General features: G+C 38.0%; 2 protein-coding genes and 1 pseudogene across 2 annotated transcripts; all 3 read right to left on the bottom strand.

Annotated features, from left to right (window-relative positions):
• Nucleotides 1–22,400: 22,400 nt before the first annotated feature.
• Nucleotides 22,401–23,237, bottom strand: LOC131256141 (hydroxycinnamoyl-CoA:piscidic acid hydroxycinnamoyltransferase-like). The gene has a single exon (XM_058257187.1). It carries the CDS (start codon nt 23,235–23,237, stop codon nt 22,551–22,553), a length of 687 nt encoding a protein of 228 aa, XP_058113170.1. The 3' UTR covers nt 22,401–22,550.
• A 60-nt stretch (nt 23,238–23,297) lies between these two features.
• Nucleotides 23,298–27,397, bottom strand: LOC131254875 (shikimate O-hydroxycinnamoyltransferase-like). Its single transcript, XM_058255576.1, has 5 exons — nt 27,317–27,397; nt 26,294–26,471; nt 25,571–25,590; nt 24,461–24,544; nt 23,298–23,783 (listed from the first exon to the last, which is right to left on the bottom strand). Exons 1-5 carry the CDS (start codon nt 27,395–27,397, stop codon nt 23,298–23,300), a joined length of 849 nt encoding a protein of 282 aa, XP_058111559.1.
• Nucleotides 27,398–27,699: 302 nt separating this feature from the next.
• Nucleotides 27,700–55,887, bottom strand: LOC131254876 (uncharacterized; annotated as a pseudogene).
• Between the last annotated feature and the right edge of the window lie 16,202 nt (nt 55,888–72,089).

Raw genomic sequence — 72,089 nt, forward strand, 5'->3', positions numbered from 1 at the left:
CAAAGGGAATCGATTGTGCATCCCCCAAAGTTCTCTGAGGGAGGGGATTATTCAGGAGCTACATGGAAGTGGCCTTGGTGGATACCCGGGGCGAGACAAGACGTGAGCTCTTGTGGAAGAGCGGTATAACTGGCCGCAGTTAGTATGCGATGTGGGAAAAGCCATACAACGTTGTCATGTTTGTCAGACCTCCAAGGGACAATCTCAAAATACGGGCCTCTACACCTCGTTACCTATGCCTAACGGCCCTTGGGAGGATTTATCAATGGACTTCGTACTTGGTCTCCCACGAACACAACGCGGCATGGATTCGGTGTTCGTGGTGGTAGATCGTTTCTCAAAGATGGCGCACTTTATCCCATGCAAGAAGACCCTCGATGCAACACACTTGGCGAATTTATTTTTCAGGGAGGTCATTCGGCTACACGGGGTCCCCAAGATCATTACTTCTGATCGTGACACGAAGTTCATTAGCCACTTTTGGTGGACTTTATGGAATCGATTCGATACACGACTTCAATTTAGTAGTGCTTACCACCCACAGACTAATGGGCAGACCGAAGTTGTGAATCGCACGTTGGGAAACCTCCTTTTCTGTATTTCAGGAGAAAAACCGAAGCAGTGGGATTTGGCCTTGTCTCAAGCAGAGTTTGCATTCAACAATATGGTAAACTACTCGACAGGGAGATCACCGTTCCAGATTATTTACGGACGAGTGCCTCGCCATACACTTGACTTGGTCCCTCTGCCCAAGCATCCAGGCACGAGCATTGAAGCAGAACATATGGCAGACAAGATCATAGGCATCCATGCAGAAGTGCAGACCAAGCTACATGCCTCAAACGAGAAGTACAAGGAACAAGCGGACAAGCATCGACGACAAAAAGTGTTCGAGGTAGGCGACCGCGTTATGGTCCATTTGCGCAAAGAGAGATTTCCGACCGGGACGTACAACAAGTTGAAAAATAAGAAGATTGGACCGGTACCAATCATCCGAAAGATCAATGACAACGCTTATGTTATTGATCTTCTAGATGACATGGCCATCTCACAATTGACGCAGGGATGAACGTGATGAGGATAACTACTCCGAATCCACGGAGCTTCTCTGGACTCCTCACAGAGACTTCTCAAATCCACGAGGAAAGAAAGCAGAAAATAGAAATAAATTCTAATAAATTCTAATAAATTCGAAATTGATTAATTGATGAATAAAAACGAGTTCACAACCCTTTAAATAGGGGTACCAAGCAATGAGAAAGAAATCAGAATCAAACTACAACTCAAACTCTTAGAATCCGTGACTTACTATAAATAGTAAACTTACTATTTATAGACGGTCGTGGTGTCTACTAGTGCGCAAGGTTTTCGGCCAAAAATAGTAAGTGTCCTATTTGGCTTCACCAAACCGTTCTCCTAATTATTCTAAGCTCTTTTCACGTTGGGCGCAACTCCTAAAGCCCGACGGATGAAGAGTTATAATCAAACTAAAACTTACTATTTATAGTAAAAGCGAAATTAAAACGGGGAAACGACCATCGATCCAGGGGTTTTTCGCAATTCCGGGCTGCGCAACCCGGCATAGCCGGGGTGGTTGGCTTCAGTAGCTTGTTCTACCCCAAAATCATATATTTTATGTCAGATAACTCCTTCCGGATTGCAAGATACGCCCGATTTAAGGTTCAATGGTCTGGATCACTTCTGTCGTCGACCGGGCCTTTTCTGATCCATCTTGGCCATGTAACTGTCCGCGACTTGCTCTACATCATAAACCACAAGCTTTCTTTTCTCATTTTTGATGTGAGACAAAAGTAAAAAATTGCACTTTTTCATTTGAAAATTTTCAAAATAATTTTGGTGACAAAATGAAAATGCGAAATTTTGATTTTTCAAAAACCAAATTTTAATATAAGTTCTTGCAATGGGACCCAAGATCCTACCATCATCAATCCAAGAAGAGAACCAAGTTTTCACTTGCGAAAGCGCTTCGACCTTGCACACAGATGATCATGCGAAGATAATATATAATAACCATCATAATATATTCAAATATACTTGAAAATGAATAGAAATTGAGAAACAAGATATAGTAGTCTTGAGTGCGGATCCTCTATTTCCCGGAGGCAGGAAGTCCTTAACTCCAGCATTTTCATTGGTCAACGTCACTGTAAGTGCCACGTCATCAATTTTTAAAATATATTAAAAAAAAGTTCATTTAATAAGAACTATAAAGGAGACATTAAACGGAAGCGGTTTGCGTGCTGAGTAACTCAGTATGGTAAGCGTAATGAGTAAAGTCTGTGGAGCCCACCGTCATTGTCATTCGTGCATTGTGTATCAACTCCATCCATCTCTTTTATCATCTATTTTTAAGGGTTTTACAACAAAAATTAATCATATCCAAAGATCAAGTGGATCACACGACCTAAAACCATGTGAATTGAATTCTACCGTTGAAAAGTTTTTGGGGGCCCACAGAAGTTTTATATCAAGATGATATTTGTTTTTTCCATTCATCCATGTCTTTGTGATCTTATGAACAGTTTGGATGAAAAATAAACATCATTGGGGGCTTAGAAACACTTCAATGGTGAAAATCAATACTTCCATTGTTTCCTTTCGTATAGTCTACTTGAGCTTTTGATATACTTCAGTTTTGGGCTCAACTCTTAAAATGATCTGAAAAAATAGATGGATGGCGTAGATAAATAACATGAATTCACAGTGGGCCCAATAGAGTTTACTCAGTACGATAAGACTCGGTACGCAATCCGATTTCACGTGTCTAACAAGGACGCTGATTTCCTGCCAAAGCCTTTTGTAGTAAGATCCTACGCAAGGATTTCAGATGGGCCCACTGCGACGTTTGTGATAAGTCCAACCCATTCATCCATTTTTCGATATCATTTTAGGACATCATACCAAAACTAATGTATATACAAAACTCAAATGGGCCACACGAGAGGAAACAGTAGGGATTTAATGTCCACCATTGAAATATTTATATGGCCACAAAAGTTTTGCATCGATCTAATATTTTGGTGTTTTCACTTCATCCGAGTAAAAATGACCTTATAAACAGTTTGGATGGCATATAAACATCAAGAGGCCCAAGAAGGTTTCAACAGTAGGAATTTCTTTCTCCACTGTTTCATCTTGTATGGCCCAGTTGAGTTTTTAATCATCTTAACTTTTGGTTACATGTCTTAAAATAAGCTCTAAAAATGGATGAATGGATTGGAATTCTTATAAACATCACAGTGGACCCCACCATACATCTCAGCGTTGGAACTTCATGCAAAAGGCTTTCCCAATGAATCCGCATCCACGGTTTCCATTGGAAACGTATTGGCTACTCCCCTGCCACTCGGTGCTATGTGGGCCCACCATGATGTATGTGTTTCATCTATGCCATCCATCTATTTTTCTAGATCATTTTATAGTCTGAGACCAAAAATGAGTTATAACCCAATCTCAAGTGGACCACATTACATGAAACAATGTTGAATGAACGTTGACCATTAAAAACTTTTTTGGGGACCATAAAAGTTTTGGATCAAGCTGATCTTTGTTTTTTCCCTTCACCTAGGTCTTTATGACCAAACCAACGGATTGGATGTCAAATAAACAGTACAGTGGGCCTTAAGAGGACTTTAATAATGGATATCCAATCACCATTGCTTTCCTGTGGTGTGGTCCATATGAGATTTATATCTCTCTCATTTTTGTGATCAACCCCTATAATTATATGTAAAAATAGATTAACGGAATGGATGAAACACATATATCATGGTGGGGCCCACAGAGCACCAACCACCACCACCACCGGGCTAGTGGTAGGGGGAGTAGCCAACCACTTTCATTTCCATTTGGGATTCAGCACCACATTGAGTAGTGAGACTTGCTACTGAAGTGATGTCACCCATTTATATGGGTCCCACTATGATGTATGTTTTGTATCCACACCATCCATCCATTTGGAGAGATCACTTTAAGGCATGAGCCAAAGAATGAATCAGATCTAAAACTTGAGTGAACCCCACCACAGAAAACAGTGTAGAGAGTCTCGCCCACCATTTATTACGACTGAATTCAATCCAAACCTCATCACTTTGTCTACTGAACCCTGTCACTTTGTACTGCAACCCTGTCACTTTGTCTACTGAACCCCGTCACTTTGTACCGCAACCTCGTCACTTTGTCTAGTGAACCTTGTCACATCGTACTACATCCCCGTCACTTTGTTTACTGAACCTCGTCACTTTGTAATGCAACCTCGTCACTTTATCTACTGAACTCCGTTACTTTGTAACATCGTCGCTTTGTCTAATGTACCCTGTCACTTTATGCTACAACCTCGTCACTTTGTCTACTATACCCCATCACTTTGTGCTGCAATCTCGTCACTTTGTCTAGTGAACTCCGTCACTTTGTACTGCAACCTCGTTACTTTGTCTACTGAACCTCGTCACTTTGTACTGCAATCTCGTCACTTTGTCTATTGTACCCCGTCACTTTGTACTTCAACCCCATCATTTTGTCTACTAAACCCCGTCACTTTATACTGCAATCTCGTCACTTTCTCTAGTGAACCCCGTCACTCTGTACTGCAACCCCGTCACTTTGTCTAGTAAACTCCGTCACTTTGTTTAGTGAATTTCATCACTTTGTACTGCAACCCCATCACTTTGTCTACTGAACTCCATCACTTTGTACTGCAATATCGTCACTTTGTCTACTATACCCAGTCACTTTGTACTGCAATCTCGTCACTTTATCTACTGTACCTCGTCACTTTGTGAAGTACCCATCACTTTGTGATGGGATTTTACTAGACAAAGTGATGGGGGTTAAGTAGGGTTACTGGACAAAGTGATGGGCTTAAGTAGGGTTACTGGACAAAGTGACAAGGTACAGTAGACAAAGTGACGAAGTTGCAGCACAAAGTGACTGGGTATAGTAGACAAAGTGACGATGTTGCAGTACAAAGTGACGGGGTTGCAGTACAAAGTGACGGGGTTCACTAGACAGTGACGGGGTTGCAATACAAAGTGACAGGGTTCACTAGACAAAGTGACGGGGTTCAATAGACAAAGTGATGAAGTTACAATACAAAGTAACCGGGTACAGTAGACAAAGTGACGAGGTTGTAGTAGAAAGTAACGGGGTTCAGTAGACAAAGTGACGAGGTTGCAACACAAAGTACTGAGTATAGTAGACAAAGTGACGATGTTACAGTACAAAGTGATGGGGTTCAGTAGACAAAGTGATGGGGTTGCAGTACAAAGTGACGAAATTCACTAGACAGTGATGGGGTTGCAATACAAAGTGATAGGGTTCACTAGACAAAGTGACGGGGTTCAATAGACAAAGTGATGAAGTTACAATACAAAGTAACGGGGTACAGTAGACAAAGTGACGAGGTTGTAGTACAAGTAACGGGGTTCAGTAGACAAAGTGACGAGGTTGCAGTACAAAGTGATGGGGTTCACTATATAAAGTGACGAGATTACAACACAAAGTGACAAGGTACAGTAGACAAAGTGACGAGGTTGTAGCATAAAGTGATGGGGTACAATAGACAAATAACAACGTTGCAGTACAAAGTGATAGAGTTCAGTAAACAAAGTAATGGGGTTGTAGTACAAAGTGACGGGGTTCAGTAGACAAAGTGACAGAGTTGCAGTACAAAGTGACGGGGTTCAGTAGACAAAGTGACGGGGTTGCAGTACAAAATGACGAGGTTCAGTAAACAAAGTGATGGGGTTGCAGTACAAAGTGATGAGATTTAGTAGACAAAGTGACGAGGTTTGGATTAGATTCAGTCGTAATAAATGGTGGGCGTGACTCTCTCCACTATTTTCTGTGGTGGGGTCCACTTGAGTTTTGGATCTGATTCATTCTTTGGTTCATGCCCTTAAATGATCTCTCCAAATGGATGGACGGTGTGGATACAAAACATACATCATAGTGGGACTCATATAAATGGGTGACATCACTTCCCCACCATGATGTATGTGTTTCATCCATTCTGTTAATCTATTTTTACATATAATTTTAGGAGTTGATCCAAAAAATGAGAGGGATATAAATCTCATATGGACCACACCACAGGAAAATAATGGTGATTAGATATCCATCATTAAAGTCCTCCTAAGGCCCACCGTACTGTTTATTTGACATCCAATCTGTTGGTTTGGTCATAAAGACCCAGATGAAGGGAAAAAACAAAGATCAGCTTGATCCAAAACTTTTATGGTCCCCAAAAAGTTTTTAATGGTTAACGTTCATTCAACACTATTTCATGTAATGTGGTCCACTTGAGATTGGGTTATACCTCATTTTTGGTCTCAGATCATAAAGTGATCTAGAAAAATAGATGGTCGGCATGGATGAAACACATACATCATGGTGGGCTCACATAGCACTGAGTGGTAGGGGAGTAGCCAATACATTTCCAATGGAAACCGTGGATGCGGATTCACCGGGGAAAGCCTTTTGCATGAAGTTCCAGCGCTTGGATGTATGGTGGGGTCCACCGTGATGTTTATAAGAATTCTAATCCATTCGTCCTTTTTTAGAGCTCATTTTAAGACATGTAACCAAAAATTAGGATGATCAAAAACTCAACTGGGCCATACAAGATGAAACAGTGGAGAAAGAAATTCCTACCGTTGAAACCTTCCTGGGCCTCTTGATGTTTATATGCCATCCAAACTGTTTATAAGGTCATTTTTACTAGGATGAAGTGAAAACACCAAAATATTAGACCGATGCAAAACTTTTGTGGCCATATAAATATTTCAATGGTGGACACTAAATCCCCACTGTTTTCTCTCGTGTGGCCCATTTGAGTTTTGTATATACATTAGTTTTGGCATGATGTCCTAAAATGATATCTAAAAATGGATGAATGGGTTGGATTTATCACAAACATCACAGTGGGCCCATCCAGAATCCTTGCGCAGGATCTTATTGTAAAAGGTTTTGGCAGGAAATCAGCGTCTCCGTTAGACCCGTGAAATCGGATTGCGTACCGAGTCTTATCGTATTAAGTAAACTCTGTCGGGCCCACTATGAATTCATGTGGTTTATCCACGCCGTCCATCTGCTTTTTCATATCATTTTAGGAGTTGAGCCCAAAACTGAAGTATATCAAAAGCTCAAGTAGACTATACCAAAGGAAACAGTGGAAGTATTGATTTTCACCATTGAAGTGTTTCTAAGCCCCCAATGATGTTTATTTTTCATCCAAACTGTTCATAAGATCACAAAGACATGGATGAATGGAAAAAACAAATATCATCTTGATATAAAACTTCTGTGGGCCCCAAAAACTTTTCAACGGTAGAATTCAATTCACACAGTCTCAGGTGATGTGGTCCACTTGATCTTTGGATATGATTAATTTTTGTTGTAAAACCCTAAAAATAGATGATAAAAGAGATGGATGGAGTTGATACAATGCACGAATGACAATGATGGTGGGCTCCACAGACTTTACTCATTACACTTACCATACTGAGTTACTCAGCACGCAAACCGCTTCCGTTTAACGTCTCTTTTATAGTTCTTATTAAATGTACCTTTTTTTAATATATTTAAAAAATTGATGACGTGGCACTTACAGTGACTTTGACCAATGAAAGCGCTAGAGTCAGGGAGTTCTTGCCTCCAGGAAATGGAGGATCTGCACTCAATAGTCTTTCATATCGTGACTATATCTATAAGGAAGTATCGACAAATAATTCTACCATCAAAATAAGGAGAAAACAAAGTACAAGAGGCAATTCACAAGTAACCAAAAAGATATTAAAAACTCCGTCTCGCCTCTTCTCTTTACATCACAAGCACACACGAAGAAATTCTCAGAGAAAACTCTCTCCATTAGAAAAATAATTTGTTCCTCCCTCATCTACATCTTATCTAGAACAAGGAAAAATCCCTTAAGGATTATTTGAATTGGAGGTATTTATATACCATGGATATTTCAATTGCTAAGTATTAATTAGCTATTGTAATTGCTTGCAATTATAATTTCTTTTTCTTTTTTAATGTAACTTCCTGTTGTAGGCATTGTGGTTCCCCAAAACTGTTATGCATGTGTTTTTTTGGCTTAGAAGTTGAAAATCACTGGTTGTGTGTTGAAGTGTCCAAATTAAATGAACAAGAGCGGCTAAGTCTATCACATAATTACAATTATCAAATACAATTGGTCATCAATTAACATCTTCTTTATCATCATATATGGTAATCATCATCATCCTCTTCTTCTACTACTACTATTACTAATCTTTTCAAATTTAGATTTTTTTGTAAGTGTCCTTGTCATTAGTGAAATCTATCAAATTTAGAGTTTTTTTAGCATTCATCTTTTTTTTTTTTTTGAAATTACCTAAATCTCCTTTACTGTGACTCAGTTGACTCCTTGAAACTAGACTGAATTGGCCAGGTTTAGAGTCGATCTAGAAACATAAGGCCGAGCTACAAGTAAAGCAGAGATTGCCTAGTTTGCCCAACCCACTGACCATGTCCATTGACCTAGTCGGGTCAACCCAGGCGCATCCAAAATTGACCCATCTGGTTTGCAAACTGTGTTACATTCGCTAAAATTTTCAAGCAATTATCTATTCATAATAGGTTGGACCTGAATTAGTCTACAAGGCCTTGATTAATGGGAAAAAAATGTAAAATTATGGTTAAAAATTGTGTTGGCATGTTTTAGGCAGCCTCAGTTTTGGATCAACCAAATTTTTGTATCTTCTTCCCTTTATCCCATTGAGTTACACTTGACGAACAAATTTGATAAAAGATAGATGTCATGATTGTCTCGAAGACAAAATTGTGGTTGGCATTTCATCCCCATTGTTCTTTGTGGCATGGCCCACTTGGGTTGTAGATGTAACTAATTGTTGGCCTCATTATGTAGCATTGAGGAGAATGCCTAATCAATGTGTTTACACTCATTTTCAGCATCCTAACGTGGACTAATAAGAGAATGTCACATGGATACACTACGTGTTTGGCATATACAAAATTTGTATTCACACCCGAAGAAATTTGTATATGATCGTCCTTCGATGTTATGTATTCTGTCATTAATGTAATGGTATGAACTCTTATAAAGTCCTTTAAGGGGATGAATCGTCGTATGCCACGTGGCCATGATTAATGTTCCTATTAAATGAGTCAACGTGCCTATCATGTCTAAAAATAAATAAAAATCCGTCGAGCTAGTGTATCCTCTCTCTCTCTCTCTCTCTCTCTCTCTCTCTCTCTCTCTCTCTCTGGGTTAGCTTGTTAGTACACACCCATGTCAGCACATACACTCCATGTTAGCCACCCCCGCTAGGGATCGATACCAAGACCTCAAGTGTTGAAACGAGGTATCTCCACTCAGTCTACCAGTTGAGCTATGGATCTGGGTGTAGTGTATCCTATCTCACAATTAGATATGATCTCATTTGCGAGGTCTCTCTTACAATCCTTTCAAAATTGGAGATTTCCTCACAGATGTTCAGAGAACCAGTAGCGGTTTAGAAGATTCCGAATTGAAGGCCAAGAGGTCAAATTGACATCCGAGCCAACCTACATACGCTCCCAGACTCAAATCGTAAAGGAATGGCTGAACCTATATCAAGTCCTGTTCTACACGATGATAGGAATCAAGAGAATGAGAGATATAATCTGTCCAAATGACATATCAATGTTAGGGGTTAAATCCCTCCAACACTCCAAACCATCACTATTTGGATGGTTAAACAAATAAGGCGGTTTGATCTGGATTGATCAACACCTTGAGGTGTACAAAGTGGGCCATCAAGAGACATTGAGTAGCCAAGTTCGATATAGGTCAGCCCTTAAGCTATCCGGACCTTGATCTAGTTGTCTTCATTAGAGAAACTTTGGTGGTCCTAAGCCTAATCTTTATTGGGCCACGAACATATCCGTGAAAGATCAGCTACGGAAGAAGATCCAAGAAGTCAGTGAGTCTGGAGCCCTTTCTTTCCAAGGCAAGTCCTAGTTTGCTAAGGAAAATATTATGTATCCGGAAAGTCAACATGAAGGATCCGAAGCCCAATGAGGAGCTCTCATCACCTCGGGAAAGCTATAAAAGGAGCACAAGAAGAAGAGCTTGATACCCAACGCCAAACACATATTTACCTTACTTTAATGTCTATCTTACTTTTCTAATCTAGTTAGTTACTGCCCAATGGCTCCCGCTGCAGTACATTTATCTTAGTAGTAGGTTAAATAAATGCAATCTTAAGTTGACAAATCATCATGTTCATCTCAGTTCCGATTCAGTTGTTCGTACCCCGGTCATATCATGCTGACCACCTGCCTTAATCATTTGTTTTGATAGGTGTATCAGGTACTTATTTTGTCATCCACCTTTTCCTTTAGTGCAGTGCAACACACTTAGGGCTAGCTGCGATGAGGGAGGGAGACTGGACTATCATCCAACGCCGCCATCTTCCATTCCATCCCTTTCCGCTGCGATCCAACAAACATCAGGCGACTCTTCTCCAACTTTGGAGACATTGCTGACATTTTTATCCCAACACCGAAGAATTCCAAGAAGAACAAAGGGTTTGGATTCATCCGATTCCAGTAGAGAGAGAATGCTCTTGTTGACATGGCCAGGCTATAAGGTTCCCAGCTGGGAGGTTGTCCCCTTCTTATTCAAGAAGCCCACACTCGCCAGCAGAACCCCACCAGAATCCAATCAACTGTGTCCTAGTCCCATCCAACCCAAAGCCTTCACCCAAAGCTACCAATTCCTATAGTAAAATCTAGCCAACCTTCTCCCAGTGAGCCACTACATATGACGAGCTTCTGCATCCAGATACCTTCTAAGATTTCAGCGACTCAGAGGAGAGAACTTGCCGATGCATTCATAGGAGTGACTGCAACTCCTTCTTGCTCAGTAATCAAGCTGATCGACATTCTTAGATCTTCCCCATTTGGAGCATCGAATGTGGAAATTGCTAGGGTTTCGGCTCACTCCTTTCTTCTCACCTTTCCATCCAAGGAAGAAGCTCTGGCCTTCCAATGAGACTCCATTCTCCACCATTTGATGGGTCCTCTATCTCTCCCTAGGGACCATTAGTAGTTTCCACAAACTAGGGCATCTGGATTCGCATCCAGGGGATTCCCCTTCATGCCTGGTGCAGACAATCCATCAAACAAATTACAAGTGCTTTTGGAACGATTCTAGAGATTGATCAACTCGCCCTGTCTTCCAAATTTTTCATGTTCGCCCGAGCCAAGATTATCCCCAATCCCAGGCCAAGCCTTGCTGCGATCCTGGGCCTTTAAGTAGATGGGCTTTCATTCCCGATTATCACCACCATCGAGATGCCCAACCTAGACTGGAGATGCTCTCCTCACCTCACCTCACCCACAACCACAAATTAGCTGACATCCTATTCAAACACTACCAAAAAAAAGGGGCAAAGGCTACGAATAAAATCCGTAGCCATAGACCTATGGCTACGGTTTTAGTCCGTAGCTAGTCCGTTGCACAACCGTCATCGTAGGTGCCGTAACAATATGTCTGGAACCTATGGCTATGGATTTAATCCGTAGCTATAGGTTACAACAGCTACAGATATAATCCGTAGCAATTATATCTTTAGCGGAAACTTGAAACAGCTACGGATATTATTTGTAGCTAAAAGTCCGTAACAATATGTCAAAATTGAAAAGGCTAAGCCTGTCTGATTTAGTGGCTACGGTCAATATCCATAGCTATTTTGTACATTAAAAAAATTAAATTATTTGTTCATTCAATTACCACCTGTACAATCATTCATTCATTCAATTACAATCCTTCATTCAATCAATTACATCATTCATTCATTCAAATTACAATCCTTCATTCAATCAATTACAATTATAATTCTTCATTCAATCAATTACATCATTCATTCATTCAATTACAATCCTTCATTCAATCAATTACAATTACAATCCTTCATTCAATCAATTACAATTACAATCAATTACAATCCAATTCATTCAATCAATTACAGTTACAATTACAATAATGCTGAAAATACAAATCTTTGGCTTCATTAGAGAAATGTGCTCGACTTCACCCTAAAATTTCAACAGCTTCGTATATTTCATCATCCTACAAACAGTCATGTTATTCATAAATTAGAATACCCATTGGGAAAAAGAAAGACAGTGAAAGAAGTGCATCACGTATAACCAGTTTTTTTTTTCTTAATGAATTAAAAAAAAAACTCAAAGAGGAATAAAATTGACACAAAAGAAATGATCTCACCATATGATCATAGGTTTTGGTTTAGGTTTAGGTTATAGGGTTTAAGTTAAGGTTAGGCTATAGGTTATAATTAAGTTTAGGTTATAGGTTAAGGTTTAGGTTATAGGTTTTGGTTTAGATTAAGGTTTAGGTTTAGGTTATAAGTTTAGGTTTAGGTTATAGGATATAGCTTTTGGGAACTTGATTATAGGTTAAGGTTTAGGTTTAGGAAATCGGGTTCAGGTTCAGGATCGGGTTTAGGTTTGGGTTTTCAAGTTTAGGTTTAGGTTAAGGAGTTGAGATTAGGATTAGGTGTAGGTTTGAGTTTAAGGATTTGAGAATACATTTAGGTTTTAAGTTTAGGTTTAAGTTAAAGTTTTAGGAAAAGGTTATAAGTTTAGGTTAGGTTTAGGTTTAGGTTTAGGTTTATGTTTATGTTATAGGTTATAGCTTTAGGGAATTGAGAATGGGTTATGGTTTAGGTTTAGGAAATCGGGTTCAGGTTCGGGATTGGGTTTAAGTTTGGATTTTCAAGTTTAGGTTTAGGTTTAGGTTAGGGAGTTGAGATTAGGATTAGGTGTAGGTTTAAGTTTAGGAAATTGAGTTTAGGTTATAGGTTTAGGGAGAGGTTAGGTTTAGGTTATAGGTTTTGGGATTTGGGAATAGTTTTAGGTTATAAGTATAGATTTAGGTTAGGTTACAGGTTAAGGTTTAGGGATTTGATTTTAGGTTATAGGATTAGGTTACGGTTTAGGTTTAGGTTATAGGTTTTGGGATTTGAGAATAAGTTCGGGTTTAGGTTATAGGTTTTGATTTTGGTTATAGGTTTTGGTTTAGGTTATAGGTTTAGGTTATAGGTTTTTGGATTTGAGAATGGGTTTAGGTTTAGGTTATAGGTTTTGGTTTAGGTTTATGTTACAGGTTTTGATTTAGGTTATAGGTTATAGCTAGGTTTATGTTAAGGTTTAGGTTTAGGTTATAGGTTTTGGAATTTGAGAATGAGTTCAAGTTTAGGTTATAGGTTTTGGTTTTGGTTTAGGTTATAGGTTATGGTTTTGGTTTAGGTTATAGGTTTTGATTTAGGTTATAGGTTATAGCTAGGTTTATGTTAAGGTTTAAGTTTAGGTTATAGGTTTTAGGATTTGAGAATGAGTTCAAGTTTAGGTTATAGGTTTTGGTTTTGGTTTAGGTTATAGGTTATGGTTTAGGTTATAGGTTATAGGTTTAGGTTTAGGTTAGGTTTAGGTTATAGGTTTTGGGATTTGAGAATGGGTTCGGGTTAGGTTATCGGTTTTGGTTTTGGTTTTGGTTATAGGTTTTGGGATTTGAGAATGGGTTTGGGTTTAGGTTATAAGTTTTGGTTTTTGTTTAGGTTTAGGTTATAGGTTTTTAGATTTGAGAATGGGTTATGGTTTAGGTTTAGGAAATCGGGTTCAGTTTCGGGATTGCGTTTAAGTTTGGGTTTTCAAGTTTAGGTTTAGGTTTAGGTTAGGGAGTTGAGATTAGGATTAGATGTAGGTTTAGCTTTAGGGAATTGAGTTTAGGTTATAGGTTTAGGGAAAGGTTAGGTTTAGGTTATAGGGTTTGGGATTTGGGAATAGTTTTAGGTTATAAGTATAGGTTTAGGTTAGGTTATAGGTTAAGGTTTAGGGATTTGAGTTTAGGCTATAGGTTTAGGTTTAGGTCTAGGTTTAGGTTTAGGGAATTGAGTTTAGGTTATAGGTTTAGGGAAATGTTAGGTTTAGGTTATAGGTTTTGGGATTTGAGAATAGTTTTAGGTTATAAGTATAGGTTTAGGTTAGGTTATAAGTTAAGGTTTAGGGATTTGAATTTAGGTTATAGGATTAGGTTTAGGTTTAGGTTTAGGTTTTAGGTTTAGGTTTAGGTTTAGGTTTGAGTTTTGAGATTTGAGAATGGGTTCGGGTTTAGGTTATAGGTTTTAATTTTGGTTTAGGTTATAGGTTTTGGGATTTGATAATGGGTTCGGGTTTAGGTTATAGGTTTTGGTTTAGGTTTAGGTTTAGGAAATCGGGTTCAGGATCAGGTTTAGGTTTGGGTTTTCAAGTTTAGGTTTAGGTTTAGGTTAGGGAGTTGAGATTAGGATTAGGTGTAGGTTTAGGTTTAGGGATTTGAGAATACATTTATGTTTTAGGTTTAGGTTTAGGTTATAGGTTATAGGTTAAGGTTTAGGTTTTAGGTTTAGGCTAAGGTTAGGTTATAGGTTATAAGTTTACGTTATAGGTTATAGGTTAAGGTTTTAGGTCATAGGTTTAGGTTTAGGTTTAGGTTATAAGCTATAGGTTTAGGGAATTGAGAATAGGTTAAGGTTTAGGTTTAGGAAATCGGGTTTGGGTTCGGGATCAGGTTTAGGTTTGGAATTTCAAGTTTAGGTTTAGGTTTAGGTTAGGGAGTTGATATTAGGATTAGGTGTAGGTTTAGGTTTAGGGATTTGAGAATACATTTAGGTTTTGGGTTTAGGTTTAGGTTTAGGTTATAGGTTAAGGTTTAGGTTATAGGTTTAGGTTAAGGTTAGGTTATAAGTTATAAGTTTAGGTTATATGTTATAGGTTAACGTTTTAGGTCATAGGTTTTGGTTTAGGTTAAGGTTATAGGTTTAGGTTTAGGTTTAGGTTTTAGGTTATAGGTTATAGGTTAAGGTTTAGTTTTTAGGTTTAGGCTAAGGTTTGGTTATAAGTTATAAGTTTAGGTTATAGGTTATAGGTTAAGATTTTAGGTCATAGGTTTAGGTTTAGGTTAAGGTTAAGGTTTTGGTTTAGGTTATAAGCTTTAGAGTTATAGGAATTGAGAATAGGTTAAGGTTTATGTTAAGTTTTAGGTTCTAGGTTATAGGTTATAGGTTAAGTTTTAGGTTTAGGTTATAGGTTTTGGGATTTGAGAATAGGTGTAGGTTAAGGTTATAGGTTTAGGTTTAGGTTATAAGTTATATGTTAAGGTTATAGGTTAAAGTTATAAGTTTAAGTTGAGGTTATAAGTTTAGGTTAAGATTATAAGTTAAGGTTTATGTTTAGGTTATAAGTATAGGTTTTGGGATTTGAGAATAGGTTTAGGTTAAGGTTAGAAGTTTAGGTTTAGGTTATAAGTATAGGTTTAGGTTATGGGTTAAGGTTAATGTTGTAGGTTATAGGTTTAGCTTATAAGTATTGGTTTAGGTTATAAGTATAGGTTTAGGTTAGATTATAGGTTAAGGTTTAGGGAATTGAGTTTAGGTTATAGGTTCATGTTATAGGTTATAGGTTATAGGTTTAGGTTAAGGTTTAGGTTATAGGTTTTGGGATTTGAGAATAGGTTTAGGTTAGGTTGTAGGTTAAAGTTTAGGGAATTGAGTTCAGATTATAAGTTATAGGTTAAGGTTTAGGTTGTAGTTATAGGTTTTGGGATTTGAGAATAGGTTTAGGTTAGGTTGTAGGTTAAAGTTTAGGGAATTGAGTTTAGGTTATAGGTTCATGTTATATGTTATAGGTTATAGGTTTAGGTTATAGGTTTTGGGATTTGAGAATAGGTTTAGGTTATAAGTATAGGTTTAGGTTAGGTTGTAGGTTAAAGTTTAGGGAATTGAGTTTAGGTTATAGGTTTAGGTTATACGTTATAGGTTTAGGTTAAGGTTTAGGTTGTAGTTATAGGTTTGGGATTTGAGAATAGGTTTAGGTTATAGGATAAGGGTGTGGTCCCTGCAAATACAGATATAAACACGACCTACTCCAATTGGCCAGGCCCTTCCAATGCTGTCCATAGGAAATGGACAGCTTCATCATGGTCATAACAGCGGTTCCCATCTTCCAGGGACCCCCGCTCATTCGGATAGCTCCGACGTACATCCGGGTCTGCTCCATTAATGGTGACCAAATATATAAACACGGCCTGTCCAAATGGCCAGGCCACTCCAATGCTATCCATAGGAAATAGATAGCTTCATCATGGTCATAATAGCGGTTCCCACCTTCTAGGGACCCCCGTTCAATATCCGGATAGCTCTGATGCACATCCGGGTCTGCTCCATCAATTTTTACAGAATTATGCATGTCTTGCTCATGAATGGAATTATTCATGTCTTGCTCATGAGCATGCCTAATATTGCCAATGCATGGGATTCAGCACAAATATTTTTTCATGATTCAAAGAAGGGAACTCGAGGGTTTTTCTTACCTTTCATTGTATGCTTTCAAGGTGCAGATGACCCCTGAAACACACATACATCCTGGGAATCGCTTCTCAAAACCGTAGACTGTTTTGTTTTACAACTCGATCGATCATCTCACCTGAAAACCTGTCACATAATGAATAACCGTAACCACAATGATAACTATTGTGAATGCACTATAATGAACAAATTATTATTATTATAGATAACTGTAATTACAACATAGATATCATGCACACAATATCACATAATGTATTGTTTGATGAACTATAATGAACAAATTATTATTATTATCACATAGATATCATGAACTGTAATTACAACATAGATATCATGCACAATTTTTCTGTGAAAGGACGCATGAGTTATCCAAACAAATAAGGTATAAATGCATGCCAGAAAGAGAAAGGTATGGTAAAGGAGTTGATTTGGCATTTAGGATGATCGCTTGCCAAAATCAGGTGCTAATCCTCTTCAGTAATATATATGGTGTCAATTTTGTGAAGCATCATGATTATGTCTTTAGTTTACATGAACAGTACCACCAATTTCTAGAAATAAGCATTATATGCTTATACACAGATGAATAAGTGATAAGATGATAAAGAGGCCCCCCCAAAAAAAAAGGTGTTAATAGAATGATTGTAATATGAGGAGATGGCGAGCCCAAAATGTCATTTAGTTCCACACATTATCAACGAGAATGATTCAGTGCCATCAAGTAATAGGTTCATGTCAAATGGTGCAGTTTTCAGCATCAAGGGTTGCAAACAAGGGAAGAGTTTATGAACATGCTGACCTCCATAGGCAGATAGTTTGGTCAATTCTGATTTCCAACTTACACAAAAGCATGGGCATGTGACCAATGAATAAGTGAAAAGGGAGCAGGCACATACATGCACACATGACAAAACCTATCTTGTGTGCATTTGCATTTGCAATTTGAAAATGATTTGTGGTTTAGGAATGGTTCAGTGCAATTCATTCTCAACATATTGGATGCATTTCCTATTTTATCATTATTTAGATCGTCCATCCATGTGAGCCCACTATGGGTTGTCCATGGGTCAAAGTCACCTCTACTCACTAATAAGAGAAGCCTAAGTTCCTAGAGCTAATAGTATTCTCCATATTTCTACAAACATCTAAATGGAATATAAGTCAATTGAAACAATAGAGAAATGGTAAAGATGATAGGTCTATAAGTTGATTCCATTGATGTTGCATCATGAATGCTAGCATGATAGTCCTCTCGAACATGGCAAACATTGCATTAGTTTCATATAAATGACTTGAGACTAACAATAAAACAAAATTTTAAAAGAAACAGAAAAGAAGAATCATTCAATCATTCTCAATCAGTGGAAATGCAAGTAGAAGGGGTCCATAATAGTGTTTGAAAATAATTCTGAAAATTTTCCCACAACCTTATAAATGCATAAATAGGAAAAGTGACCCAAAAAGGAGACATTGTGATGTGTGTGGTTCATCCACTATGTTCATTTGTTTTGGCATTTGGTTTTAGTGTTTGATCCCAAAAAGGAGACACATCGAAGGCTCAAGTGGACCACATTACAGATTGATGGTAAGCCCTTAATCTCCACAGTTTCCTATGGTCTAGAGCCCATCAAATCAACAGTTTGGATCACCAAGGCATTACTCCTGCTTGAATGGAATAGACATATCAGCTCAATACACTATTCTAGCCTACCAAGTTGAAGATCACCTCTCATGGAAGGAATTAAAGCATTTCTTCAAACAATTAGCGTGTAGATTTCTATATAAAAATTAATTAAAAAATTTACAGAACTATAAATGCAACAATATGCATTCAGGATGTTTGTTAATTCCACACGTGGAGTGTTGTCCCTGTCCGTCCATACTCAGCCACAATTGTGTGCTTGATCAGATTTTTCCACCAGGTAGGCTACATTGTCTAGATTTCTAGTATAAAACAAAAGTCAGGAACTCAGTTTCCAAAAATATAATTTTTTATGGATCCCCCCAACATCTTAGACTCTCATTTAATAGGAGAAGCAACTAACATTACTAGAAAACATACTCCTTTAAAAGGCAACACCCCCATCACCTTGTCTGTGGCATATATTAATTATGAAGTCAAATTAAATTGACTAAATTGTGGAACTGACAGTCAATAAGTCACATCCTACAATCAGATTGGTCGAATAATCCTGACCTTTGAAAATGGATACTTGTATGCCACGTATGCAATTTCTGAGTGCCTGCATATCATAGAAAGGAAGCTGCGACACCAATGGATGCTAAGCAGAAAAACTGTTAATCAAAAAGCTAAAATAAAGAATTTAGATGACCATATATGATCCATAACAGAGCCCAATATGCAATTATCATAAACACCACTAGTGGCTCTCCATTTCATGAAACAACCATTTAAAGACATCCAAATGCAGAATTCAAATCACAAATCATAAACTTATAAAACTAAGTTTAAAATAAAGAAATTCACGAGCTGTTCACATATGACAGTGATGATTTTCTCATTAGATCTCTGCATTTGAGCAACATTCTCATTGGATTTCTGCATTGAGAAAATATGATTACAACTTATTGTTGCTTGATTTCTATTAATGATTGAGGGAATCAAAAGAACACCCAAAGCAGGTATTGATGAAGACCCAAGAAACTGATATTAATCAAAACCCAAAAAACCATTAGATGGAAATTGAAAGGAAACCCAAAATACAAATCAATAGAAAATGAAAAGAAAACCCAAAATAGATATTGATGAATTAAAAATCAGGCCTATCAGACCTGTATACATTTTTACACACAAGTTGCCACAAGAATGTATGGCAGACTTGTACAATATCACCATACATGAGCATGGTTTAAAAATCAGGCCTATCAGACCATCCTAAATGCTCAATCAGAACAGGGCCCCCGGACCTACCTTTTTTCCTCAAATCTAGCAGCTAGGACTGTCCAATTGGACCGATCTTTGGTCATGGCCTATTACAGTGCAGATTGCAGAATGGATGGTCCCGATCACGTAAAAAAAAATTGGCACATTTCCCATGGGAATTTGTGTGCAGAAAAATGTATAGGAAGTCATGGCATTTAACATTTATACTCTTTATGTAAATACCAATTTGAAACTATAACTAAATTAGCACTAGACTCCACTGCCGAATGAGGCCCAAGGATTCTACATCGAATGCTTTTCCAAAAGAGAGACATGGTATAAAGCTACAAAATAAAGAGCTTACTAGGTCAACCGACCATAGAAACAGAAATTCCAAAGATAAAATTAGAATTTGAAAGACAAACAATGGGATCCACAATTTTTTCTATTCCAATCCAAGAAACACTCTAAAATTCCAATCATCTAGAGTCATAGATTGCTGGAGTATCAAATAACTCTTTGTATTATTAATGTAAATTAAATGCTAATTGAGGTCTACAAGGGCTATTTAGAAATAAAACAATGAGAAATCTATAAACTACCACTAAAGATGACAAAAATAAGAGTTGCCACTAAAGATAAACAACAATATCTTTCTGAAACAAAATCAAACAAGTCTCATAAGCGATTCTCAAACAATAGATCCACAGGCATCACTTCGGGGCTTGTTCAGATTGGTGGAGAACAAGATTCACCAGAAAAAAGAAATTGATTTCCTCTTATGTAATGGTTCCCCTCGTTTGTGGAAGCCCAAAGCAGTGATGAAATCGGTTTTCATTCCTCAGAGAAGGGACATTTCCTTTTCCTCCCGAAAACCTAGGAAATGGAATCAAATCAACGGATGAGAATCAAATCTCCAAGTCCCTAAACCCCTCTTCATACCATTTTGGCACCAAAACCCCTAAATCTAGTTCCAAAAACAACTTTCAATCCTAAAAAATACCGTAAAAATCGGAAAATTCCTAAAAATACGGACCATTTTGCCCTGCGTGGCTTTAAGGGTTGATTCATGGAGTTGGATAAAGTCTAGATCTATCAACGCACTTGAGCAAAGAAGAAATTGCAATCGGACGAAGGCTGCAGCTGGTGGATGAGCCGAGACGGTGATGAGGGTTGGAGAAAAGGGTTTCGAAAACCCTGGCACAGAGTCTGCTCACAAATCAATGGTGGGTTTGCGGCGAAAGGGGATTTTGAAAACCCTAGAGAGAGAGAGAGGGAGAGAGAGGTTGGGAAATAAAGAGAGGGGAATGGGGCTAAGAGACAGAGAGATCGAGAGAGGGCGAGGGAAAGGGAGAGGCTGAGTGCGTGAGAGAGAGGGTGAGGAAGTGTGAGAGATGGAGAGATGGCGAGGGAAAGGGAGAGGCTGAGTGCGAGAGAGAGAGAGAGAGAGAGAGAGAGAGAGAGAGAGAGAGAGAGGGTTTGGGTTGTGGGAGATGGGCGCTCGCGGGAGGATAAGCGTGGACATTTGGGTTTTGGCGGTGAAGGACGGCACCTTCAATGTTTGCCTTTGGCACTCGTGGGGCCCACTGTAATGTATGTTATTTATCCACTCCGTCCATTCATTTTAACAGATCATTTTAATAGTAGATTCAAAAAAGAATTCAGATCGAAGTTGTAAGCGGACCACATAACATATAAATGATAGAAAATTATTTTTAATTATTTCTTATGGTGTGGTCCACTTAGACCTTCAATCTACATAATTTTTGAGCTCATCCACTGAAATTATATATCAGAATTGATGAACGGCTTAGATCAAACACATATATTCCAATGGACCCCATGGAGCCCCTTAAGCACCAGCTATGTTTAATAAAGTTTAGGTGAGGAGGTACGCTTTAGCTACAGATCGATCAGGCTTTAGCTACGGATTAAATCCGTAGCTAAATTGCTAAAAGCTTTCAAAGTCCATAGCCTTTGCCCGATTTTTTGGTAGTGAAACCATGTTGAAGACCTAAATCTCATGCCTATCTCTTCCTCCCCACATCATACAACAACGGAGAATGAGAATCCTCAGCACCTGATGTCCTCTCGTTCCACCCCGGACCCACTTGCTGAGGGAGAGGTGCCTCTTACCAACTCATCCGAGCAGAGAATGCAACGCTCATTAGGTGCTTGATGAATTGCCTCACCCGCTCAAGTTAGGCAACTCCACTCTCCGATCCCACACAACATCCCTACCTGCCAAACTTCCCCAACATTCTCCATTCAGCATCCCAACACCTCTCCCAACCACTCTAACCCAAGTAGCCACTCCCTGATGGTCCTCCCACCTACCCAACCCAATCTGAGCAACTCCCAAACATCCCAAACCATTTTTGAATCCCCCACCTTTAAACAAATGGTCCCCTTTCCTCCACCCACATCACACCAAGCCCATTTGTGCCCAACCCACACCAAGGCCACATCTAGTCCTATTCACCTTCAACCCCTATTGCAAACCAACCAACTATCAACCTCAACTTCACCAACTCCCCATCAGCCCTGGTCTCTCGCCCACTGCAGTAAGTAATAGCCTCCAAGTTTCAACAACACAGTGAGCCTGGAAGTTTCAACAGTGGGTGCTATTGTCACCATTATTTTCTATTATGTGGCCCATAGAGCTCTAGATTAAGCTGATATTTAGGCCTTATCCCTAAAATGACACGACAAAGTGGATGGGCGGCATGAATTATACACATATATCAATGTGGGCCTCACGAGTTGGGCCTTGCCTACGCCCAAAAAGGTTGCCGTCTATATCACTTTCTCAGCATTAACTAGTAACTTCTTATTCACTCAAAAAACCATACAACTACTAAATCAAGGACAAGGGCATTTTGGTTTGAAAAATTTTCCAAAGCTTGTCAAAAGGCCACCTTCGGAATATTTGGAAGGTGGAACCTCTTTTGAGAATTTGACCGTACAACGATGCCAGTACGGTCAAAATCCCAAAAATGGTATGAAAGTAAATTTTGCATTAATTATGTAGTATTTTTTGCAATTTGTTTTTTTTTAAAAATTAAATATTTAGTTATATAATGTGAGAAACTAAACAAACTTTATTACTCTTATGCTCTTAGGATGATAAGCACGTTGTTTTCCAAATATTCTTTTATCTAGTGAATAAGCAGAAACCAACATAAGCTGCCTAAAGCAAAATGACCCATGATCAGAATGGCACTAGCAGTCCTCTATAAACCATGGTAAGTGGAGTCCTTGAAAGCCTTCATGTGGGCCACCTGCAGGCGGATCGCGAGTAGCATGCTCCCATCCCCTTCTCGCGTTGGCATCAGGATAGCCTTCCCTTCGAAGCCCAAAGCCGCGGGGCCCATGTGGATAGGTGGGCCCCACCCAAAATCAGCATCGTAGATCGGCATCCCTATCCAGCTGGTGAAGGTGATGTTGGGGCAGCCGTAGAACGTCCCTTGGCTACAGCCCAGCGTGTGGGATGCACCGCGAAACGGAGTCAGGTCCTTGTGACTGGCTAAAAAGTCAAGCGCTGACCTTAGGTAATCGTCCTTCATCATCTCCCCTACTTCTTTCACGCGACTCGCCGACTGACTCAGCGGGTTCAACACCAGATCGCCGCACCGCCCGGCCGGTGTCGTTTTGAACACAAGGTTACCAAAGTAACCATCAGGCAACCGAGGATGCAACCGTCCGCGGCCATCAACGGCAATGAACATCTTCGTCTGCTGATCATGGTGGAGCCCACGAGCCTTGCACGCAACTCTCCACACGTGACCCGCCACCGACTGGTACCGGCTGCACCCGGTCGCTTGTTGCCTGATCTTATTCACTTGTTCACGTGTCAGCCTCAACATCTCGACCGTTGTCTCCTTGCTCCGTACCTCATGATCGTCTACATGGCCCAACATGAGTGGTGGGCGGTCGTACTCCTCATGTTTGAAAGCCGGGGGAACAGGAGGGTCCCGGGCCTACATGATTGTCCGGTCGAAGAATGGATCGATGCCCACATGTGCGTCTCCACGTGCAATCCTCGCCCATGCTGAGATGAATTGCAATGCGGCAAATCCATCGACGATCGTGTGGGCAATGCCTATCCCCATGTAGACACCTCCACAACGGAAGAAGGTGAGTTGCACCAATAGCAACGGCCACTCACCAATGTGGGTGTTGTAGTCGATGTTGGGAACAAGCTCTCTGAGGCCTGGGCCTGGCTTGAAGTCACCAAAATCATCTATCTGAGCATCCGACTCAGCTTCTACAAACAGAACTCCCATTGCATTGCACTCGAGCTCAAGCCGGTCACTGGGGCCTGGGTGCAACCGGCCTGCAAGAGGGTAGTACTGCACTAAGGCTCTGCTCAATGAATCCTTAATGAACTCAGGGGAGAAGAAGTCGATTGCAGCATCCTTGGGGTGATAGAAGTAGACGGTCAGAGCATGCGTTGTGGGCTGGATCTAATTTTTAGAATCCTTCAATTTCGTTGCTATCCAAATATTGATGATCTTCATTTATGTTATGGATTCTTTGCTAACCATGCTATCTTAAAGCATTTGTTGAAAGGATGCAATCTATGGTGTGGAAGCCGGCCACTTTATAAAACCATTGCATTTGTTTGGTAGCAATGAGAACCCAAACAGATGATATCAATCTAAGGATGCAATCTATGGTGTGGAAGCCAGCCACATTGCAATATTGTGGTATGGTACCCTATCAAAACCCGTTAATATAATCTCTATTGTAACCAAAGAATCTTGGGATTTATTAAAAAGAAAAGAAGAAAAACTCCATGGAATTAGTTTCATGCATTCATAAAGATATACATTCTTTTCTACTTTGCTTCAATGTGCACAGAAGGTGGAGAGACAACTGCAAACACTTTTAGGCATGTTTGGATGCATAACTGAACTAGATTGGGAATATGTAGTAAGAGGAAATGAGTCAATACCAGCAACATTTTCTGATAATCATAAAGAAGTAGCATTCATATTAGTGGCTTGATAGTATAAATTCTATACCATATGGAGCCACCGTTGTTGTATATTGTAGCAAGTAGAAGATATGACATAGCAAATCTTCCCACAGAATAACCCTGATAGTGACCTTGGTGCTGTCGTCGGCTTACTGGAATTACCATAGTCATACTATAGCCATCTTGTACAGCCTGTTTTCCAAGCTCGTGAAACCAGATAAAATTCTGGGTATGTAAAATGTTTGTCTGATAAAAGAGAGTATGGAACAATTACCTCACTCAGAATGGTTACTGGACAAAGGGAGGGTTAGCCAAACCCTTTGGAGATGGTATTCTTTATGATTTGAGATTTGGAGCTTCATACTTTAATATGAATACTAAGGAAGGCAACTACAATTTAATTATTTCCATTTTATTCAAATAATAGTTGCAATTCATTTCAGTAGTGTTTCCAAAGGCAGCCTTAATTAACAAGAAATCAAAGAACAGTTACCAACCTCTCAGCTTAGATCAAGAATTCATTATGTAGTTAACAGTCGCGAACCGCTGTAGAAACCATAGCTTTAAAACTTTCAGGGGAAGTCATCACATACACTAAAATAAAATGGTCAAATAAAAAAAGTATGAAATAAAGATCGCTAAAAAATTAAAGAGAAAAGTTCTTAATATATAAGATATAGGTGCATGTACATGTGAGTCCAGTCATAAGCCCACACTCACATACACCTACCTAAACGAAATTTTAATGGACAATTTACTTGGTATGTTGTGCATCCCTTAAAGAGTGAAATTGTATGATATTTTAGATTAAAGGTCCACGCATTATATCCAGGCTTATAGGAAGCTTAGATCTCATACATGTGTTAATATTTGCATGCATGCTCGATTATAAATGTATATGGGTCTACAAGAATGTGGAATTAGTAATTCTAGAAAGATAAAATCAGTTCTAAGAAAGGAGGAGGAGAAAAAGAAGTAGTGGCATCTCATATACACCTCTCTCTCTCTCTCTCTCTCTCTCTCTCTCTCTCCCTCCCTCCCTCCCTCCCTCTCTCTCTCTCTCTCTCTCTCTCTCTCTCTCTCTCTCTCTCTCTCTCTCTCTCAATAGAAGCCACTCCATTAGTACCACAAAATGTTAGTCAATGGCTCTGAACAGCTAACTAAAATAACTAGGTCTTATTGTATTAGGTTAAAGTCATTGGGGGATTTGATAATCAATATGAGAATCCGCAATTCAAGGAATAGAATGCTAAGGCTATACATAAATCTCACCAATTCTATGTATAAGGCTCCTAAAAGATAATTAATGAGCAATTGGTGTGAATCAAAATTGGGTTAAGTACAATATGTATTACCATATTCTAATCATCAACTGATGTTATATTCAATGATTAGAAATGGAAACTCACACTTTTATAAGAACACATCATTCATGAAAGCACCTTTACAGTCCAATGAGCAAATTCCCACACCTTAGCACATGGAGATGTTGGACCCCACTCAATAAGAAAACTCTAGAATGGGTGCTTTAAATTTGAAAGAGAAGACAATGTGTTAGATTGCACCATTATTTCATGAAAATATCATGATATATTGTGCCACATTAGACATGATATTTAGTGCAACCAAGATGTTAAGAAGTTGTATGGATAAAAAATTGTATGGTTGCGGCAAATACTATGAAATTTCATGACTAATCAGTCTAATTTGGTGCAGATTTTCATGAAATTTGGTACCAAACACACTTTAAGCTAAAATTTAAAGAATAATAAAGAAAGAAAAAGAAAAAGATTGGGCCAAAAAAGCAAAGTATCATCCAAACGAAAGAACATTCTTCACTTCGAAAGTAAATAAACCATGTCCAACATCATATCCAAAATCAGAAGTAAAAAAAAAACCTAACATGCACATACTGACATATAGATTAGGTAAAACTTTCATATATTCAATACCCTCTATATGATGAATGCTTTTGTGGTATGTAACTAAATGAACCTTGTCCGTAATAGTAACCCCCTCCTCCACCTCCACCTTCGTCGCTAGATTCATCATTCGGTTCTCTTTTTACAAATTCAACTGCAGGAGAACTCTTGGGTGACTCCGTGCTGGATGTGTCCAAAAAATAGTCGTTCACCTCTGCTGAATCAGATGGTGGGGATCCCTTCCCATCGTCCTCATTCACAGATGCAAGAACTTTTTTCAGACACTTTTTATAATCCGATTTGTACGGGATTCCCAATAGCCTATAAAATGCTGCAAGACTTTTAGCAAACTTTGATGGTTTACTTGTACCTGTTTCAGCATCATGTTGTCTCGGAGGTGGATGTTGTTTAGTACTTCTTGATCTGTGTGCCATTTGCATGATTTCTTTGACAGCCTCTTTATAATCCCATTCTTCGTGCTCCCTTAAAATTCTCTCTTATTCTTCTTCTCTACTAATTGTGGTTGTGGAAGGCCTGGAACTAGAGCTTGAGGCAGTTGCAATTCCTCTGTTAAACACTTCTTCATTTATAACAAGCCTACTTCTATATATTCTTTGGTTAGTTGTATTGGTTGTAGATGTAGGGTGAGTGGTGTGGGAAGTCTTTATATTAGAATCGAGAATGACTCCAAATAAATCTCGGACCTCTTGAGAAGCTTTGCTACAAGGTGCGGAGTCGATTTGTTTTGTTGACAAATTGTTTTCCACACAACTTACATTTCAACTATATCTTTCCATCCTAGGAGTAGGTTTGGACTCCATAATCTCAAATATTCATCGATGCATCATCTTCCGATGACATATCTAGTGTATATCTGGTTAGCTTATGACAAAAAAAAGAGAGTTATGAATGAACGCAATTACCTAACAATATAATAAGAAATTTACACAACATTATCTAATTAATAGTACTAATGAAAGCAAGAGAAATATTCAACCACCCATAAAACATAACCATAAAACTTCAATGTAACTGTTTTAACAAAATTACAAATAACATGATATAACAAAATTAGAAGGCATCAAAATCATATTACAGCTGCAGGCACTGTCTCTTCAATCTTGTCACTCTCCTCTTCATCGAACTCCTCATCAATAGAGGTCTCTTTCTCCCACATCGAACGCAGTTAATCCTAAGTGCAAATGAGCGCTTCAACCGCTTCAGGTGTAAGTGAGCTTCTATACTTATGACCCTACTCCCCATACTGAAAGCGGATTCTGAAGCCACAGTTGAAATTGGAATTGATAATATGTCGCGTGCCATTAACGAGAGCACAGGGTATTGTAACTTACCAGGTCTCGCCCTCCACCACTTCAAAACATCAAACTCATTGCCTTTGTTTAAAACTAGAAGATCGTCCTTGAGATACTCTTCAAGTTTTGATCTATGTATCTGTGACTGTACTTGAGTCCCTTTCACCTATGCATAGTAAGACATGAAATCATCTGTCATGTCGTCTTGCGATTCATCAACAGCAGAACTAGAAACCACATGAGGAAATTGTTCTTTTGTGGCACACGCATACAAATTGTACAATTTACTGGCTACACCAAAAAAAAATTCGGCCTTAACAACACCCATCAAACCATATAACTTATTACATATGAAGTCAACCATAATCATCTTGTATCGGGGATCAAGAATGATCGCAACACCTATTACCAGACTACACTCAGACCAATACTTATCAACTTTACCTGCATACCCATGGTCATGAAGTGTAAAAAGTCTTGTCCACTACTACTTTTACGCAAGGCATCTTTTACCTTCCAAAGTTTAGGCAGAAATATATTTGCTGTTAGATACTTGCAGCCAGAAAATTTCTTCGTGTTGTTGTAAAAAACAAAAAGGAACTCACGAACTGATGTAGCTCTTGACTAATTATCTTCAGAAGGCAGCCAAATATACGCACTATCACGCTCCGCATAGTGAGAGAAGGCAGGTCTCAAATCTATCGTTGAATCCAACATTTCAAAAGTTGAATTCCAACGTGTCGTGACACCAACTTCATCGTTCTCTGAGTTGACAAATTCAACCACTTCATGATCTCATTCCATGCATGTAATTGTGAATGTGACCTCCATATGTACTTCTCACTCTCTCTTATGTTTTCAATCGTGGGATCGATTGTTTTAAGGCCTTTTTGTACAATCAAGTTTAGGATGTGAGCACAACACCTAACATGAAATATCTTTCCATAAAATATAAGTCATCGGTGGCCTTAAACTCGTTACACAAATTCATTATCACGTCATCATTTGCAGAGGCATTATGTAGTGTAATTGTCGAGATCTTCTTCTTAATTTCCCACTACATTAAACATCTGTGTATGCAGTTTGAAATCATCAAACCACAATGAGGAGGCGCAAGATAATGGAAGTTTATTATTCTCCTGCAAAGCCTCCATTCGGCATCAACGTAGTGAACAGTTAGGGACATGTACCCCTTTCGTTGATTGAATGCTGTCCACAAATTTGATGTCAGGCTAATTCAAAAAATCGTGGCCATCTCTCCTTTCAACTTGACCTTCTCACCTTCATACATCTTCATACACACCCTTCTGATTGTTGTACGAGAGACCTTCTCGTATCTGGGGTTAAGGCATTTGACTAATCCAACAAAAGCAAGACTCTCCACCATTTGAAATGGTCTTTCATCTGAAATAATTAACTTGGTCGTCCACTCATTCACCGACTCTTTGTCATACTTGTATATGAACACTGATGGACCCCCTGCAGATTACGAAAATGAAAGTGTTTATTGCCTTGCCCCACTTCTTACTTTCTTAAATACTTTACTAGATGTTTCTTCAATGTTGTGGTCGAACCATCTGCTTGCTTAGTGTACTGACTCTTGCAGTGCTTGCATTGTATATTCACTTGGCCGTTCTTCAGAGTTCTTCTTCAAAATCTTCCCACACTGCCGACCTCTTTTTCGTATTTCCTGCAACATGTGACTATGTGATACTAGTATCAACCACGTTGATGAGCACCTCTTCATGTTCAACACCTAATCCTTCATCTTCAAGGATCATCGATGATGTAATTGATCGACCACCAGGGGCCGGAGACAGGGTATTGGAAAGACCCTCGCTTTCCATCTGATAGTTGACATATATTAAATCATATTAGCATTAGCAATCTAATGCTAATAGAGTTATACTAAATCCTAAATTAGTTACTCATCCAAGGTTGGATAGATTGTAATACTTTCATATTCCTATTTAAACGTCCACGCCGAAAATCCGATAGCATCTCCCCATGCCTTTCCAGATAAGTTGATCTTACATTACATTTCGATGTCAAATATCTAAAACACTATAAAGATATTTGGTATTAGATACGAAACGAAAGAAACATATCTAAAGAGAAACGAGGAGATAGACCGCGGATCAGGCATGAACATTTAAATAGGTTATATGAAAGCATACTATCCATCTAACCTTGAACTGTCCAAAAAGGGACAATTTGAGCAATTTCTATGCCACCAAAAACACACTATATCTATGTATCCTCAAAGAGGTAACTAATTATCTAACTTACAAGTAACAATTAAATCCTAAATTAGTCAGTCATCCAAGGTTGGATAGATTGTAATACTTTCATATTCTCATTTAAACGTCCACGCCGAAAATCCGGCAGCATCTTCCCATGCCTCTCCAGATAAGTTGATCTTACATTACATTCCGATGTCAAATATCTAAAGCACCATAAAGATATTTGGGATTAGATACGAAACGAAAGAAACATATCCAAAGAGAAATGAGGAGATAGACCGCGGATCAGGCATGAACATTTAAATAGGTTATATGAAAGCATACTATCCATCTAACCTTGAATTGTCTAAAAATGGGACAATTTGAGCGATTTCTATGCCACCAAAAATACATCATATCTATGTATGGCCATATAAAAATCCTCAAACGGGTAACTAATTATCTAACTTATGAATAACAATCACAAGTCACAACTATAAACTAACAAGTCACAATAATAATTTAAGAAGAAAAAATGTAATACATATTAAGCTAACTATATAATGAGAAAAGCGAAGAAACAATGTAATACAATAAGTTAATTATACAATTGTTAGCCCTAGACATGCAAGTTGTACAATATTTTCATGATTTTGATAATGATTTTGCATGGCCCATTTGAGCAGAGTATCAGCCTGATTTTTATGCTTCTAAGAAAATTGAGGGGTTACACGTGATGGACGGATTAGAGTGAAATCAACAAGGTAGGCCCCACAAGATGCATTGTATGTTAAGCATAACCTTTACTGGGTGGAAAAGGGGTTTTAGGTCTTGTTTTAGTAGAAACCTTGGACCTGAAAATTACTCATAGTCCCTATCAGTTCCCTGGTGTGGCCCACCTGTGTTTTCAAGTGGTCTAATTTTTGGCAGCCAAGTAGAACCTGAGTGGCACAGATGATAGACAGATTGATTATCAATAAAACATCATAGTGGCTTCACAAATGGCTTGTAGGTTAAGCTTATCCTACAAAGATATTTTGGATCTGACCACATTTATATAGATGAAAGTAATGACGGAAAGAACACACTTAAAGATCCAAACGATGAAGATGAGATGTGAAGAATGTTTTCAATTAATTAAGATTTTCAAGAATAAGTTCTTCAACCATGAAGATACCATGCTGCAACAACAACTAGAATATGCATGAATGAATACACCTGCACAATGCAGCAACAAACACTCTGCCGCAACCTCATAGGTGAATGGAAAGAAGACTCGGCAAAAGGCAAGGTACATCCACAAGCTGGAGAACCCGTAGGAGAGAGATGTAACTATGGGTTAAGCCCCTAGTTCAAGCTAGCCACTCAACCACGAGTAGGGGTGAGAAGTCACTGAAACCCCAACTTACCAAAAGAGCACCGACCACCAGCCATCTAAACAATCATCATCATCTAAGCCTTATCCCAACTAATTGGGGTCAGCCCCTAATCTAAGGTATAACACCCAAAATGCACTGATGAAGCTATATTTGGTCAATTCCCTTATTAAAAGCCACTAGAAGTTAATTTAATAACCAATTGGCTAAACACTAGTTCCTTCACAAGCTTGTTCAATTACAAGCATCCAATTGCATGGTGGGTGCACCACAAAATCCAAATGAATCCTTTGATATGTATATTTAATCTATCCCTTAATCTGGTCCAAATCACCAACTAAGACAACTGGGACCCTTCGAAGAGATCCAGATCTATAGTATGGAAGGCAGGAATCCAGACATGATTCAAACAGGTGAATTTGATCAGGACAATTGGATTATCCTAATTTGCACCTGATATCTGATCAAGTAGCCAAGCTTTGATCTAACAGCATATGTAACCATCTGGTTGCATCAATGGGCCATGACACAACAATTTCAACAATTCAATGATCTTAATCATGCTTAACCTAGTGACTGCTACCTGTGAATGTGGAACATTGCATATTTTGATATGCCTTGGCACATGTACAACCAAGGAATTAAAATAAAAACTCTCTAATAATGTTGAAATGCTAACATTTCGAAAGAGAAGTCAATCCACCATGAGAAATTGAGCACTGCATCTGAAAATTTCACAAATTTCTTCAAGAAAGTAAAATTTTCCGTGGTCCTGGGATAAATCTATAGCACTAGCAACAAACTGAGTCCATCACTGAAACTTGGCAAATTCAAAGATTCTAAAGAAACATGACAAGATAAAACATTCAAAGCTAGTTTTCAGATATATCAACTACAATCATTGCTCTCACTTTACCTCAGCTGTAACTTAAAACCAAATTGACCTTGTACACTGCAACTCTAAGGGATATTTCATAATCTAGAATCAAATAGGTAATTCCCATAGCCATAATTCAATTTTAATGACTAGCAGCACAAAATTCAAGGAGAAATTCAACAAGCACAAACTTGAGATGCTATTGACTAGAATACAACCCATATGATGTGCTTCCACGAAAAACCAAAAACAAAAAATTTTAAAAAAAAAAAAGAAAAAAGGGAAAGAAAAAGAAAAAGGAAGAACGGCGTGGATAATAAAAGGAATATTATCCCTAACTTGGACACCGGTGTGTACTTTGACACTGGAAGAACGACATGGATATCTGTCAAAACAGATGAACGGCGTGGATATAGGGCATATCACATGCATCAGATTCACTCCATAGTCGGGGATTCATTAGAATAAGAAGAAATAAGAAGAGGATTTATAAGAAGAAACTATCAAAGATTCAAAATAGAATCCTCACCAAAACCTAATTCAATCACAAAGAAGGAGAGGATACTGGCGTCAGGCGACGGGCGGGCAGCAGAACGGGTGTTGAAGAAGAAGAGGAGACTGGAGAGGAAGAAGATCGTTCATTGGGCAGGCAGCAGAACGTCGGGCAGCACTCGTCCATCGTTCGACTTAGGTTAGGGTAAGAAAAGAGGGGAAAGGGAGAGATGGTAAGAAAAAATAGGGTTGGGAAAGGGAAAAAAAAATAAAAAAAAGATATTTCATACTACCCGCCCGCCGTTCAGTCCAGGTCTGTTCAGTTCGGGTCGGGTACATTTGGTTTAGGTATACGGGTCGGGTCAGTCCAGACAGAAGGCTATCCGGACCTGACATGAAAAGAATCAGATCTAGAAATTCCAACCCGATCAAGCCCGATCTTGGCCGTCGGTTCTATTCGGAACGAGCTGGATCGGGTCGGATCCGCCGAATCGGGTCACAAATGCACAACTCTACTTCCACACCATAGATTGCATCCTTGGATTGATATCCTCTGTTTGGGTTCTCATTGCTACCAAACAAATGTAATGGTTTTATAAAGTGGCCGACTTCCACACCATAGACTGCATCCTTTCAACAAATGCTTTAAGATAGCATGGTTAGCAAAGAATCCATAACATAAATGAAGATCATGAATATTTGGATAGCAAAGAAATTGAAGGATTCTAAAAATTAGATATTTTACTTTTTATTAGTTTGGATTCTCTGACATAAGAAAATAAGTAAATAATTATTGCTGAATTATTATATTTTCTCATGGAAAACGCTTATCCAAGCATAGGTTCAAACTCATACAAGAACCGACAAGTAGGCGCCATGGTTGGGTGATCCAAATAGTCAATATATGGGGCTCATTTTAAGTGGCCCATGACCATCAAATGCCTCAGATCAGAAGAATCCTGATCCTTCTGTAGGTGGTCAGCAGAACATCCCAACAAAGAGTTAGGAAGAATGCAAGTATATTGGACTTGGACAACTGAGATCATTCAACTTGGGGGAGATTTTGTAAATGGGTCATCTCCATTGAGGTTGAGGCCCATCAGGTTGGCTGTGTGATCAATGGACCATCAATCTCATTTGTAGCATGTATCCATCTGGATCCTCCAGTAATTGGGCCTTGCATGAGATGACCAAACAAGTGACGTGGCACTATGATGTAGAGTGGGTCACAGATAGTTTCAAGGCCAAGATGGATCAGAAAAGGCCCGGTCGATGATAGAAGTGATCCGGACCGTTGGACCTTAGATCGGGCGTATCTCACAATCCGGAATGAGTTACCTAACGTAAAATATATGATTTTGGGGTAGAACGAGCTACTTTAGCCAACCAACCCCACTACGCTAGGTTATGCAGCCCAGAATTGTAAAAAACCCCTGGATCGACGGTCATTTCCCCCTTTAATTTTGTTTTTACTATAAATAGTAAGTTTTAGTTTGGTTATAACTCTTCATCCGTCGGGCTTTAGGAGTTGCGTCCAACGTGAAAAGAGCTTAGAATAATTAGGGGAACAGTTTGGTGAAGCCAAATAGGACACTTACTATTTTTGGCCAAAAACCTTGCACACTAGTAGACATCACGACCATTTATAAATAGTAAGTATACTATTTATAGTAAGTCACGGATTCTAGGAGTTTTAGTTGTAGTTTGGTTCTGATTTCTTTCCCATTGTTTGGTACCCCTATTTAAATGGTTGTGAACTCGTTTTTAGGGATCAATTAATCAATTTCGAATTTCTTAGAATTTATTTCTATTTTCTGCTTTCTTTCCTCATGGATTCGAGAAGTCTCTGTGAGGAGTCCAGAGAAGCTCCGTGGATTCGGAGTAGTTATCCTCATCACGTTCAACCCTGCATCACACTACAACATTACTACAACTTTACATGCCTAAACAAGTCTCATACTATGATAAAGATATACATTATTTAAGGATATGATATGCATTATAAAAATACAACGTTACTACAACTTTACATGAGGAAAAAAAAAACCCGATTCAAACCTGGGCCAATCTGATCCGACTCAATTTTCCTGACCGAGTTGGACTCGGATTGGTCCAGGTCAGCATGGTTTAGGATCGGATCTGGTCAAAGGACCTGGACTCGGTCCTGGATTTGGCCGAGTTCAGGTCAGGCCATGCAGAACTCGGACCTATCTAGTCGAGTTGGGCCCAATCCGATTCGACTCGGTCCGATGCCCAGCTCTAAGGGTAGGACACAACGGGTGGGGTAGGATGCAATCCGCGTCCCATGCTCATGTAATTAAGACAGGCAAGAGCCATCTGATTACTGAGCCATCATCCACCTCAAAGTCATTCCATCAATGCCAGATTCCCATCCCAAAGATGCTGCTGCGTAATTTATTTTGGAGATTTAGGGCCATAGTTGGTATATCTAAGTCATTGATCCCGGTGCCCTAATATAAATGTACCATTTCTAAAAACTCATCGGTCTTTTCTTTGAAAAGAAGCATGTAAATCCTAAGTAAATACAGTGTGAATAAGCCATTAGTATTTTTTCATTTTGTTTATTTATGCTTGGAAAACCAGTTCAAAAGTACTTGTATAAATTTGTGGGCCCCACCATTATATATATGATATATCTGCTCCGTCCATCAGTTTTAGCAAAATATTTTGAGGCATGAGCCAAAAAATGAGTAGATCCAACACACAAGTGGCCCACACCAAAGGCAATAGTGGCCTTGAGAAGTTTTTAATGGTAGGTGTTCGATATTATTTTCCCCATAGTGTGCATGCTTCACTTGATATTTGGATCTTCCTCATTTTTTTGGCTTATGCCATAAATTCAGCTGGCATAACGAATGGACGGTGTGGATAAGTCGCATACATTATGGTAGGCCCCACATATATTTTTGCAGCGTCTTCATTTTATGATAATATAAAATAAAAAAAAAAAAGTTAAGTGTCAAATCAAGCATGGTAGCAGTGCAGTAATTACATAAGAAAATAATTGTTACCCATTTACGACCAATTTGGAAAATCAAACGGGCCTAGAAATTTTTTCATGTGCCGAACTCCAATTCATTTTGCACAAGGAGTTTGTTGGAAAAATTCAGTTTTGTAGATTTGGGGCCATGGTTGGTCTTTCTAATCTATTCATCTGATGGCCCCATCATATATGGACCATTTAAAAGTAAAAATAAAAAATCATGTCTTTCCAACCAAACTCTTCCCAATGCCAAATTTCCAATTCATTTCGCCTGGTAGAATTCAATTTGTAGATTTGAGGACATGGTTGGTCCTCTATCCAAGCCATTGATCCCATGACCAGTTATAGTGGAATATTTTTCAAAAATGTTAGTATTTTTCACAAAATTCTCCCTAGTGTCGTACTCCCCGTTCATTTTACACAGGAACTTGTGGGTAAAATTAATTTTGTAGATTTGGTTGATCTATCTAAGCCATTGATCGGATGGCCCTATTATAGATGGGCTGTTAGAAAAAATCCATCCGTTAGATAATTAATGAGTGAAAAGATATATACATGAACAAGCCACATTTAACTGAGAAATGAATAAAGATTCAATGGCTAAGACCTTATTTGTGAGAATTTTTGAGAGTGGTCCATCCATGATGACCTTATTTATAAGACCTTATCTGTTTTACTGGCTCACGAGCTCAAAAATGAAGTAAATTAGAAGTTCTAAGTGAAAAATGGACAGAAATAATAGGGATTGAATGACCATCGTATTACCGGGGATCATAGTAGTTTTGGAATGATATGATATTTGTGTTTTCCCTTCATCTTAACTGGTGTGACCTAATGAATAAGTTGGATGGCAAATAAATCCAAAAAGCTTCCAACAGTGGGCAGCATCCTTCCTCTTATTTCCTATATGTGGTGCAATTAAACTTATGACCTGTCTTAATTTTTGGCATGGAAAGAAATGATAAAACAACATAAAACCTCGCGGCTTCCATAGAGCTTGGCCACCTCATGCCACCAAAGGAATCCAGGTCCTCTGTTAATCAGGAAATTCCTGCTGATTGCAATCTAATTGGTCATATTATTATACGCTGCATTTAATGCAGCATTGTTGGCAATGTCAATGATGATGTTAATGTAGAGTGGGTCGTGAACGGTTTCATGACCAAGATGGATCAAAAAAGGCCCGGTTGATGACAGAAGTGATCTGGACTGTCTGACATTAAATCGGGCGTATCTCGCAATATGGAATGAGCTATCAGACGTACCATATATAATTTTTGGTAGGACGAGCTACTTTAGCCACCCAACCCACTAGGCCGAGTTGCCCACACTGAATTTACGAAATACCATCAGATCGACGGTTGTTTCCCTATTTTAATTCCATTTTTACTATAATTAGTAAGTTTTATTTTGATTATAACTTTTTATCCATTGGGCTTTAGGAGTTGTACCCAATGTAAAAGGTGCTTAGAATAATTAGGAAAACTTATAATAACATCGAGTAAAAAGAATGTAAAAATGATATGCATGCGATACTATTCATGATTCCACATAAATAATTAAATAAACATCCATAATTAATTACAACACCGTACTCAGTGTATGACCACGTTGCATTAATGCCCATCTATTGGTATCTCGTGGTGAGGGACCAATTTGTATGTTAGCTGGTCAGACTACTATTCCAGTTATACTTCTGACGTATGTCCACGTACACGATTGTACTCATACGCCGTAGACAAATAAGACTCCAAAGGATCCAACAGGTTATAAGGCCTTTCACCTAAGGGACACAATTGCTCTACTTACTAGCTTTATGGTCTCTCATCCAAGGGATATGATTGTCCCACATGCTAACTTTAGGGTCTTTCACCCAAAGGACACGATCGCTCTACTTGCTAACACAACTATACTTTAAAAAAAATAAAAATAAAATTAAAAAAATTGCTAATACAACTATACTTTAAAAAATAATAATAATAATAATCAATAGAAAATCATGAATGATATGAACCATTCTAAAATCAACAATAAATTTTTTTTAATAAATTAAATTTCTACATTATAATGCAAGTTCTATATAAGGTGCATAAATTCAATGTTGATAAAAATTTAATCCCTAAAATTTATTGAACATCAAGCTATTTTCTATAATAGTACTGAAATTTTACTTAGATACCCCTTAAGAATGTTAAAATACTGTTTAGATCTCAAAAATTAGATTTCTTTTTTTTGAAAAATTTAACAAAGTGTAGATATAAATTGATTATTTCATTCTAAATTCAAATTTTCATAATTTATAGAAAAGATTTATTTGTACCTTATGTTCAAATTTTTTTTTTAAAAAATAAGTTTTAAATTAATACAATTAAAAGTTCAATTTAATATCGGGTTAAAATGTTGATTTAAATAATAATCTAAAACAGATAATATTAATCACAAAATACTTAAAATTTAAACTTATAATAATTTAATTTAATCTTGATAAGAGAAATTCTAAAACTTGTAAATTAGAATACATCTTAGTAAAGCAATTCTCCATTTTTTTTTTACTAAAATTTAGAAATGAAATCAGTTAGTATTTATTCTAAACTAACTGATTTAAATAAATTCCTCTAACTTAGATTTAAGGTTTAAATTTTGAAAAATTAATTTAATTCACTTAGCACCTAATTCAAAAATAAAAATCAAATTATAATCTAATTGTACAAATTAATTAGATAATTTAATTCAGCTAATGTTAAAATTTAAAAAAAAAATGAATATCAGGGTGTAAATGAATTTGACAATAATAATTTAAAGTCATTAATTCAATACACACACACACACACACCCCCCCACAACATCTTCATTTCTCCTTTATTATTATTATTATTATTATTATTATTATTATTATTATTATTATTATTTATATATATATATATATATATTCTCAATAGAAATCTGTATTAATGAATTTAAACAAATTGTAACATTTAATCTAAAATTAATAATTACTACAAGTCATTTATTTTACACATACGATCAGATTTACAATTCATGAAATTTAATACTATTTTATTAAATTATTAAATTTTATTATTCTTAATTTAAACTATAGCTTAATCGACTTAATAAAATTTTCATCAATAGTACAGATACAGTATATATCATATTCCAATTAATAAAAGTTTTATTAACTATTTTTCTTTTTCTCCAAAAATTTGTACATTAATTCGAAGCTAAATATAAAGAAATTTTAATTAATTAACACATCCAGAATTAAGATTTGATGGTAAAGCATTTCAATTTAAAAGATTCTATAATTTCCAGTAACTTGAAACTATAAATTTACATAAGAAATTTTAGCAATAATTCAAAATCAATAATTCTAAGGAATTTGCTAGTTTAAATTAATTATTAAATTTTCACCATAAAAATTTAAATATACAAAAGCATCAAGAAAATTTCAGGTATGAGCTAGAATCACCCCAATGACACAGAATAATTTATTTAAATTCAAAGGATTAAGTAAACTATTATATGAATTTTAATTAATTAACGATGATAAAAATTGCATGGAAATTCGAATTTAAAAGCATAAGGATCGAAAATTTCAAATTCATATAAGGTCACCTACATTTAAAAAAGAAATTGTTGATCCAACTTGACAGGGCCCACGACCCATATAACATGACAACCTCGACCAATGACAACCATGACCCATATAACATGCTGACCATGACTCATATAACATAATTACAACCTCGACCCTTACCACATTACAACAACGACCCGTATAACATGGCAACCACGACCCATACCCATATAACACGGTAAGTGTCGTGGTTGTAATGTAATAAGGTTCGTGGTTGTAATATAGTAAAGGTCGTGGTTATTAGGTTGATATAATTAATAACTTGATTATTTTTAAATAATAGGAATCAAGGCCCACATGCAATGGGGTGATCCATTCCATCCACCTTGTCCACCAGCTCGCCGTGGGACCAAAAAGTCCTGACTTGGGCAGGTCCACTTCTAACAAACATCACAATGAGCCTGAAAAGTTTCAACAGTGAGTGTCATTGTCACCATTATTTTCTATTATGCAGCCCACACGAGCTCTAGATTAGGCTGATATTTGGGCCCTAGCCCTTAAATGACACAGTAAAATGGATGAGCGGCATGGACTATACACATACATCAATGTGGGCCCCACGAGTTGGGCCTTGCCCACGCCCAAAAAGGCTTCTGTCCACATCACTTTCTTAGCATTAACTATGACGTGGCTTGTTATTCACTAAAAAACCGTACAACTACTGAATCAAGGACAAGGGTATTTTGGTCTGAAAAATTTTCCCAAGGTTGTCAGAAGGCCACCATCAGAATATTTGGAAGGTGGAACCTCTCTCGAGAATTTGACTAGACAACGATGCCAGTTAGGGGTGTACATGAACTGAGCTAGCTCGTTAACTCACTCGACACGACTTGAAAAAGCTCGATTCGACTCGGTTCGAAGCTGAGTTCAAGTCAAGTCAAACTGATTTTTTGAGCTCGAAAATGAGTTCGAGCCGAGTTCGAGTTGGCCCCAGATCGACTCAACTCGGATCGAACCCAACTTGAATTGAACTCAAATCGAACCAATTCGGTGACTCGGTTGCTTTGATATTGATGTTGCTCACCAAGTGTTTGATGAAATGACTCAAAGAAGTGTGGTTGGTGGCAAGGAAGGTATGTATATGAAACCAACACCCTTTTTTTCTTGATTTGTATGTTGCTTAGAAGCTGTTTGATAAAATACCTGTAAAACCATTGTTGTTGTATTAGATACAGTGAGATTTTGAAGGTGCAGTTCAGATGTTTGTGAAAATGTTGTAATGGTGAACTCAACTCTATCTTGGCTTGAACTCGGCTCCCCCGAGCTGCTAACCAAACCGAGTTGAGCTAGCCAGTCAAGCTCGAGGATAGAGCCGAGCCGAGTTTGAGCTGAGGTCAGCTAGTGGCCGAGCTGAGTAGAGTTGAGGCTAGGTCGACTCGGTTCGACTCAACGTACACCCCTAATGCTAGTACGGTCAAAATCTCAAAAAGGTATGAAAGTAAATTTTGTATTAATTATATAATATTTTTTTGTAATTTTTAAATTAAATATTTAGTTATATAATGTGAGAAACTAAACAAGCTTTATTACTCTTAGGCTCTTAGGATGACAAGCACGTTGTTTTCCAAATATTCTTTTATCTACTAAATAAGCAGAAACCAAAATATACTACCTAAAGAAAAATAACCCACGATCGGAACGGGGCACTAGTAATTCTCTATAAACCATGGTAAATGGAGTCCTCGAAAGCCTTCATGTGAGCCACCTACAGCCAGATCAGGAGCAACATGCTCCCATCCCCTTCTCATGTTGGCATTAGGAAAGCCTTCCCTTCGAAGCCCAAAGTAGCGGGGCCCATGTGGATAGGTGGCCCCAACCAAAATCAACATCATAGATCGGCATCCCTATCCAGCTGGTGAAGCTAATGTTGGGGCAGTCGTAGAACGTCCCTTGGCGACAACCCAACGTGTGGGACCCACGGCGAAACGGAGTCAGATCCTTATGACTGGTTAAAAAAAGTCAAGCACTGACCTTAGGTAATCGTCCTTCAACAATGGGATTAGTAGTTTTGGATCAAGATGATATTTGTGTTTTCCCTTCATCTTAACCGGTGTGACCTTATGAATAAGTTGGATGGAAAATAAGCGTTATAGATCCAAGAAGCTTCCCACAGTGGGCAGCATCCTTCCTCTTATTTCCTATGATGTGGTGCAATTGAACTTGTGACCTGTCTTAATTTTTGGCTCAAATGATCTAGAAAAATGGAAGGAAATGATAAAATACATATAACCTCGTGGCTTCCGTTATGGGTTTAAATGAGATGGACAGAAATGTTGTTGTAATTAATGTCTTAAATTGAGTCTGTTATTGAGTTTATCGATGCCATCGATAGTCTGTTCAATGTCACCTTCGATGGCATCAAATAGTTCTCAATCCCATCAATGTTTTCTAGATTTTCTTCAGTTGGTCGCTGGACTAACTAGGCACTTTTTCGATGTCATCGATGAGTGTTAGATGCCATTGAGAAATTCTAGAAAATCATGTTTTTTCTCTAGATAGTTGAAGTGTTAGTTCAATGTCATCGAAAGGCTTCTTTGCCATCGACATGATTAGTTCGATGCCATCAATAGGGCTTCGATGACATCGATAGATTCTGCGCAAATTTTTCGCAAAACTGCAAAATTGTGGGATTTGTTTTCGATTTCGTTTGGATTCTTTCCAAGGCTATATATATATATATATATATATATATATATATATATATGGGTGTAAACAAGATTAGGAGGTATTCTAAGGGGTTTTTAAATCGTCCTAGGGTTTCAAAAGGGGTGTGGTAAGGGTGAGATTCGAGGTTGTTCGAATCGGGTAAACATTCTCTCTTTGTAATTTCTGGTTTCATAATGATCATCTGTTTCTTTGTGTCGTGGTTTTTTCCTAGAAGGGTTTTTCCACGTTAAATCGATGTGTTCTTCTCCTTTTGCTTGGTGCTTTTGGATTGTTATCCTAGATTCATCTCTGTATGCTTTCGCGGTTCCCCCAACAAATGCAAGGTTGACTCGAATGCTCATGATGAGTCGCATAGCCTACCAGTGCCACTCAAGACCAAGACGACCCTGAACAGTCAAAGTAACACTCGCCTCTAGATAATGCAGAGCTCCACCATGATGGTACACCTCCTGAGGCATGATCCCACGTGAATTCAATCACGCCCTACTCGGGAGGCTTGTAGAAGAACCCTAACACTGAAGAACAAGATGGAGAGAGACCACAGAACACATCCTGCTCGGCCTCGGACATGACTTCAACTCAGCAGGATGGCAATCCACCCAATGTTAAGGGAAAGCCCAACCACACACTACGCCAAAACTATGAAAAAAGGACGGTCCAAAACCATCTCAAATGACCAAAAAGGACGGTCATGGACCGTCACAAGGGCCGTCAAATTTTGACGTGTCGTATTACTTAAAGGACGGTCGAAAACCGTCATTTTTATTGACGAAAAAAGGATGGTCATGAACCGTCCTTAAAAAGGACGGTCTCGGACAGTCTCTTATGAGCCTTTAAAGGACGGCCATCGACCGTCCTTTAAAGGGACGGTCATGGACCGTCCTTAAAAAAGACTGTCGTAGACCGTCTCTGATGAGCCTTCAAAGGACGGCCATAATCCGTCCTTTTTAAGGACGGTCCATGACCGTCCTTAAAAAGGACTGTCATGGTCCGTCTCTTATGGGCCTTCAAAGGACGGCCACAGACCGTCCTTTAAAAGGACGTCATGGACCGTCCTTTAAAAGGACTGTCATGGATCGTCCCTTATAAGAGGGTCAATATACACCTATTACATCATCATATTCTTCCTGATATACACCTGTTATATAATATATTTCATCATATTCACATTCACATCCATCTAAACCTAAACTACGTAAATCCAACATAAACTACATTCATCCAAACATAAACTACATCCATCTAAACCCAAACTACATAAATCCAACATAAACTACATTCATCCAAACATAAACTAATCCATCCAAACATAAGCAATCTTATCCACATTACATTCATCCACACATAAATACATATAAGTTTAACATCATAAATAAAAAAAGAAAAAAAAATCAGCAACAATTTTCTTTTTGTGTCTTTCACCTGAAAAAAAAAATTAAACCAACAAAACATTATAATTCAGAATCATGAAGAATTGCATAAACTTCTTTTAAAAAAGTGAGCACTTTTTAAAAATAAAACTGATCATTAAAATAGGTTTAGGTTTAGGTTTTAGGTTTTAGGTGTTAGGTTTTAGGTTTAGGATTAGGTTTTAGGTTATAGGTTATAAGTTTAGATTATAGGTTATAGGTTAAGGTTTAGGTTACAGGTTTTGGTTTAGGTTTAGGTTAAGGTTTAGGCTTAGGTTATAGGTTTAGGTTTTAGTTATAGGTTATAGTATATAGGTTATAGCTTTAGGGAATTGAGAATAGGTTTACGTTTAGGAAATCGGGTCCGAGTTCGGGATCGGGTTTAGGTTTGGGTTATCAAGTTTAGGTTTAAGTTTAGGTTAGGGAGTTGAGATTAGGATTAGGTGTAGGTTTAGGTTCAAGGATTTGAAAATACATTTCGATTTTAGGTTTAGGTTTAGGTTTTAGGCTTATGTTTAGGTTATAGGTTTAGGTTATAAGTGCAGGTAATAGGTTTAGGTTTATATTAGGTTATAGGTTAACGTTTAGGTTTAGGAAATCGGGTTCGGGTTCGGGATCGGGTTTAGGTTTGGATTAGGGAGTTGAGATTAGGATTAGGTGTAGGTTTAGGTTTAGGGATTTGAGAATACATTTAGGTTTAGGTTAAGGTTTACGTTTAGGTTAAGGTTTAGCTTATAAGCAATAGGTTTTAGGTTTAGGTTTAAGTTATAGGTTACAGGTTTAGGTATAGCTTTAGGCTTAGGTTTAGGTTACAAGATAAAGGTTTAGGGAATTGAGAATAGGTTAAGGTTTATGTTTAGGAAATCGGGTTCGGGTTCGAGATCGGGTTTAGGTTTAGGTTTAGGTTAGGGAGTTGAGATTAGGATTAGGTGTAGGTTTAGGTTTAGGGATTCGAGAATACATTTAGGTTTTAGGTTTAGGTTAAGGTTTAGGTTTAGGTTTAGGTTTAGGTTATAAGCTATAAGTTTAGGAAATTGAGAATAGGTTAAGGTTTAGGTTTAGGAAATCGGGTTCGGGTTCGGGATCAGGTTTAGGTTTTGGTTTTCAAGTTTAGGTTTAGGTTTAAGTTAGGGAGTTGAGATTAGGATTAGGTGTAGGCTTAGGTTTAGGTTTAAGTTAGGGAGTTGAGATTAGGATTAGGTGTAGGCTTAGGTTTAGGGATTTGAGAATACATTAAGGTTTAGGTTTAAGAAATCGGTTTCGAGTTCGGGATCGGGTTTAGGTTTGAGTTTTCAAGTTTAGGTTTAGGTTTAGGTTAGGGAGTTGAGATTAAGATTAGGTGTAGGTTTAGGTTTAGGGATTTGAGAATACATTTAGGTTATAGGTTTATGTTTAGGTTATAGGTTATAGGTTTAGATTAAGGTATATGTTTAGGTTTCGGTTTAGGTTATAAGCAATGGGTTTAGGGAATTGAGAATAAGTTAAGGTTTAGGTTTAGGAAATCGGGTTCGGGTTCAGGATCGGGTTTAGGTTTGAGTTTTCAAGTTTAGGTTAGGGAGTTGAGATTAGGATTAGGTGTAGGTTTAGGTTTAGGGATTTGAGAATACATTTAGGTTTTAGGTTTATGTTTAGGTTATAGGTTATAGGTTTAGGTTATAAGCAATAGGTTTAGGGAATTGAGAATAGGTTAAGGTTTAGGTTTAGAAAATCGGGTTCGGGTTCGGGATCGGGTTTAGGTTTTGGTTTTCAAGTTTAGGTTTAGATTTAGGTTAGGGAGTTGAGATTAGGATTAGGTGTAAGTTTAGGTTTAGGTTTAGAGATTTGAGAATACATTTAGGTTTTAGGTTTAGGTTTAGGTTATAGGTTATAGGTTTAGGTTTAGGTTAAGGTATAGGTTTAGGTTTCGGTTTAGGTTATAAGCTACAGGTTTAAGGAATTGAGAATAGGTTAAGGTTTAGGTTTAGGAAATCGGGTTCGGGTTCGGGATCGGGTTTAGGTTTGAGTTTTCAAGTTTAGGTTTAGGTTTTAGGTTAGAGAGTTGAGATTAGGATTAGGTGTAGGTTTAGGTTTAGGGATTTGAGAATATATTTAGGTTTTAGGTTTAGGTTTAGGTTATAGGTTATAGGTTATAGGTTATAAGTTTAGGTTTAAGTTAAGGTATAGGTTCAGGTTTCGGTTTAGGTTATAAGCAATAAGTTTAGAGAATTGAGAATAGGTTAAGGTTTAGGTTTAGGAAATTGAGTTCAGGTTCGGGATCGGGTTTAGGTTTGGATTTTGAAGTTCAGGTTTAGGTTTAGGTTAGGGAGTTGAGATTAGGATTAGGTGTAGGTTTAGGTTTAGGGATTTGAGAATACATTAATGTTTAGGTTTACGAAATCGGGTTTGGGTTCGGGATCGGGTTTAGGTTTGAGTTTTCAAGTTTAAGTTTAGGTTTAGGTTAGGGAGTTGAGATTAGGATTAGGTGTAGGTTTGGGTTTAAGGATTTGAGAATACATTTAGGTTTTAGGTTTATGTTTAGGTTATAGGTTATAGGTTTAGGTTTAGGTATAGGCTTAGGTTTCGGTTTAGGTTATAAGCAATAGGTTTAGGGAATTGAGAATAGGTTAAGGTTTAGGTTTAGGAAATCGGGTTCGGGTTCGGGATCGGGTTTAGGTTTGGGTTATCAAGTTTAGGTTTAGGTTTAGGTTAAGGAGTTTAGATTAGGATTAGCTGTAGGTTTAGGTTTAGGGATTTAAGAATACATTTAGGTTTTAGGTTTATGTTTAGGTTATAGGTTTTAGGTTTAGGTTTAGGTTTAAGTTTAGGTATAGGTTTAGGGAATTGAGAATAGGTTAAGGTTTAGGTTTAGGAAATCGGGTTCGGGTTCGGGTTCGGAATCGGGTTTAGGTTTGGATTTTCAAGTTTAGGTTTAGGTTTAGGTTAGGGAGTTGAGATTAGGATTAGGATTAGGTTTAGGTTTAGGTTTAGGGATTTGAGAATACATTTAGGTTTTAGGTTTAGGTTTAGGTTATAAGTTACATGTTTAGGTTAAGGCTATAGGTTATAGATTTAGGTTAAGGTTTAGGTTAAGGTTTAGGTTTAGGTTTAAGGATTTGAGAATACATTTAGGTTTTAGGTTTAGGTTTAGGTTATAGGTTACAGGTTTAGGTTTAGGTTTAGGTTTATGCTATAGGTTATAGGTTTAGGTTAAGGTTTAGGTTTAGGTTTACGTTTAGGTTATAAGCTATAGGTTTAGGGAATTGAGGATAGGTTAAGGTTTAGGCTTAGGAAATCGGGTTCGGGTTCAAGATCGAGTTTAGGTTTTGGTTTTCAAGTTTAGGTTTAGGTTTAGGTTAGGGAGTTGAGATTAGGATTATGTGTAGGTTTAGGTTTAGGAATTTGAGAATACATTTAGGTTTTAGGTTTATATTTAGGTTATAGGTTACAGGTTTAGGTTAAGGCTATAGGTTATAGGTTTAGGTTAAGGTTTAGGTTAAGGTTTAGATTTAGGTTTAAGGATTTGAGAATACATTTAGGTTTTGGGTTTAGGTTTAGGTTATAGGTTACAGGTTTAGGTTTAGGTTTAGGTTTATGCTATAGGTTATGGGTTTAAGTTAAGGTTTAGGTTTAAGTTTAGGTTATAAGCTATAGGTTTAGGGAATTGAGAATAGGTTAAGGTTTAGGTTTAGGAAATCGAGTTTGGGTTCGGGTTCGGGTTTAGGTTTGAGTTTTCAAGTTTAGGTTTAGGTTTAGGTTAGGGAGTTGAGATTAGGATTAGGTGTAGGTTTAGGTTTAGGGATTTGAGAATACATTTAGGTTTTAGGTTTATGTTTAGGTTATAGGTTATAGGTTTAGGTTAAGGTATAAGTTTAGGTTTCGGTTTAGGTTATAAGCAATTGGTTTAAGGAATTGAGAATAGGTTAAGGTTTAGGTTTAGAAAATCGGGTTCGGGTTCGGGATCGGGTTTAGGTTTGGGTTATCAAGTTTAGGTTTAGGTTTAGGTTAGGGAGTTTAGATTAGGATTAGCTGTAGGTTTAGGTTTAGGGATTTGAGAATACATTTAGGTTTTAGGTTTATGTTTAGGTTATAGGTTTTAGGTTTAGGTTTAGGTTTAAGTTTAGGTATAGGTTCAAGTTTCGGTTTAGGTTATAAGCAATAGGTTTAGGGAATTGAGAATAGGTTAAGGTTTAGGTTTAGGAAATCGGGTTCGGGTTCAGGATCGAGTTTAGGTTTGGATTTTCAAGTTTAGGTTTAGGTTTAGGTTAGGGAGTTGAGGTTAGGATTAGGTATAGGTTTGGGTTTAGGGATTTAAGAATACATTTAGGTTTTAGGTTTAGGTTTAGGTTATAAGTTACATGTTTAGGTTAAGGCTATAGGTTATAGATTTAGGTTAAGGTTTTAGGTTTAGGTTTAGGTTTAGGTTTATGCTATAGGTTATAGGTTTAGGTTAAGGTTTAGGTTTAGGTTTAAGTTTAGGTTATAAGCTATAGGTTTAGGGTATTGAGGATAGGTTAAGTTTTAGGCTTAGGAAATTGGGTTCGGGTTCGGGATTGGGATCGGGTTTAGGTTTTGGTTTTCAAGTTTAGGTTTAGGTTTAGGTTAGGGAGATGAGATTAGGATTAGGTGTAGGTTTAGGTTTAAGAATTTGAGAATACATTTAAGTTTTAGGTTTATATTTAGATTATAGGTTACAGGTTTAGATTAAGGCTATAGGTTATAGGTTTAGGTTAAGGTTTAGGTTAAGGTTTAGATTTAGGTTTAAGGATTTGAGAATACATTTAGGTTTTGGGTTTAGGTTTAGGTTATAGGTTACAGGTTTAGGTTTAGGTTTAGGTTTATGCTATAGGTTATAGGTTTAGGTTAAGGTTTAAGTTTAAGTTTAGGTTATAAGCTATAGGTTTAGGGAATTGAGAATAGGTTAAGGTTTAGGTTTAGGAAATCGGGTTCGGGTTTAGGTTTGAGTTTTCAAGTTTAGGTTTAGGTTTAGGTTAGGGAGTTGAGATTAGGATTAGGTGTAGGTTTAGGTTTAGGGATTTGAGAATACATTTAGGTTTTAGGTTTATGTTTAGGTTATAGGTTATAGGTTTAGGTTAGGGTATAGGTTTAGGTTTCGGTTTAGGTTGTAAGCTATAGGTTTAGCGAATTGAGAATAGGTTAAGGTTTAAGTTTAAGAAATCGGGTTCGGGATTTGAGAATAGGTATAGGTTATAGGTTTTGGTTAAAGTTATATGTTAAGGTTAAGGTTATAAGTTTAGGTTTAGGTTAAGGTTATATGTTTAGGTTTAGGTTAGGTTATAGGTTTTTGGTTAAGGTTTAGGTTATAGTTATAGGTTTTGGGATTTAAGAATAGGTTTAGGTTATAAGTATAGGTTTAGGTTAGGTTATAGGTTAACGTTTAGGCTTAGGAAATCGGGTTCGGGTTCAGGATCAGGTTTAGGTTTAGGTTTTCAAGTTTAGGTTTAAGTTTAGGTTAGGGAGTTGAGATTAGGATTAGGTGTAGGTTTAGGTTTAGAGATTTGAGAATACATTAGGTTTTAGGTTTAGGTTTAGGTTATAGGTTATAGATTTAGGTTTAGGTTTGGTTTTGGTTTTGATTTAGGTTATAGGTTATAGATTTAGGTTAAGGTTTAGGGAAAGGTAATAGGTTTTTATTTAAGTTATAGATTATAGTTTTAGGTTTTAGGTTTTAGGTTTACGTTTAGGTTTTGATTTATGTTATAGGTTATAGGTTTAGGTTAAGGTTTAGGTTTAGGTTATAGGTTTTGGTTATAGGTTATAGGTTTAGGTTAAGGTTTATGTTTAGGTTATAGGTTTTGGAATTTGAGAATAGGTTCGGGTTTAGGTTATAGGTTTTGGTTTTGGTTTAGGTTATAGGTTTTGGGATTTGAGAATGGGTTCAGGTTTAGGTTATAAGTTTTAGTTTTGGTTTTGGTTTAGGTTATATGTTTTTGGATTTGAGAATGGGTTATGGTTTAGGTTTAGGAAATCGGGTTCAGGTTCGGAATTGGGTTTAAGTTTGAGTTTTCAAGTTTATGTTTAGGTTTAGGTTAGGGAGTTGAGATTAGGATTAGGTGTAGGTTTAGCTTTAGGGAATTGAGTTTAGCTTATATGTTTAGGGAAAGCTTAGGTTTAGGTTATAGGTTTTGGAATTTGGGAATAGTTTTAAGTTATAAGTATAGGTTTAGGTTAGCTTATAGGTTAAGGTTTAGGGATATGAGTTTAGGCTATAGGTTTAGGTTTAGGAAATTGAGTTTAGGTTATAGGTTTAGGGAAAGGTTAGGTTTAGGTTATAGGTTTTGGGATTTGAGAATAGTTTTAGTTATAAGTATAGGTTTATGTTAGGTTATAAGTTAAGGTTTAGGGATTTGAGTTTAGGTTATAGGATTAGGTTTAGGTTTAGGGATTTGAGTTTAGGTTATAGGTTTAGGTTTAGGTTTAGGTTTGGGTTTTGGGATTTGGTTTTGATTATATGTTTTGATTTATGTTATAGATTATAGGTTTAGGTTTTAGGTTTTGGTTTTAGGTTTAGGTTTGGTTTCGGTTATAGGTTTTGATTTAGGTTATAGGTTAACGGTTTAAGTTATAGGTTTTTTGATTTGAGAATGGGTTCGGGTTTAGGCTATAGGTTTTAGCTTTGGTTTAGGTTATGGGTTTTGATCTTGGTTATAGGCTATAGGTTTAGGTTTAGGTTTAGATTATGGGTTATAGGATTTGAGAATGCATTTGGGTTTAGGATGTAGGTTTTGGTTTTGGTTTTGGTTTTGGTTTTGGTTTTGGTTATATGTTTTGATTTAGGTTTAGGTTATAGGTTTAGGTTTTAGGTTAAGGTTATAGGTTTAGGTTAAGGTTAAGGTTAAGGTTTAGGTTTAGGTTTAGGTTTAGGTTAAGGTTATAGGTATAGGTATAGGTATAGGTTAAGGTTAAGGTTAAGGTTAAGGTTAAGGTTATAAGATATAGGTTTAGGAAATTAAAAATAGGTTAAGGTTAAGGTTAAGGTTTAGGTTCGGGTTCGGGATTGGGTTTATGTTTGGGTTTTCAAGTTTAGGTATAGGTTTAGGTTAGGGAGTTAAGATTAGGATTAAGTGTAGGTTTAGGTTTAGGGATTTGAGAATACATTTAGGTTTTAGGTTTAGGTTTAGGTTTTAAGTTAAGGTTTAGGTTTAGGTTAAGGTTGAGGTTTAGGTTATAGGTTAAGGTTTTAAGTCATAGGTTTTGGTTTAGGTTAAGGGTATGGTCCCTGCAAATACAAATATAAACACGGCCATCCGGCGCAAATGGCCAGGCCCTTCTAATGCTGTCCATAAAAAATGGACAGCTTCATCATGGTCATAATAGCGGTTCCCTCTTTCCAGGGAACCCCGCTCTTCCGAATAGCTCCAACGCACATTCGGGTCTACTCCATCAATTTCGAGTTAATACATAAACATGGTCTGTCCAAATGGTCAGGCCACTCCAATGTTGTCCATAGAAAATAAACAGCTTCATCATGGTCATAACAGCGGTTCTCACCTTCCAAGGACCCCCGCTCAACATCCGGAAAGCTCTGGCGCACATCCAGGTCTGCTCCATCAATTTCGATCTAATACATTTAAAAACAACATAATTGTATCTAAAAGCATTTGGATACCTGGGGAAGGCCTCCCATATTCGTATTGTTGGTTACTCATCCCTTTGTCTATAAGCCACAATCGACCAACACTTTCTATTGCTACCTGTACTTTGAAACCAACACAAATATAACTGGGAAACAATATAAGGAATAAAAAAAATAAATTTACCTGTACACATCATTAAATGTTTCCCTATAAGGAGGTGATATTATATCTTTGATAGCCACAACCTGTATGACACATTATTAAATATTTTCCTATAATGCAACCTATATATAGATCCATGCAACCGATACATGGATCTATATATATCTGCAAGTATATGCACATGATTAGGTGTAGGTTTTAGGTTATAGGTTTTAGGTTATAGCTTTAGGGAATTGAGGATAAGTTAAGGTTTAGGTTTAGGAAATCGGGTTCGGGTTTGGGGTCGGGTTTAGGTTTGGGATCATGCATACATACATACATGCATACAAACATGCATGATGATACATCCATTCATCCATGCATGCATACATACATACATAAACACATGCATGATGATCCATCCATCCATGATCTAACAATCCATCCATCTATCCATGCATGCATACACACATACACACACATGCGTGATGATCCATCCATCCAGTCTTCCATCCATGCATGCATACATACATACATACATATACACACACATAAATCCATCCATGCATGTATGCATGCATACACACATGCATAATCTGTCCATCCATGCATGCATGCATACGTTTCATCCATCCATGTGTGCATGCATACATATACACACATACATACATGTGTTTTATCAAAAAACCATGCATGATGCATCCATACAAAAAAAATCAAGTGAGTTTGCCTTGCACTTTAAACTTTCACTAAGATCATAGAGTATCAACACATGTTATATGTAAGTGTTTATGAAATTGGATAGCAGAAGAAGATATAAGAGGAAGCCCAATTTCTCTAATAGTTCCCAATTGTCCAAACAAAAAGGGAAAAAAGAGAAAGAATGAAACAAAAATAAAAAATAAAAAATAAATAAATAAATAATCTAATATAAAAGAAACTGAAACTGCACGTCTCCTCTTAGGCTGAAATTACTGCAATCAAAGTGGCCATGTTTCCGTATATGCTAGATCAAGAGGGAGCTAAGAAGTAGGGAACACAGTCTCAAGTACTTAAAGAGTTTCCACCACCAAAGAGATTCAATCATTGGATTGTACTCATCAGTAACTTAAGTTTTAGTAACAAGCATTGGTGGCAAGTTTTCTGTGACAAACTTAAGCGAGCCAAGATCATTTGTGTGGGTTCCAAAAATGGTAAAATGAACAGTAATTTACAGTAATGCAGACAATCACATACACCAAAAACTAAACAATGAAAGAAAATCAACATTTGATAGTCTAAGTAACTAATAGAGAAAAAGAAGAACACAGGATCTACCAACAGCCAAATATATGGGAGTAAGATGACACCCCAGGTTAATTTATCAGCTACAGAAAAATCAGAATCAGCAAAAACTGAAAGGAACCATAATATATTGTTTATTTATTTGACAATGATCCAACCAAAGGGGAACAATATGTAGAGTATCATGTATCTAAAACATGCCAGAGGCGGCAATCAGCTATTAAAAAAAATTATAGGTTTTGGGATTTGAGAATAGGTTATATATTATAAATTCAGAATAACATTTTCAGAGAAGTTCCCTACATTAAACACTTGGCTATGTAATTCAATTGTCTTCAGTAAAACCAAATTACCATCTTAAAAGAAATGCACGCCACACATGCGAAACGTCATTTTCAAACCAAACTACACTCGCTATTTTCAAATGCACGCCATGCATGGTTAAGTGCATTTTGCAGATAAGTATGATAAAAGGGTGTGAAATACCTACAGAGACTGTCCAGTCATCACACGAACATATCATGACAGTTTTACATTCAAATAAACCATTTCATTCATCCATCATATAGATGGATCTATCAACTATAACTAGTAATGAAGGCTTGCACATTCATCCATCATATAGAGCGAGAGAGAGGTTTACCTTGACAACTGCTATAAACATCTCCCTTAAGCTGCACTTCCTGAACCAACGGACACTCACACACCCTTCCACGGAATGTATCCTGAAGAAACAAAGCAACTATCAGCATACATGGAAACATCTCAACTTGTATGCTGGGCTAATTGTACCCTTTAATACCTTGCAACCAGTAATGTTGGCATCCTCGTCTTCCCAACAACCACCATTATAGTTCAAACACTCATTTTTCTGAATTTTATGAACTGACACCATTCATTTGAAAATTTAGCTGAAAATAAAATATAAAAACAATAGAAAATGAGATGCAAAAATCTGATCTAAGGCATGCGTTTGTACATTTAATGATTCTACATGTATTCCAACCATCCACACTCAAAAGAAGAAGAAAATTTTGGTAAGCTTCTTTCTAACTTAAAATCTTGGTAAGCTTCTTTTGAGAACTATATCTGAAACTCCAGAAAAGAACTTCCCAAAAGAATTTTAGAAAACTCCACCAAGAACTATTTATCTGGATCTATGAAAGAACCAAAAAAAAGAGATCATGACCATCTAGTTCCCTAGAAAGCATGAAACAACTCACAATGCCATTCCCTTAAAACCATGAAAGAACCAAAACCAATCAACAAAAAAAAAAAAAAAAAAAAGATTGAAGAACCACTCTAGCACAGGCAACCGCCCTTCTTTGAAGAAACTAATGACAAATTCAGTTTCAAAGATGGTAGCTCATGCTTAATGAATGAATATCATGTTCCTTATGCAGCAATATCTACAAAAATCTTATTAGAGTTGCTTGTTGTCACAAACCCTTGGCTAGGTAAAGTGTGCTATATAAAACCATCCTTGTAATAACCTTCTTCTTGGTTTTTGTACCCTTTTGCTGCTGGTATAAGTACCAACTAATGTTAGCTACCCAAACCAACAACTGTCAACTAATATTATTTCTAATCAAAGGATTCAAAAAGCCATGAAAAAGATTAAAGACATTAAGAAAAAGATGTTTTCAACTACTTTTATCAAGCCAGAGTGCCTCAATAGGGCCTTTCCTTTGCCTTTCAATACAGTGGAGATGGTTGAAATGAAAAAGAAAGAAAATAAATAAATAAAATCAAAACTCCAAACAATGAGATCTGAAAGGAAAATAGATCTAGGTGAACAACACTTGTCAAAGATCCAGGCCGTTCATCAAGAAGGGTGCATTGTAAAATAAAATACAGCAACATACACTACGGATTCCAAAAAGAATATGTCAATGAAAAGCCATTCGATCAACATACTATAATGGAAGAAAACTCCAGCATACCCAACTCATCAAAAAATTAAAAAGAAAAAGAAAATTAATGAAAAATAATGATGAACATGTGAATCAAGTGTTTAAGAGTGGAGGTCATTGAACCAACTCCTTTTCTACTCATTTGATTTTGCAATTTGGAGGACCCTAAAACTCTTTTGCATCAGCTTGTCCTAGCCAAAAACCATAGCTGTTATTCAAAATTGGCCTCTATAATGATAGAGGCCGGATGCTTTAGAAGGAATATCACCAAAGGGTGCTTTGAATAATCCAGTGGGCCATGTTGTCTGATGGAATTTGCTGTCATAAGACGTGAAGACTTTGAAAAAGGCTACCAGAAGTGATAGATGATAGATGGAGTAGGATCTAAAGGAAACTTAAAGTTTTCATAAAGAATCTGGTTCCCATGCATCATCTACCTCTCATATACCAATCTCCCATATAAGAATATACTCAGTTAATTAATACGCATGCACCAACATTGATCATGGACTAGTTACAAATGAAAGGTTAGCAAATATGAGAAGCATATGAGAAATAGCTGCATGTTGAACACATTGAATATGCAAATTTTAGCATGATAAATTTATCATGGTCGATAACTTCAAATCACCCACACAATCAAAAGCTTATCTTAAGACCATAGCAGCTAGTAAATTCCTTCAATCTCATGCTGTCAATAAATTTTAGTTTTTTAAAATCGCTGTTTAGATAAAATTACATGCTCCATTCCATTGTTATTCATTCATCATTTTGATTAAAAAAATTGAGACCCATATTTTGAACTGCAATTGTACATAACAATTGGAAGTTGAAAGAGGCCCAAATATAACAATGATGATACTTTGAATTGAGTGGGCCCAAATAAATAGACCAGTCTCCACAAATTGCACAGATTGGATTATCCTACAGATCCAACTGGCGAGCTTTTCCCATGCTGTAATCCATTCAGAAGTCATCAGATAGGATAGATAAAACAACCCAATTGGTGATATCATCTACAGAGGCTCGACCACAGTAGAACCTATCCCACAAACGGTTCAACTGCTAATGGTGTCCAATGCAAGTGCAGTGCAGCAGTCATGGAAATTCATGCCATGCAATCCAACCAGATTTTGTCTAATTTAAAATACCATAGTTCGAGTGAACTCACAATCATTGATGCCGGCAAGGGCCATCAAGCGAAAAACAACTTCTCGCTCCTCTGCATCCTGAAGGGCCCTCGCATATGCCTCATCACTATCAAATGCTGACGGGTTGATCTCCACACCCAATTCATCCTCACTCGGGGCCCGTCCATGCACATCGAATGCATCTTCACCATCATCAATGCTCCCAGCATCATTCCCATCATCATTCGGATCATCACTAGCTTCATCTTCATAAACATAACCACCACTATCAAAACTTCCATAACCGCTTCCATCACCGCCATTCATTCTAAGCATCATATACGCCCTTTCCTGGCCCATAAGCAACAAAACCCAATCAACAAAAAAGACAGAGAATGAAAGAAGGAGCTGATTCAAGAAAACCCAAACCCTAAACAGAATAACGGCGAACCTGTTCTTGAAGTGTACGGGCGAGGGCTAGATTGGCATCAACTTGGCTGAGGCTGGTGAAGGGTGCGCGGGAAGGCTGTCGAGATGAGGGGATGGATTCGGGTTCCGGTTCAGACTCGGAGTTAGGGTTTTCTTCGTTGGGTTTATTGCCATGGTTAGATTCTTTGGCGTTCTACATGTAGATAAGAAAAGAGAGAAGAGAACCCTAAAGCTTGGATCAGAGAAAGAGATTGAAGGAGATGTGGGTTAGGGAACGGAGAGAGAGAGCGAGAGCGAGAGCGAGAGAGGGAGAGATTGGGATTTCGGGGTTTTTTTGGGCGCGGCTCTGTTTTTGAGTGCGCACCCAAATTTAGGCCGTGATCAGTCCGGGCTCTGTGGGCCCTACCGTGATGCGTGTCAAACATCTACCCTATCAGTCAAATGCACCATCCCATGGTGGGCCCAGGGATTAAAAATCAAATCAATCTATTACTTGTGTGAGCCACACCACATACAAAAGTTGAGAGGGGTTACCCTCCATTAAAACATTCATAACTATTTTTTGGGCCCACTGAGATGTGATTCACAAATCCAGCGCATCCATTATGTGTGTGCCACTTGGATGAGGGCTCATATCAAGTTTCAAACGCATCCAAATTTCAGGTGGGGCCTACCAAGTGCTTTTATATGTTTTAGGCATGTCTTCACGTGATTTTAGATGGTATGGCCCACCGGAGTTCCATATACGGCTGATTTTTGGGATATCCTATAATTTAAAAGGGACCCATCAAATGCACGGTGTTGATGTTTAACAAATGTCATGGTGGGGCCCACACAGCTTGACCTCATGGGGATGGCTTGGATTAAACACAAAGGTCAAGCTGTGTGGGCCCCACCATAACATGTGTCAAACATCAACACCGTGCATTTGATGGACCCCCTTAAATTATGGGATATCCCAAAAATCAGCCGTATACGGAACTTAGGTGAGCCATACCATTTAAAATCATGTGAAGAAATGCCTAAAACATATAAAAGCACTTGGTGGGGCCCACCTGAAATTTTTATGCATTTGAAACTTGGTCTGACTCCTCATCCAAGTGGGACACACATAATGGATGGGGTAGATTTGTGAACCACATCTCGGTGGGCCTAACAAATGATTATGAATATTTTAATGGAGGGTAACTCCTCTTTTTGGGATAAGCCATGAAATGATCAGTAAAAATGGATGAACGGATAGGATGAAACACATACATCGACCACCAGCCATGGGGCCCACAGAGCATCATCCAACATGTTCATAATATCAAAAAAATATGAATGAAGGGAAAACACAAACATCAGCCTAAATGTGGGTCACACCACATAATATAATGGAGAGGTTTCCTTAGAATATTCATAATCATATATTGGGTTTGCCTAAATGTGATTCACATATCCAACCCACTCATTACATGTGTCCCACTTGGATGAGGGGTCAAACCAATTTTCAACTGCATCCATGTCTGTATTAACTTATAAACAGGTTGGATCTCAAATAAACATCGCGGCGGGCCCTAAGAAGGTTTCAATAGTGGGTGTCACTATCCCACTCTTCTCTATGGTGGGTCCACTTGAACTTTGGATTTGCCCCATCAGTCAGATGCACCATTCCATGGTGGGCCACGACCTTAAAAAATAATCATTTATTGGGCCCACCTAGATGTGGTTCATAGATCTAGCCCATTCATTATGTGTGTCCCACTTGGATGAAACACATACATCATGGTGGGACCCATAGAGCACCGACCAACATCCACCAAGTTTTGTGGGCCCCACTATGATGTATTTGTTATATCCACACCGTTCATCCATTTTGAGATATCATTTTACGTCATGAGCCAAAGAATGAGGCAGATATAAATCTGTAGTGGACCCCACCACAGAAATCTTAGGTGCACCACACCACATGAAATCAATAGTAATTGGATATCCATCATTAAAATCCTCCTAAGGCTTACTGTACTGTTTATTTGACATCCAATATGTTAATTAGGTCATACAGGGCCAGATGAAGGGAAAAAACAAAAATCAACTTGATCCAAAACTTTTATGGCCCCAAAATGGTATGACAACCAATATTGTACTGTTTATATTTTTTTAGATGTCTTCACATAGTTTTAAATGGTAATCAACACCTGAGTTTCGTATACATATGATTTTTGAGATATCTCATAAGCTAAAGGGGAGACATCAAATGCACGGTGTTGATGTTCGACACACATCATGATGGGCCCATTTTACATGTCTGGTCCATTCACTCTATTTTACTGATCATTACCCTCAATTTGACTAGTTACTCGCCTCAATCATACTACATATGAGAAAGATATTGGGCAAACACGATTAATCAACATTTTGAGTGAATTTTGATTTAAACATCTGAAGTTATTTACCCTTCATGTCCGGACTGATTAGATTGTCCAAAAACAGTTAAAGGTTGTTCATAATATCAAAAATATATAAATGAATAGAAAACACAAACATCAGCTTGATTCAAAACTTCTATGGCCCCCAAGAAATTTTAAATGGTAGAGGTTCAATCACACTATTTCCTGTGGTGTGGTCCACTTGAGCTTTGGATATGCTTCCCTTTTGTTCTTTAGACCTCAAATTATCTGTTAACATGGATGAATGGAGTGGATAAAATAAATAAAAAATGGTGAATCCCACAGAGTTTACTCTGGTAAAGGTAACGAGTAACTCACTTAAATGTAGTGGAGAAAGGTTTCCTCAAAACATTCATAATCATATATTGGGCCTGCCTAAATGTGATTCACATATTCTACCCACTCATTATGTGTGTCCCACTTGGATGAGGGGTCAGACCAAGTTTCAACCGCATCCAAAAATCATGTGGGCCCCACCAAATGCTTTTATATTTTTTAGGATGTCTTCACATAGTTTTAAATGGTATGGCCCACTTGAGTTTCGTTTACCGATGATTTTTGAGATATCTCATAACCTAAAGGGGACACATCAAATCCACAATGTTGATGTTCGACATACATCATGATGGGGCCCACAAAACTTACTAACATCAATTCTTAGGTTCTCACGAAGTCAGTAAGTTGGGTCACAATTCTAACCAGAATATTTGGCCCATTTTACATGTCTAGTTCATTCACTCTATTTTACTGATCAATACTCTCAATTTGACTAGTTACTCGCCCCAATCATGCTACATATGAAAAAGATATTGGGCATACAAGATTGATCAACAATTTCAGTGAAATTTGATTTAAACATCTGAAGTTATTTACTCTTCAATTTGAACTGATTATATTGTCCAAAAACGATTAAAGGTTCAATTAGTGGATGTGCCTAATAATTTAGTAATTTTGTTTTTCACAAATAAATTTAACATTTTTTTTTCAAAATGTATATTTTTTTTACTCTTTCAACTAAATATCATTTTCATTATAAATAAATTTAACATTTTTTTTTTACAAAATTTAGTTTTCTTTTTTAAAATATATTTTTTTTTACAATTTGTCAATTTTTTCACAATTTTTTTTTTAATTTTTAAAATTTTCTTTTTCAAAATATCATTTTTTTAATCTCACTTTTGTTATCTAACATTTCAATTTTTCTTGTCAAAATACAAAATTTAGTTTTCTTTGTAAAAATATATATATTTTTACAATTTGTCAATTTTTTCACAAATTTATTTAATTTAAAATTTTTTTTTTTCAAAATATCATTTTTTAAATCTCACTTTTGTTATATAACTTTTTAATTTTTCTTATCAAAATACAAAATCTAGTTTTCCTTTTTAAAAAATATATATTTTTTTACAATTTGTCAATTTTTTCACAATTTTGTTTAATTTTTTAAATTTTCTTTTTCAAAATATCATTTTTTAAATCTCACTTTTGTTATATAACTTTTTAATTTTTCTTGTAAAAATACAAAATCTAGTTTTCTTTTTTTAAAAATATATTTTTTTTTACAATTTATCAACTTCTCCACAATTTTGTTTAATTTTTTAATTTTCTTTTTCAAAATACCATTTTTTTTATCATTTTTTTTTTTCAAAATTATCAACATTATTCAAAGTTCTTAATTTTTTTTTCAAAATCTAGATTTTTATAAAATTACAGTTTTTTTTCAAAATTTAAAATTTCCTTAAACATTCTTAATTATTTTTCTAAGCTTCTCAACTAAATTTTTTTTCAAAATTCATAATTTTTTTGAGCTTCTTAAAATTTGACCTGAGCATTAGACACGGTCTTTGACAGGGCTAAAAGACGGTTTAGGACCGTCTCTGATAGAGACGGTCTTTGACAGTCTCCAATAGAGACGGTTTAGGACCGTCTCTGATAGAGATTGTCTTTGTGAGGGCTATAAGACGGCTAAGAACCATCTCTAATAGAGACGGTCTTTGACAGTCTCAGATTACAAGTAAAAGACGGCCAATGACCGTCTCAGATGGCCGCATATAAGACGGTCAAGGACCATCTCTAATGCGGACAGCCAATGACCGTCTCAGATGACCCATATAAGACGGTCAACGACCGTCTTAAATGATTTGTGGACGTTCAAATTTTTAAGACAATATTAAGGACGGTCAGGGGCCGTCTAAAATTTTAGAGACGGTTTACGGCCGTCTCTAAAGCGTCTTTAAACCAAGCAATTTTAGAGACGGTCCAGAACCGTCTCTAAATCTGTCATTTTTTTCCATTTTTCACGTAGTGACAGCTCAAGAGGAACGCTAGGTCGATGCGTTATTCTTCGGGATAGCTGCCCGACTCACTGTGAACGTTCTGCTCGGCCTCAACCTTCTACTGCATATTGCTTCTAATTCCGACTACTCAGATCGTATTAAAGAGATTAGTCCGAGATCTTAGCCGAAGATCTCGGACAATATCCGCGACACATCCAAGATCCTTCTACAATATGCTCCTACTAAATGGGAAGATCGCAATCTATGACACCGCCCACTCCTCACCTATAAATATGAGTATCCCTAATGGTGAAAGGTATGCACAATATCTAGCCTAAAACCTTGTTCACAACTAGACCCAGATTCCCTGTCTGACTTAGGCATTGGATGGTTCCCTACACTAGGCAAGGTCTCTTTTGTTGGCTCACTGTGCAAATATTCGAAGGTCCTAGAAAGGCTAACCAAATTTCTGCATCATCATCTTCCATGGAGCTTAGCCACCTCATGCAACCGGGGGTGTTTGGCACATGGGTTTAAATGGGATTAGGTGGGAATGGGTTTTAAAATCCCATTAATTGTTGCATTATCCTGTTTGGGACTCACATAAGGTATGGGTTGTGAAGCCCTTTCTTGGAATCAGAGCCGGGGCAAGGGTTTCTGTAATTCTACTTTAGGTTTCATGTGGCTAGTGCTCGGTGCTATGTGGACCCCACTATAATGTATATGTTTTATCCATGCTGTCTATCTATTTTGAAATATAATTTTAGGGCTTGATTCCAAAAATGAGGTAGATATGAATCTTAGGTGGACCATACCATGGAAAGCAGTTGTGATTGAATTACACCATTAAAAACCTCCTAGGGCCAACTGTGGGGTCCACTTGAGATTTGGATCAAACTTATTTTTAAGCTCATACCATAAAATGACATGGAAAAATGGGTGGACAGCATGGATGAAACACATACATCATGGTGGGGCCCACAGAGCACCAACCGGTAGTGGCAAGTGACTAGCCAATTCGTTTCCCAAACATGAGGTGGGATGGCCTCCAAGCTATGGGATTAGATGACAATCCCTGACACAATGTAATCTTTACATTTTGGTAATTCCATCCCACTTAAACCCATCTATTCCCATGCTCCAAACACCTGCAGAAGGAATCCAAGTCCTTTGCTTAAGACGGAAGATCCTGCTTGTTGCAATTTAATTGGTTTACAGTATTATAAGCTGCATTTAAGGCAGCATTATTTACAATGTAGTAATGATGTGGACCGATCACGATGGAGGAAAGCAGAATTTTTTGGACAATGATTGTCCTACCCAGATGCAAATTTCCTAGGAAAGCCTTTCACAGGAAGTTCCTAGCCGAAAACCCATGTGGGGCCCCTGTGATGCTTATGAGAAATCCACCCCGTCCATTTGTTTTTTGAGCTCATTTTAGCATACTATAGAAAAAATGAACCGGATCCAATGCTCAAGTGGGCCGAAGACATGATAATTGAACATTCACGGTTGAAATATTCGTGGGGCTACAGAAGTCTTGAACATTCTAATATTTTTGTTTTAAGTTAATCCCAGTAGGAATGACATTACGAATGATATGGATTAAATGTAAACATCATGTTCATCCCAGGGAGATTTCAACTGTGGGAATTTCCCTAACAACCTTTTCCTTTAGTACAGCCTACTTAAGTTTTGGATCCTACTCACATTTTGACTCATGTCATAATATGAGCTCACAAAACAGATGGACGGAGTGGATTCCACACAAACATTGCCGTGGTCCCACTTTGGTTTCCAGTGCAAGAACTTCCTGCGAAGGCCTTCAGCAGGAAATCTGATCAAGTCCTACTGGCTACCGCACCTATGTTGGAAGCGAATTGGCTGGTGTACCTCACACCAGCTATATAACGGGCAGGGATTGGATACTAACAAGGTCAGTAGCCAAATCGTTACTGAAGTGACATCACCAAGTTATGTGGACCCCACCATGATGCATGTGTTGTATCTATACCATCCAACCATTTGTAGAGATCGTTTTATGGCATTACAAAGAGAATGAGATAGATCTAAATTTCAAGTGGACTCACCATAGAAAACCATGGGAGCTGTCACACCCACCGTCGAAACATTTATAGGGCCCACCATGATGTATTTTAGAGATCCAACCTATTCATAAGTTAACATAGAGATAGATGAAGTGAAAACAAAAATATCAGCTTGATTGGAAACTACTGTGGCCCCGAAGAAGTTTTGAACGGTGGATGTCACTATCCCCACTATTTTCTATGGTAGGGTCCACTTGAACCTTAGATCTATCTCATTCTCTTTATAATGCTATAAAGCGATCTCTAAAAATGGTTGGACGGTATGGATACAACACATGCATCATGGTGGGGTCCACGGAGCTTGGTGACGTCACTTTAGTAGCCATTTGGCTACTGACCTTGTCAGTATCCAATCTGCGCCCCTGTATTAACATCAGCTAGTTCTGTGGGTCTAATCATGAGGTACGTATAATATCTAAATAGTCCATCCATTTGACTAGCTTGTCTTAAGGCTTAAGACTAAAAATAAGACAAATCTAACAATCAAGTGGACCACACTGAAAAAAGTAGTGGGGGATTGAACGTCTACCATTGAAACCCTTTTTGGGGTCACAGAAGTTTTGGATCAATATGAAATTTGTTTTTCCTCTTCATTCAGGTCTTTGTGACATTATAAACAGATTGGATGGAAAATAAACATTACGGTGGGCCCTATGAATATTTTTACGGTGAAAATTATTATCTCCACTGCTATTTGTGGTGTGGTCCAGATGATCTTTGGATATGATTCATTTTTTGGATAGTGCTATAAAATGATCTCTAAAAATAAATGAACGGTATAGGTATAATAAATACGTCACTGTGGGGCCTTGTAACTTTGATCTCCTTTGAACCGTTCGGACATCGTGGAGATCGAGGAGCGTCGGTGCTCATCTTCGCACAGCACGTACCTACAGCAGCTATATAGCTGGTGTGTGGTACACCAGCCAATCCGCTTCCATGTGTCTAGCTGCCAACGGACAATCATGTTACCAGTCCATGGACGCGAATTAGATATTGACATGTTGAGTAGCGAGTCGGCTACTGAAATGACGTCACAAGTTCTGTAGGCCCCACTTTGATGTATGTGTTGTATCTAGAGGTGGGCATCAGTCCTGATCGGAGCGGATTAAGTTCAACTCGATCAGATCCGATATGGCCATGGTTTGACCTGGACTCGATCAGATCCAGAATCAAATCCGGGTCACCTGACCCGAACAAATCCGATGCATAATTCGTCTTACCCGAACAGAGTCCAACTCGGTCAGAGAAACCAAGTCTGATCGGGTTAGGTACGATTCGGATCCGTATAAATTTAATTTAATTTTTCATATAATGTGGCCCACTTCAACCTTTAATATATGTTATTTTTTTTCTCAATGCCTTAATTGATATGTCAAAATGGATAAACAGCTTAGATAAAACATATACATCAAGGTGGGCCCCACATGGCTATACAAAAACTATCTATTACTGTGCTTATGTTTTTACCGAACATGTATATTAACGTGCAGTGCACGAAAGAACTCTGACTTCCTTTTTTTATATATACAGTGGGTGAGGACTTGCTGTAATGAATTTAACAAGTTATGTGGGTCTTATCATGGGGTATGTGTTATATCTAAACCGTCCATCTATTTGGTAAGCTCGTCATAAGGCTTATGATGAAAAATAAGACAGATCTAACTATCAAGTGGACCACATGAAATATTTAATGGTGAAAATCATTCGCTGCTGCTACTTGTGGTGTGGTCCACATGATCTTTGGATATTAATAATTTTTTAGATAATACCCTAAGATGATCTCTAAAAATATATGAACGGTGTCAATATAATAAATACATCATTGTGGGGCCCATATACCTTTAATCTCCTTTGAACTGTTCGTACAACTCGGAGCTCGAGGAGCGTCAGTCTCGTCCTTGCACTTGGCTACTCCCCCTCCCACAGTGCCACCAGCATTGGCTGTTGGTCGGTGCTCTGTGGGCCCCACCATGATGTATGTGTTTCATCCATGCCTTCTATCTATTTTTATAGATCATTTTACGAAATGAAAAAAAAAATGAGATATATCTAAATCTCAAGTGGATCACATTAAAGGAAACACTGTTAAATAAATGTTAACCATTAAAAACGTTTTGGGCTTAAAAGTTTTAGATCTAGCTGATATTTATTTTTTCCATCCATCTGGGTCTTTATGACCTAATCAACAGATTGGATGTCAAATAAACAGTAGAGTGGACCTTAGAAGGATTTTAAATTTTTAATGGTAGATATTCAATTATTATTGTTTTCTTGTTATGTGGTCCACCTAAGATTTACATACCTATCATTTTTTTTATGAATACATAAAATATTCTGTAAAAATGTATGATCGGAATGGATGAAACACATACATCATGGTGAGGCCCACAAAGCACCAACTAGGGGAGCAACCAATCCGTCCCTTGCACGGACTAGCCACCTAGCTTGAGGCTAGTGTAGCTGGCGTGTGGTAATACGGACTGGTTTATGTCCGATGAAAGGATGGGTTTCAGCGGAAAAAATGATAAATGCTACTCGACCTTCGCACATGCCAATCGGGCACGTGTATGCAAGCAGATGCAAGCAGATGGGCCTGATCATCATCTGAGTCAAAGGCAAGGTTACAGTCTACTATTTTTAGGCTTCGGGTCGGGTCTGATCGGTTCGGGCCGGATCCTTTCAGTTCTGGTATCCGGGTCGGATCTGTCCGGATCAACCTCTATCCGAACCTGACCCGAAATACTATCGGATCTGGGTTGACAGAGTTGATCAGGCTGATCTAAGCCGTCGGTTCTGTTCGGAACGGTACCGAGTTGGGTCGGATCGGGTCGGATCCACCGGATCGAGTTCAAAATGCCCACCTCTAGTTGTATCTACATTGTCCATCCATTTTGAGATATCATTTTAGAGTATGAACCAAAAAATGAAGCAGATAAAAATCTGTAGTGCACCCCACCACATAAAACAGTGGGGAGAGTGATTCCCACCATTGAAACTATCCTAAGGCCCACCATAATGTTTTTTTGAAATCCAACCTGTTCAGAAGTTAAAAATGACATGAAAGAAGGGAAAACACAAATATCAGGTTGATCTAAAACTCTCTTGGCTTTTAGAAGTTTCTAATGGTGGGCGTCACTGCCCCCACTGTTTTCTGTACTTGGGTCCACTGGAGCTTTGGATTTAACTCATTCTTCGGAATTTGCCTTAAAATTATCTCTCAAAATGGATGGATGGCGTGAATACAAAACATACATCATGGTGGGGCCCATGAAACTTAGTGACGTCAGTCTCGCTACTCAACCTGTCAGTAGCTAATCCGCGCCCCAGTCCACCACCATGATGTATATTAATGGTATGTACATTTAATCAATGCAACCCAAACGGATTGGCTACTCCTATGTGGGCCCCACCAAGATGTATGTGTTTCATCCCCTCCTTTTATCTTTTAAGGCTTTATACTAAAAATGAGAGGGATACAAATCTAAGGTGGATTACACCACAGGAAAACAATAGCGATTGGATATCCACCATTAAAATCCTCCTAAGGCCCACTGTACTGTTTATTTGACATCCAATCTGTTGATTCGAACATGCAGACCTAGGTGAGGGGATAAAACAAATATCAGCATGATCCAAAACTTTTATGGCCCTCAAAAAGTTTTTAATAGCCGATGTTCATTAAACACTGTTTCATGTAACGTGTTCCACTTGAGATTTTTATATACCCCATTTTTGGTGTAATACCATAAAATGATCTAGAAAAATAAGTGGACAGCATAGATGAAACACATACATCATGATGAGCCCCATAGAGCACCGACCATCAGCCATTGGCCGATGGCAGGGGAGTAGCCAATCCGTTTCCGAAATATATTATTTAGCGTGGTCCATTCAGGGCCTATTTGGGCAGTGGGATTATACGGGATTAGGTGGATGCGGATTGGCTAGTCCCCCACCAGCAGCTCCTGGGCTGGTGCTCATAGTTGGCGCCTTACCATTGGTGCATCAGAGTGGGTCCCATCACGCCTATCAAGGTACGTGAAATGACATTTACAAACGGTGTTACAACCCGTTTCACCCAAGTACCTGCTCGAGACGAGAAAAAACATCTGAATTCTCTCCCGCCTCTCCCTCTCTCAAGTCCAACAAAAACTCAATTTCTCTCCCGCTCTCCCTCTCTCCCTCTTTCAAATCCAACGGAAACCGCTATGTCTCTGTTGCATCTCACGGCGTGCTAACCCCAATGCATGAATCGGAGCTCAAATCCAAAGCTTCTCTCAAGCACACCATAGGAGCCCTCCATTGTCCGAGAGAAACCCAAACACTCCACATCAGGTCTCTCTCTCTCTCTCTCTCTCTCTCTCTCTCTCTCTCTCTCTCTTATTTGCAATAGCCTGGGGATTTGGAGATTTCTCATTTTCAAATATGGATTTGATCATTTTTCAGCTTCGTATGTCAATTTTTAGGATTTGGGGATTTTTCAACTTCGGATGTAGATTTTAGAATTTGGGGATTTTCCAACCAGAATGTGGAAATTGATTTGGGGAATTTAGCATGTTCTTTGAGATACCTAATCTAGACTTGGAAAAGAGCAAGGAGTCTGCAAGCCCTGGGGATGCATGGTTGGACTTCACATTCATATTCGACGAATAATGGAGGGCTCAGCCGAACATAGATTACAATCTATTTAAAGACCAAATTCGTTGTTATAGACTTGAATATGTTTGAAAACTAGCCCACCCTTTTGGCGACGAAAAGCCAACTTTTCAAAGTTTTCTTATTGGTGCAGTTCTGTGAGCAGAAGATCTACTAAGAATGTCTTGAAAGTTGAAAATTCAAGTGCATCAAACTCTTGAAATAGCTACCAAGTACAACAAGTTTTTGATGGGCCTGTTTGGATGACCTTTGGTTGGCAGAAGGGGCACGACGTGTTTCCACCCAAATCAGCAGCTATACTGCATTGATTCTTTGGAAATAATCACCATCAGTATTGTCTTCATCATAATCATAGCCTTTTCGCAACGGGTTGGAGTTGCTGTGAAAATTTATAATGTGCGTACAAATATAGAAGTAGAAAAATTGGGAAACGTAGGGAGAGCTCCAAAGCTTGTTGTATCCTATAACCAAGTTTCACATTATAACACTAACAAATTGAGGTTTGGAATGTTTCATTTTACCCTCCGTCATTGTTGATTTTTTTTTTTTTTTTTTACACACCCCACACACTCATGCTAGTGGAATTTCACCACCTATAGGTACTCGAACCCTTGACCAGGAGTTGAAACTCCTGAGAGTCTACCACCCAAGCAAGAGTAAGGACCTAGTCATTGTTGATTTGTGTTAACATGATTTGAAAACTAGTTTTCCCTTGTCGACACAGTCAATGTATGCATGTCAGTTGAGCTGCTAGTGAATCTCCCTTCTAGTGGGGCAACCTGGGCTTGACTCCCACTGATGTACTAGTTTCAGTGCTACCTGAATTGATCATGAAATCCAGGTTGAATGAAAGGAAAAAAAAAAAAAAACTACCTAGAGAGATTAGGTCGAGTTTGATATGGTATTGATGGTAATTACAGAAGCCTATAAGAAGCCTAGTAGGCTTCTTAGCAGCAAATGTTTTCAATGATAACTAGTTCAGGTATATAGACTTGCAGCTAGGCTGTCAACAGGGATGCAGATTGCATACTGAGTTACTCAGTAAGCCTACCGTTATGTCTTCTTGACTTATCATGAAGTAACATACAAGGGTGACTCTCTGTGCATGTTCACTCCCCAAGTATAGGGTTGTGATGTAGTAATAAACTCGGTAAGACCGAGGTCGAATCCACAGGGACTGAAACTTGTACGTGATCTGAAGCTAACTAGATATAGAACTAGCAAAAAGATGTAATCTGAATCCAATGTAAATTGATGAATAATGGTGAGAGATTAATCTAAACTTAAGGAATTCAGAGGAAGGAAACTAGAGATTCAGAGGATCCACTTGTAGAGATCAGAGAGATCTTATGCCTGCATCAAGAATTATTGAATTTAAACTGAACTTACTTGATCTGGTTTTCAAGAGATGAAAGGTATATGAATTAGAATGGATTCCATCATCTAACCATGCCCAGGAGACAAAGCAAACAACAGGATTAAACTAATTACCAACTAATCAATAGTGCATGAAAGTTAGGAAGGGTACGATCATCCAACCATGCCCAGGAGACGATGGTGAACAACAGGGCTTCCTGACGTCATAAACATCCAAAAACAAAGAAAAAGAAATATTCAAAGCCGTTGCAGATCTATTGTAATTTCAGTCACAACAGATCATTAAAAACTAAAAATATTCTCATAATAAAACTAAAATCAAAATCCATTCAATCTAAACAAAAAGCACAAGCAAAGAGTCTTCCATCACGCTACAGGTTTCACCTCTTAGCCCTAGCTAAGAGGTTCAGCCAGACATGGATGGGCTGGATCTCTTAAAAATAAAATAAACAAATAAAAATAAAAAGAAAAAGAAAAAGAAAAAAATACTCTCTATCCTTCTGTCTCTCTCATGTTCCCCCCTCCCTCTCTCCCTTTCCTCCCTCTCTTTTATAGATGTGAAAGCTCGTGTATGGCAGGCTGGAAGAGAGTGGGTTCCATGCTTGGGCGGTGGCTAAGTCGGATTGGAGAACCAACTCCAAGTTACGCAGGTTCCTGCACAACCTTTGTTTTGGACAGCAAGAAACGCACAAATGCGACTGAGATTTTGCATAAGAGAAGGATCTGATTAGATGATCTATCCCATTCAGAGTCCTTGGTGATGATCGGTTGCCCCATGTGATGGGTTTGGACGGTTTGGATTGGCCTGATTAATCTGTTTGGCTTCCGTTTTCCCTGCTGTTAATCTCGTATGGCTCTTCATTTGATCGTCATCGCCATCCAAATCTTCCTTCCACCATCGGAATTCCTATGTTTTCTGGTAATGAACGTGTGCTGCATTCACTGGACGGTCCAAGATCATCATCACATGCTCCTAGCCCATCTTTTTGAAATGAAATCGCGCCGTTTCTTGTGGACACGTGCAATCTGTGAAAATCTCTTACGCTGATGAGTGGTGGGGCACATGATCAATGTCGACAGAGAAATCCACTCCGTCCATTAGTTGCCTCGTGGAATCTTGGCTCGAAAAACCCAGTTTTTGATCCGAAATTGGTGTAGCCTAAAGAATCACATCTGCTGTACTGCTTTGAACGCGGCGGAATGGCCTTCTTGTGACTGCTGTAGCGGGCATGTGCGTGTGCACGGTTGCACATGGTCGACTTGGTTTGACCTGCTCGATCTCATCTCCATGATGGACGGATTGGATTGTCCATGTGGGCCATGATGGTGGCCCACCGACTTTCAAATGGTGCCCCTGTTTCACACTCAAGAAACGGAAGTTTCTGTTTTAGGCAGTTGCTGCGGATCAAAGTCGGTTTGACCCGACTTTGAGTTGTAGTGCACAGCTAGTGCACATGTGCACTATGCACACTCCACTCAAAGTGGGGTCCACTGTGATGTTAATGAGAGATTCGATCCGTCCACCCATTTTCTCATCTTATTTAACCTGTCGAGACCTATTTTGAAGCATATCCAGAGATCAGATGGGCCCCAGATCGCTGATATGTGGGCTGATCTATCCATTGGGCCACTTCCCGAGTGATCCAATGGTTGAAATTTAATATGTGCGGTTAATTTATGGTCCCCATCACATGTATGAAGTTTCAAGTCAATCGGATGACGGGAACCCCGTGAACTTGCATTCTGAACCATTTTTTTGGGCCTCTTTAACATGAACGGCTTGATTTTCTCAGATCCCTGGCGTGTAAATCCGTTGATCTCAGTCCTCTGGAGTCCGTCTTTTGTTCTGGTAACTTTGGAGCGTCAAATTCATGCTTTTAGCACCTTTTTCAGTCCAAGCTCCTCAATTCAACCTGCAGCATAAACACGATTAAATCGAGCTATTAAACAATATCATGTTCATAAACCCAAGTAATAAATGGGGTCTGATATGCAATATTTGACCCTCAATAGTGCACGCATGTACACCTCGCAGATTTTTTTTAAAAGACTTTTGCAAGCTTGAAATTTTAAATGCCCAAAGAGGGCTGGTGTGATAAGAGATTTTTGGCTGAGAGTCCCAGCGTCACATACAATCCATATTGCATCTGTTGCCTACAACACCTTTTTCCTTGGAGAATTCACGCAGCCTGATTGGGATATGTTTCATGTAAGCTACCATAAACCTGTTTCCTGGTGGCTTTATCTTTCAACATTTGTTGAGTTTTTGGGAAATCATGATTGGTTATTTGGTGATTGATGTCATTCCTCGGAGCGTTCACCCGATGGTTGAATACCATGGAGCAGCTTGTGCGGTCGGAGGAAATTTTGCATAAAGCTATGGTAACTCTTTTACAGCTCATGATTAGTTTTCTATAATGTGAAAATTTTGCATAAAGCTATGGTAACTTTATTTGCAATGTTTCCAGTTTATGATATAGCAAGACGCGACACATTTACAAATCTTGCGGGTATAAGGGCTAAGGAAATCGATTTCTACTCAACTAATCAAGATTGCATCAAGATGCTTGTTGGAAACAAAGTTAATAAGGTAATTCCGACAAAGGTTTACAACAACTATACCTCCATTCTCAGATAACTTTTCAAAGCAGGGTGGCCTCAGAACTTCTATGCTGTAAATGTGGTAAGTGCACTTCCAATCACAGCCTTATTCTTTTGAATTATATATCATAAAGATTTCCACAATATAAATCCAAGATATGCATCTTGATGTTTAATTTTGCAGGAAAGTGGAAGGGTTGTCACAAGGAAAGAGGAATTGATTTTGCTCATGAGTATGGATTTCTTTTACTTGAGGGCGTGTTTGGGCAGTGGGATTGGAAGGGATTACGTGGGATGAGTTTCATCTGGTCCTGTGCCAATTCCACTTGGGAAGAATAAGAATGGAAAAGCTTGGAATTAGATTATTAGATGGAATTGCATGGGGATTGGTGCCAATTTCACTCAATGTTAGCAAGTTGTGTAGGTCCTACCATGATGTGTGGGCTATATCCACACCGTCCACCCATTTTTTGAGATTATTTTAGAGCATGGTCCAAAAAATCAGGTAAATCTAAAGCTCAAGTGGACCCACCATAGAAAGCAACGGGGATTGAATACTTACCGTTGAAAACTTCTTTGGGGCCACATAAGTTTTGGATCTACCTCATTTTTAGGCTCATGCCATAAAATGAGGTTACAAAACAAATAAACGGTTTAGATATAACACATGTGTGTTATTTTCAGTAATTTCAATTGAAGGTGGGTATATTCATTCAATGTACCACCATATTACCAACAAAGCATGGCATTAATTTTATCCCATGGCAATAGGGGACAATCCCTGCCATGGGTAATAATTATGTTTTTTGAAACCCAATCCACGTAATCCCTTCTAATCCCACCGCCCAAACACGCCCTGAATGTAGTGCAAAAACTTGGATTAATGTACAGCAGTGTTTTGAAGAGCTTGTTTTATAGGTGCACGCTTTGTCAACATTTATTTTTATT

This window comes from Magnolia sinica, chromosome 9 (genome assembly GCF_029962835.1).
Source record: "Magnolia sinica isolate HGM2019 chromosome 9, MsV1, whole genome shotgun sequence".
NCBI lineage: Eukaryota > Viridiplantae > Streptophyta > Magnoliopsida > Magnoliales > Magnoliaceae > Magnolia > Magnolia sinica.

Bases quoted from the DNA above. Each gene is read 5' to 3' on its own strand.
- LOC131254875 (XM_058255576.1), bottom strand. From the start codon at position 27,397: ATGTGGGAGAAAGAGACCTCTATTGATGAGGAGTTCGATGAAGAGGAG. The intron at 26,472-27,316 runs GTAATATGATTT...TCTGTGAATGAG, and splicing joins AAGAGACAGTGCCTGCAGCT to GACGATGGGAAGGGATCCCC. The intron at 23,784-24,460 runs GTAATTCCAGTA...TCTAAAAATTAG, and splicing joins ATGGCTATAGTATGACTATG to ATCCAGCCCACAACGCATGC.
- LOC131256141 (XM_058257187.1), bottom strand. From the start codon at position 23,237: ATGTTGGGCCATGTAGACGATCATGAGGTACGGAGCAAGGAGACAACG.